Here is a 52,488-nt window from a genome sequence, read left to right on the forward strand (position 1 = left end):
GCAGCAACACCAGAATCCATCATCCAGTGAGTATCTACACCAAGAGCTTTTCCTACATTTACAGTCTTTTAAATTTGCTCTGCAAATTTGGCACACACTTTGTTTTGCTTTTAAAGGCCCCTTTGAGTTCAGCAGAAGCTCAGTTGCTGCTGCTGAAGCTTTGCTGTCCTTCCCCCAGGAGGGACAGCAGTTTGCAGGGAGCACATCTCCCACCACTTCTGTGAACAGCCAGGCTTCCAATTTCAAACTGAATTGTTTAAAAGTCTGACATGACAGCAGTTGGTGAAAAAGGGTGACTCGTGTTCCAACACTAAAATGGTCACAGCTGGTACTGAGACAGGAGCACAGGTGTTGGGGTGCGTGATGGAACAGGGAGGTGAAAAGGAAAAACCATGCAAGAACTGCCTGCCCTCCTCTCCACACCAAAGGAAGTTCCTTCAGGGACTTGTGCAGTGCCTGCTTCACAAACAAGGAAAAGCACACAGTGCACACCCCCCAGGCCTGCAGATCTGCCTTTGGGAACAGCTCCACAGGCCCTGGGGCTACCAAGGAGCCCAAACCACTTGCCCTACTTGCCTCCTTCCTGCCAGGCTGCAGCCATGACCTTGTCCTGACACCACCACACCTGGGGAAAGCTGTGCCCATGAGCCATAAAAACACACCAAGGAAAAACCACCCAGCCCTGGACCACCTGAAAGGCTCTGAGCCAGCACAGCCGGGGCTGTTCAGAGCAGACAGGGCTGCTGAGAACAGGCCAGACCAGTAAGGGATGCTGGAAGGCCAGGAACAGCCCCTTCCCCTGCTCTCTCGCACTGGGACCATCCAGAAACGCCGCCAAAAAAAATATTTTACTGTGAAAGACTTCAAGGTGCAGTTCCCAAAGCGCTCAGCTTGCTGAAGAGGGTACAGGATGTGGTGCAGTTTTGCCATACAGGTGGCTTCCTTACACCTGCACAGGTGAAGTAGCCCCCAGTTACAGTAACTAACCCTGTAACCTGTTACCCCTTAGTTTTTGGCAAGGGAGAGTGGGAACAGAGAAAAAAAGCTTTCCTTTCTGTTCTGCAGCTCCTACTATAAGCCTATAATTTTGTCTCCAAAGTCTACCCAGCCACTGGAAAACTGAAGAAAAATATCTGGTCCTGGATTAATGCATCAGGACCTGGCTGCTGTCACCCACAGTTCAGCAAAGAGTGAGGAAGAGTAAAAAATCCCTACTCTGGTAATAGCCAAATAAGACTCCAGCCACACTTCAACATCACCTTTATGTCACAGGAAGTGTCATCTCTAGACATGAGAGCTCTGCCATCTGTTAGTCATTACTAAGGTGGGAAAAATTACTTTTGGGTGTCAGGATTATGAAGGAGATTAATTGCTAGGGCGAATAAAATGCTTTAATTCTTGTAATGAGTGGCAAGGAATTGAGCTTGTATAATGCATTTTTGGCTGTTTTAAGGCATTCCTCTTCAAAACCACTGGTTCTGACTTTATGTCAGTAGCAGGATATACACTGCTAAAAATAGGATCTAAGCACTTAAAATATAGAACCATGTGCATTACAGTTTGGAGCATTTTCTGTCACTTTTGAAGGTGATGAAGAAAAGCAGATCTCTGGCCAAGTATATGAAGAAAAAGCATCAAGGAATGGAGGAAAAACAAAGAAGTTTTGGACAGCTGGATCTGCTCCTTCAGCCTCCTTTTAACTGAGTTGTAAAGTTCAGGAATTGGGTTTGTACCACCAGGATCATCAACACCTGCAACAGCTCAGGAATCCATCCAGCTGCGTGCATGGAACTCCAGCAGTGCAGGAGGAGGAGGAGGAGGAATGCTCATGTTACCTCTGGACATTTATAGAACAAGAAACCCAAACCCGGCAACTGAGTGATCACAAGAATTTCCTGCCTCTGCTGCCACATTACTCAGTGTAATTTAACCGTGTGGGAGCAGAACATGGGACAGCACAGGAGCCACCTCTGAGCAGTGCAGGACACCAAAGAGCTGCACCGCCCCCTCCAAGCTGCAGCAGCACAATCCTGCAGCTCCTGCACATCTGTGCCCTGAGCAGGAGTGTCTGGCAGAGGTTGCCTGTGTGCTGACACGAGGCTGACCTGGCAGAGGGGCCAGGAACAGCTTCACCCAGCACCTGCCCTCAACACCTTCCCCAGAGAGCTCCTGCCTTCACACCTTGTGCCACCCCCAGGGCAGAGCACACCTGCACCACCTCAGGCCAATGCTCAGACACGCACGAGACTTTTACCAGCTTTCTGCTGTTTGGGTTTTTTTGTTTTTTGCTTGGTTTTTTGGTTTTTCTTTTCCACAGAGAAGGGATTCCAGGCACTGCTCCGCTTTAGGAGATGAGAAACAACTGGTTGTAGCTCCATATTCTAAATTACATTTGTGAAAAGAGATTACAAAACAGTGCATTTCTTGTGCTTTTCTTTCTGTATCTGAATTCAACAGAAAAATGGCAAGGAGTTAAATTCTCAGTACAGTGTTCTTTTTCTTTTGGATTAGCATTTATCTGTTCAGGAGATACACAGCTCATTCATATCCACATTTCAGCAGCATTCAGATTCTTCACAGAGCCAATGGTTTTAAAAAAAAAGTACTGAGTTGTGAAATAAGATCGATATCCAGTGTCCTGCTAATAAAGTCATATTTTAATATAAAATATTCATACAGCATACTCTACACCTCATTCTCTCTGCTAGCTGAATACTGTTACTGACTATTCAAACAGAAAAACTTCAACCACTTTGCTCTTCAACGTTTTGGAGGGACAATAGTTTCCAGCAGCTACTTTGATCACAGTAGTGGGGGAAAGAACAGAGGGAAAGACAGGGGTATATGTTCCAAAACTCTATATTAGGTTACGAAGTCGGCTGAAAGAGGGAAGTTTTTCAGAATGTAAGGACTGATCCCACTCAGTGGAACACGAAACACTGCACTCATTAGTGTTTCCATTAGAAAGTTCTCCTTCCTACACTACAAGTCACCCTTGTGCTCTCTTCCTGCCCAGTACGAAACCTTTTTCCCCTCTAGAAACAAAACTTAAGTCATCGCTCCCCTCTGTTGTCTTCTGCTCTCTCGGTTAGAGTTAAATAATAATTAATGTTGCTATAAAGATGAGTTAAAAACCCCAGCCGCAGCCTCGGAGCCCATCAGGGTGTCATGTTTCAGGGAGCTGATTAATGTCCGTCAGTTTTGTGTCGTTCAGGATTGCACGGATCCTCTCCAGGGAATCTGCCTGCCGGATCCTCTCCAGCTGCACCTGCAGGGAACCAACACAGGCACTGCAGTCAGCAAGGGCCAGGAGCCCAGAGCCAGGCCCAAAGGGGACGGAGCCCAGAGCCAGGCCCAAAGGGGACGGAGCCCAGAGCCAGGCCCAAAGGGGACAGAGCCCAGAGCCAGGCCCAAAGGGGACAGAGCCCAGAGCCAGGCCCAAAGGGGGAACAGCTCACACCCAGGCCCAAAGGGGGAACAGCTCACACCCAGGCCCAAAAGGAGCCCCCAAAGGATCCAACATCACCAGGTGCTGAAGAAATGCAAGGTGTGAAAGAGCACAAGCTTAATTTGGGCCCAAGAATGGGAGGAAGGAAGACATGAGGCAGTTGTGATTTTACAGTAATTCCCCACTTTCTGGGGAGTTCCAGGCGTGATCAGCACTCTGTGTTTTGTCTCATGTCCTGTCACTGACACTGTACTGGAAAACTGGAGATGTGCAAAGTAAACCTTCCCAGGAGCAGCCCAACATGTGACTTGGAACCTCTCAACATCACAGCCAAAATGCTCTTGGAGCAAACATCCCACTTCCAGGCTCATTCCTTGCTTTGCTGATAATCCAGTTTAAGCTATTTCTCATCTGCTGAAAAAGGGCCCAGCAGAACTGTGGTGAAATCAATGCAAAGAGAGCACAACTGATTTCTTTCTCACACTCAAACCTTCACCATCTTTGCAATAGGATCTGGGCTTTCAGTTATAAATCCCCAACCATCATTTAATTGTTTTTTAATTAGCAAATAAAAATTGCTTTTTAACCCTTCATCTGAATTGCTGATAACTAATTTGGCCAGTGGACCCCTCACACAAGGGGTACCTGCCCAGGCTCTCACTGACAAGGCCAGGGAAGGGAATCACCCTGCCAAGAACCCACAATCCTCCCCTGATGGTCATCTCACACTGAGTACACTGCAGATGGCACAAGCCATTGCTTAAACTGGAGCACAAACTGATGTGCAGTAACTGCTTAGGGCAGAAAGAAAACACAAAACACGGAGCTACAGTTCTTACTGAGCTCAAGGTTTACTAAACTACCTGCAAGTTGTGGAAGGGTCCACCACACATCTTCGAAGTGGTGGCTGTTTGCTCTAAGAACTGCATAAAACAGTGCCTGCAGGACTTTAAAACCCAAAAAGTGAGGATGAGGACAAACAACAAGCAACTTCCCTACGCAGGACAACTCAATAGTCTCCTTTGTCCTACCAGCTCCTCCAGACACAGAGCCAGAGAGGACAGATCTTTATTGTCCATCCAGATAAACTGTGTCTAGTAAACAAATCTCCCACATTCTGGTGTTAATTTTCCAAGTAAACCTGAATGCCTGACTCAGAAAATGTGGAGTTTGAATTCTGCTGGATGTCACTGAGAGCCTGGCCAAGGACTCCAAAGAGTTGGGGCTGAAATTCATCACCCTCTCTGTGAGCAAAGCTGGAACATACAGGGGGTGCAAACTCTGGAAACACACACCCTGAAGGTGAGCCCAGTCCAGCCCGGCTTCCCCACGACACTGACAGTCCCTCTGCACACAAACTGCAGCAGAGAACAGCCTGTCAAACCAGGATCAGCCTCAGGGACACCCCTGACAAAACTCCTCCCCCCAGCCACCTCTTGGCATCTCACATCAACCACAGGTTCCACTTGGTGGAGGAAATACAAGGATAACAACAGAGACAATAGCAAGGACTAGACTTTTGGAATGTATAAACAGAAAGCAGTAACTGTAACACTAAGAACCATTTCCTATCTTCAGATCAAGCAGCAGCATTTCCTTACTTAGTCCTCAAATATTTGCATCTGAATGATTTGCTACGAAAATATCACATTGGAAGCATCAGGAGACGGACAAGGAAAAACACGGGTCTGGAAGAGCCATCATCTTTGGTCCTGCAGATTTCTTTTAGTACAATTACTGAAAGCTGGCTGAAAATCAGAATAGAATCCCAATAGCTTTAATAATAACATCATAGTAGGAATACCTGATCAGTTCATTACACTAACAAATTCTAAAATAGATCATAAATGCCAAGATAAGAAAATTTACAACTGCTATTTCTTATTTTACTCAGCTCTGGAGAAATAATGAAAATAAAGTAGCCCTTACACATTGATTGGACTCTTACCTGAAGTGTCTGAGAAAGCTTTACAAAGTCTCTCTGCACTTGCTCACTGACATCTAATTCAGTCTGCAACCGCTGGGCTTTGTTCTTCTCTTCAAACACCAGCTGCTCAAGGTTGGCCTGAGGAGGAAAAGGTTCTTTTGCTTGAACTGAATAAAAATCAGCAGCTTGTATAAACTGACTGAAGTGTGATACCAGAGGAAAGCAGCACAGCATTCACAGGGCCCTGGCAACAAACTAAACCAGTCTTTCCACACCTCAGTTCTCCAAAGTGAAAAATCAGGGGCTAATAGCCATTAACAGGTGCCAACAGACTGGTAAAGCATGGAAAAGCCCAAAGTCCTTTAACAGCACCATGAGCAGGGATCTCAAAATACAAAGGCAGAGTTCTGGGTTTCAGTGCAGTAAGTTCATGGTTAGGGCAGTAATTTGCTGCTGGCAATGTAACTGTCTTGCTGCCCTGAGCTTTAGTCAGAGAAGTGTTGGGGGAAAGGGCATAAAAAACCAAAACCACAACAAGAGAGGGCAGAGAGTGAGTGCTCAGATCCCAATTAATTCACCTGAGTGCTGAAGTAGAGCCCCTTCCTACAGCAACTACAAAAACCATTTCTTCAAAAGCAACAAAGCATCCAAGCCAAGGTTTGGTTACCAGGACACTCCTCAGGAATGCTCCTGAGCCTTCACTTGGGAGGGCAACCCAAAGGATGCTCAGGTCAGCAGCAATTCAGAGCCACCACTTTACAAATCCCACTGAAAACAGGGGTGAGGATTTAAACCACATCCAGAGGACTTTATTGCCCTGCCAGTTTCTTACCAACATTCAAAAGCTTCTTTTTCTCTTTCTTAGGTTGTGCCAAATACTCTGACACAGCTGCTCATCACAAAAGATGCAGATACACTTCACATCCAGACATGATAGCTACCTTTGCTGCAGTCTCCTTCTTCAGCTGTTCTTCTAGAGCATTCTTTGCCTCCTGCAGACTCTCCAGCTGCTGCAGGTTTTCCTGTGAAGAACTTTCCAACTGCATAATAATAATAATATTTTAAAAAATTAACTAAACTTCATAACATTTCAATCTCCCACCGTCCCTCCATAAGGAACTCAGAAACACACCTCAATCATCTCTTCTAGGGGCAGAGAAAATACCTGAATAACATCACTTTCTCTCCATTTATTTACTTTTGGAGCTGGAGAGAAATGTCCAAACCTGGCATTTAGGTCAGTGTTAGGTAGTCTAGTAGTACTTAGGGATTAGTTAATCCAACATTTAAGTTACAGATTAATAAAACAGATCAAACACGTTCTAAGGAACAAAACTTTGAATGTGTCCTGCTCCTACAGTGGCATCAATACAGGAAAGAGGAAAAAAACCCACACACCAAACCCAAAAATTCCACAGTAAAAGGGCTTCTTACCTGTTCCTTTTCTGCTTTTACTCTTTCCAGTTCAGCTTTTAAACTGGAAATAGAAGCTGAAAAACAAGAATATTAAAACTTAAATGCAAGAAACACAGGAAATTGTTCATACCCTGTTTACTTCTGTTAATATTTAAAGGAGAATTAAGCTCCTGTTACATCAAAGGTACCTCAAAATCAAACAAATAATTGTACTTTTGTTTTCAGCTGCAAAGCTTTGGTGTCTCTGCTTTCAAAAGTACACAGTATTTAGAATTCAGGTAAGTCTACTGTAAAATCAAGTCTTTGTGCATCTTAATAATTTCTTATATTCCTATTCTGAGACCATATCACCCCTGCTCACCTATTTCCTCTTTGCAATTCTCTATTTCCAGCTGTAGAGTTTCTTCTATATTTTCTTTCAAATATTGTTCAGCTTGGATCTGTTCTTTCAAGAACAGGATCTCTGCCTTCAGCTTCTCCTCGAGGTGATCTGCTGCTGTCCTCACACTGATGATGTCCTCCCGGTACTTGAGGATCAGCTCCCGGAGCTCCTGGATCAAGGATTAGCAGAGATGTGCATTTGTGCCACACCCAGCACTGGGGTATCTGCACAAGGACAAAGCTGGCTGCCCCTGACACCCCAGGATTTAATTCCTGCTCCCAGCAAGGAATTATAGCCACAGTCTGCTTGGCCACGGGAAATTAAAACGTGGCAAACATCCCCATGGGTTTATGATGCTCCCCCTGCCCTCCAGGGAGCAGCCCCACCAAATCTTTTAGGCCGAAAGGAAAGGAGTGGCCATGAAAGGGATGATAAGGCTTATCATTATTCAAGGCTTTGGATTATCACTGGTCTTAAGTGCACAGCAGTGACTGACTTCACTTGAATTACTGAATCAATACAGTGGGGCTCTGCTGACTGAACACTTGTGTGCCCAGTTGGAAAATGCAGCTTGAAGTGGCTGAACTGGGCCAAACCCAGACTCCACTGACCACAGAGCAGCTGTCAGGCCAAGTTAACTGGTTTTACAATCCATCCAACACCCTGCAGCAGCCATGGCACAGGGGGACCACTGGCTGGCTTTGTCCATCACAGACTTCCTGGGTTAAAATTCCAATTACTGTTTGTGCTATTTGAGACAGCTTTTTGATAAAGAATAATGCTCCAGTGAGATCAAGTCACAAGCACTGTTGGTGTTAATGATTTAAAAACGTTTTACCTCTGCTGCTTCTGGTAGAATGAAATCTTCAGCCTGCTGTAAGGACACATGCAAGCTGTGTTTTCCTTGAAGACTTTCATTATCTTTTTGCAGTCTCACCAACTCTTCTGAAACCTGCTCCCTAGACTGTGTCAGGACAGCCTACAACGCAAAGAAAAGCATAAATTCACACTTAGGGTCATGCTCAGATGTCTTCTGCCCCATTTACTACCACTACTTTCAGAAGTCTGGTGAATTGATATTCTTTGTAAAGAAGAGAAACAAAATGATGCTGTGGATCACCACCAGCAGTTCCCTTTTGCCTGGCCTATGCACCAGAAATAAAGGCAAGGCCAACTTTAAGGGTCCAGGCAGAGAGGAGGAAGCAAGTGATAAATAAAATACAGCTTTGTTCAGTGTCCCACTTTCCTCCTGTGTTTGTCCATTAGCTGGCTGTGCTCATGGAGGGGAAGGAGGGTGGGGAATCACAGGTGCTTTCAGGAGCTGGCAGGGATGTTTATTAACACCACCTCAGCACTCAGCTGTAAGAGCAGGTTATCCAAAAACCTGAAATATTCACCCTGAAAGTTTCCATGGTGAGTGTCTGCCTCCCACTGTCCTCCCAGGAGAGCACCAGAACAGCTGACCCCATGGAAAGAAAAAGGATGAAAAGGACATGGCTTTGCTTGCATTACAAAAGAAAAAAAATCCAGGGGAGTTTTCCAAGAGGAATGGAAATGGGGAACTTGAGCAATGGCAGGAGCTGTGTTACAGGGGGCAGAAAGAGAAGCTGACTCAGATCAACACATTTTCTGAATCTCCTGCACATCCACCAGATGTGTTTTCATGCAGAGCATCTCTGCCAGCAATATCCTGATGAGCTGCACACAATCCCTGACCCCAAAAATGCAATGCTGGGGTTCATGAAGATGAATTCTCTTGGTCCACCACAAATACTGTGCCAGGGAGGAAAAAAGAAGAAACTTGATTCTGATATAGAAAGGAATTAATTGCTCTAAGGAAGTCAAACTTAGTTCTTGAACATGAGGACCTCTTCCTATTCTCTGGCTTAATTCCAACAAGATGCTCAAAAATAGTTTTAAAAAACTAAGCTTCCATACATATCTCTCCCTGGGTGTTAGGGCTGCTATTTTAAGTCTGACCTGCAACAACACAGATCATTCATCTCTAAAACCTGAGAAGATATTCACTAATGATGGTTCTTGTGATGAATCCTAAAAAAGAGTCTTGAGAAAATCTACTCTCTTCAGATTTGAGGTGAAGTTGAGCTAGCAAAGGGACATGGAATTAGACAATGAATAAGGGGAAAGAAAGCTGGCCAGTGATCTCCCTGCTCCTGAATGTACAGGAACACAGACAGCAGCACAGAGTGACACAAACTGTTCCAGCCCCAGACACAAACTGTTCCAGCCCCAGACACAAACTGTTCCAGCCCCAGCACTTGCCACCAGAGCTCACTGGACCAGGCTCTTTGCAAGAGAAGATGCTCGGCCCTCTCCAGCCAACCCTGGCTGGGCAGACAAAGCCTTTTACAGACACACTGAGCTCCCAGGCTCAGACAAACAGGGCTGGTCATGGATCTCTGGAATTAACCTGTCTTACCATTTGCTCCTGGACACTTCTCTTGGCTTGCAGAAATGCCTGCTGCAGCTCACTGAGGAAATTCTCTGACTTCTGACACTTGGCCATGAGCAAGGAGATCTTAAAGAAAGAAAACAGACAGACATGTAAAATATAAAGCACGGAACAGATTCTGAAAAAAATAAGTTCTCTTGCCTATCATCATTACTAATAGGTACTTTGAAATTTCAAACTAAGCCACTGAAGTTTATGTTAATTCTTCACTCAGTCAAGCAGGAAAGCAGCTCCGGGCTGTAAGGACAGATGATGTGTTTCTGCACCAACAATATTTTTATATTCTATTTACCAAACTCTGAATCAACAGTTAGTTCTAATAAAATTTACATGTAAGCTATTTTGGAGACACTGAAGGGAAACTGAAGAGCTTTTTTCTAAGTTTTCAGCAATTTTTGAATTTTTGTACTTTTCTCTGAAAGCACTATCAAAACCTTTACAAGTCATTCCACAACAACACATGTAAGATTAATCATTACTTAATTAACAGCACCCTGGTACAGCCAGAAGAACATATAAACATGTTTCTGTTGTCTAAGCTGGACTTTGTCTAATGACTCTTTCTTTAGTAAGAAAAAATACTGGGTGGAATGGAAGAGACAAAGTTCCAGCCCAGGTGAAGTAAATTCAGTATCTGGTACACAGCATGTACCTACTATTATAAGCTTTAATAGGCCAAAGATGACAACTTTTTCCCTTCTTTTTATTTTTAACTATGTCTACCACCTCTTATATTTGGCTTCATTGTTCCAGAAGAATTAGGTACACAGCTCAGACTGAAAAATCTTTCCAGTGGGCTATTATTTTAAAGGAGTTCAGTGCCTATTTTGGCCCTGCTAATGCCTGCTCAGCTCCTCATTACTGCGTTCTTCACCACAAGTCCATTAACTGGGTGTCAAATGTTGATAAGAGAAGTGGTGGAACAGAACCACTCTTCTAGCAACAAGGCTGTGCCCAGAGCACAGGGCTCTGCTTGCATGTTTGGGTCATTTCAGACACAGGTCACTCCAAAACTCAAACTCCTACTGCCACTCTTTAAAGGATTTCATGATTAGAGATGATATTTTAAGGCCAAAATTGGGTAACACAATATTAGAGACACAATGGATTTATTCACAAACTGTGGCAGACTCAGGTGGAGCATAACTAACCCTAGAAATTCTCATTTGTCTTGCCTCTACAGCCAGTAGCCCATCCATATCTAAAAAACCACAAGTTCTTGTTACATACTTGTGAAGAACATTTCATCATTCCTGGATCTCAATTACCAAATCCTTGTACCTGATTAGAGGAGTCTTCAGCACTTTGTTTCATGTAATCCTCCAATTCCTGTTTATCTTTCATTGTCTTTTCCAGCTGGTCATTAGCTTGCCTCAGCATCACCTGCAGCTTTTTCACCTGTGTTGTCACAACAAAATGAATTCATTTTCCATTCTCTTCAGGAGCATTTATTTCCTGAACCCCTTCACTTCTCAAAACAACAACATAAAATCCCTCAAAAACCCAAAAATCCTATGCAACCCAGAAGTTCCCTTGCTGTTGAAACAGGCTCCAGCACAGATTATCCCTCTAAGGAAACATGGGGCATCAAACTGCACTGGACCATGGCCATGCAATGACTTCAATCACTTATTTCGAAGTAGAATGTGACTCATGCTTTCCACACCCATCTGAAAATTGTTCTTTGGTATATGGCAGGAAACAAATATCCTCCAAGACTTGAAAGTCATTTTATGCTGCTAGGATGAGGTCCTTTTCTGTTAACAGATCTTACAGTATCAAAGATAATAGAATTTAATGCATGACAAGCATTGTAAAATATAAATTATTAAAGATACTGACTTCAGCATGGGCGTAATACTTTTTATAGAACACTACTGCATGGTATTATAGCATCAAATGAAGGGGTTCTTCAAGGTGAACCCCTAAGAAATATGTACACAACCACACATGAATAACAAATCAAGTTATGTCAAGTTATCCAGAATGATGATACTGGTCAATTAAAACCAATGAATAAAACAGCACCCTTAATAGCTCAAAAAGCTGCAAAAGCCTGGCTAAAGTAACGAGAGAATTCCCACCTGGTCTCTGGTCTCAGCCTCCTGGATCTGGATCCCTTGCAACTGCTTCTCATAATTGGAGCACATGTCACAGCGCCTGCCCAGCTTGTTCCCTGCATTCTGCACCTGCAGAACACAGAGCCAGCACCTGCCATGAGCCAGGGAAGTCTCCAGGGAATGCAGAATGCTACACACACTCAGGTGTGTTGTGTGGCCACAAAGCATTGCAGACAAAAGACAGTGGCAGAATCATGTAATGGCAGGACTGAGTTGCTCCAAAAGTGAAGGGTAACTCCAATCAGCTGTGGGATATCAGCTTTTCCTGCCATGGGTCCCACCATTAGCACAAAAAGCCATGACACAGAGTTCAACAAGTCACTGTTGTGTTCTTCTGACAAACAGAAACCAAACAGGAGAGAAGAAAGTAACAGTGGTGGGGAGGGCAGCAGGGAAACCAAGAGTAAACCTGCTGTCATGCTGGAACTGCAATGGTTTTGGCCAAGGGGACAAATGGAAGTTTAATGACAGTTCCAGCTGCAGGTCAAGCTTGAGCTGAATCTGTGTCTGTATTTGCTGCTCCATGTCCAACCCACAGCAAGAGGTATTCACACCCCAGTGTGTGCCCCTGCCTCCAGAACATGTGGGAAGTTGCATTTCTGTTCTGGATTCTGAGACAGGGCTGAAGTAAAGTGTCATCAAAATGTCAACAGGGCAAGGGAACACTCAAGAGTAAGGATTTAACTCAGCTCTGAGCTCAGGATGCCGTAATTTCTCCAGATATAGCAAATCAGTAAGAAAACAACAACAATAGCAAAAACAAAGCAACTTTACAACAGTTTTGGAGAGACCTCTAAAGCAATGATTTGCACTAAGTTAAATTTCAACAAATTGAAAAAAAAAAATCAGTAGTTCTTCATTTCATCTGTCCTTCATCTGGCCTTTTCTCCTTCACTCCATTATTTTTTTTTTACTCCCATCTTGTCTCCCTTTTCACCCAGGATGGATTATTATCTCCCCTCACCTTTTCTTCCCCCTAAAGTGTTGCTCCTTGGCCTCTCTTCCTCTGATAGAAAAACCACAGGAAACCCCAAATACTTCACTTTTCAGCAGGAAACCAAATACAAGCTTTGAACTGGCATCATATAAAGCTGCTGAAAAACTGACAGGCAGAACACCCAGAAGCAACAATTGCCTTGGTCATCCACAGTGCAACTGGCCCAGGGTTTAGTCTAATCTGCTGCTTGTTGCTCTCAGAAATGGGTCTCTGATGATCAAAGTCTCCAACAATGTCCTGTGGTACTTTGAGCCTTGGGCAGAGTTTGGCTGCTCATTTCCAAAGTGCCCCTTGTGCACAGCCCTCAGCAAACAGAGCAGCACCCCCAGCTCTGCTGCTTCTGCTCCTCTCTGCCTTCTCCTACTCATCCCCAGCTCCACTACAATGCTGTCCCAAACTTCCCATTTTCTCCATTTCTTTAAGTTCTCCCACCTTTTTCCCCCCCTCTCAGACAATACTGAGCTCCACAGCCACCTCTGCCAGACCCTCCTCAAAATCCAAAGCATCTTGTGTTTAGTAAAGCTGCCTGTCCCAGGAGCAGGGCCAGCTCATACACCTTACACCAGATGTGTTTTACCTACAGAAGCATCCCAAGAGGGGAAAGTGAACAGCTGCCCTGGGTGTGACCTCTTCCTTTCCCACCTGGCTCTGGGCAGAGCCGAGGAGGCAGGAGCAGGGCAGGAGGACTCACCTCCTTCTGCAGCAGGTTCCACTCTGTCTCGCTGACCAGGCGGTACCCGCTGGGGGACACATAAGCACTTTCCACACCCTGGGTGACGCTGGAGAGCAGGGAAGCAGTCTCTTCTTGCTCTGGTGTCATTGCTTTGATTGCTTTTTCCTGATCTTTGGTCAACATGAACCCGCTTGGCATTTGCAGGGATCCAAGGGAAGCCGTATCAAAGTTCTCAGACACTGAATCTGCTCCAACAAGTGGTCCGAAATCTGACTCATCCAGGTTCCCAGCAGATTTTGCTTTGTTGTTGTACCCTAAAGCTTTGGACTGTAAGGATCCAGATGTGCCCAGACTGTCTGTTGACTGTGCTCTCCTAAGTCCATCTTTAAACATATCAGTGTCTGGTTTATTGAAGGATTCGCCAGAGGAAAGAAGCAAGTCTGCATCCAGGGAATGGACTGAGCCATGGGTGCTATTCACATGCACCTGGAGTTGAAAAATCAAGGAATAAAAAAAATATTTACTCCATTTTAGTGGTACAGGAGGAATGGTGGACACTGATTATCAGGCACGGCAAAAGCAAGTTTAAATTTCTTTGGCAAGAACATGTGCTCTCTAAGTTTAAGGTCACAGAGGAAGGGACAGAGAACTGAAATGAACCAGCTAGAATTCAAAAATAAATAAAACAAGTAAAAAAAGTCTTCTGTTAACAGAGTGCTTCTCTAAGACTACCTTCCTGCCAGACAAGCAAGGACACAGTCACCTTCCATCTTCCAATATTTAAGGCAAGATGCTTCCCCTGAAGAGATGTACTTGCAACACCCCCTCTGCAACCATAATCTACACAACAGAAGGCAGATACTCCACTTCCAAAAGGAAATCCAAAATTTTTCATAAAACAAAACACTATGCATTAACACAAAAATCAACAGAGACAAATATACTTAAAATCTACTCTATACCAACAAGTATATGTTGTTCTTCTATTTTTATCTTCTGCCTTGAGTGTCTGACAAAACACCAAAGTATTTTCTTCACAAGATTATTTGTACATAAAATAAAAAGAAAAGGGAAAAGGCTAGGCTTAGACCCAAAGATAACCTGGGGAATGCCAGCACCAAAAGCCACACAAATTGTCCTGTGATGTGTATCAGGCACATGGAGCCTCTCAATCCATTTTTGTTTTTTTGTAGCGCTGAAAAGAGAGCAGTAATGCTTTATTTAAAAAGCACATGACTGCTTTCAAAATACCTTCCAAAATATTATGCACTTCTGCTTTGCCATTAGACACATAAGGAAGTAACACTGGAACCAGCCTCTTGAGAAAAATTATCATTTCTGAAATAGGTCCAGAGACCAGCAGGCTGCTGGCACTTCATATAAGTGCTTGTATCCTATCTATATATATATATATATATATATAATGTACTACTCTTTTATGACTGTTGTAAAATGCCTTGTTTTAATCATTTTTAGGTGTTTTTTATTTGCATGTATATATACAAGTTCATAATAAAAAAGTCAAGGGAATACACACTTACATAAAACTGCATTTTCAGGCTACAGCTGTTCTGTGATAACCAAAATAATATTAATAAATCAAATGTTTGTATTGCAAACTGCCCAAGAAAGAGGATTTTAGGAGTTATAATGTAACAAGCTGTAAGAACTGATGAATAAAATGACTGATTACAACATATAAAACATATTCTGAACAGCTAAAAAGGTCATAAATAACAAAAATAAACACATATACAAACCCAAACCGCTCTGAAAATTATGCTCCTTCTCAAAATACATATATTCCATTATGCATAAATCTTAGAAGCAAATAAGTGTTGTGAATGATGGACTAAAGAATATGCTATGAACTGAGATTAAAGAAAATATCAGAAAATAATTTTTTTTTTCCTCACCAATGTGCCTCATTTGCATATCTGGACATGGAAGATACAAACAGTATTTGAAACAGAAAGTGACTGTAGGCTAAAAGGTAGAAGTAGATCTCAGCTACATTTAGATATCATGATTCTGAACATCTTTCTTCATTCTGAACTGTTATAAATCTTTGATAAAAGTAAAGGAATTACTTCAGAATACATATATTAAAGTATATACTTTTTTCCCCTTCAAAAATGATAAAAAAACAGGCAAAACACTCGCTCACTCTGAAAATTCTCAAGTCTCTTGAAGGTTAAATAAGCTCCTATAGCACAAAAACTTTGTGGGTTTTTATTCATTTTTCCTTCATTTGACTCACAAAACCAAAATGGACCCTGAGAAATAATAAGTACAGAATTCAACAATTTGGTTAGCAAAGTAGCTACAACACTCTTGCTAAATGTTCAGATATAATTGGCTTAATCCTGAACATTTATGTGTGTTAGAATGTGCTTAGAAATCCCAGGAGAACCTACCAGCAGCTAACCTCCAGAATGCAAACTGTAAATTACCATTTTTAATGGCACCTCTCAGGATGGTGCACCATTGTCTTCCAATCTTAATTAGGATTTATAGATTCAACTGCAACTCCGAGGATTTTTTATTGCCTAATGAGATTAGAAGCTACAGAGAATAGAAGGCTGTAACTTTGCATTTGTATTTGCAATGAACACCCTGAGGAATGCCCAAGTACAAGTGAAAGATTCAATTGTTTTACCTCTTCATTAGAGAGCTGGGTAAGGGTTTCTTCAGGGGCCAGAGAACATGAAGCCTTTGTTTCATCATCTGAATCTTTTTGCTTCTCTTCCTTTCTCTTGCTAAGCCTTTGCTGATCATCTTCTTCCTAAAAATCAGTGGTCAATAGAGCATACACAGAAAATGGGATTCAATTTTGCCATAATAGTCATGGCATCCGCTTTCATGATAAACTAAGCTACAAAGAAGACACTGAAAAGGATTATTTTGGTTAAAACACAGTGGTTTTCACATAAATATTCTTTTAGTTAATAAATATAGTGTTCGTTTCACAAGGCACCTAAACCGACTGAAGTGAGAACTTTCCATGTTTAGTGGCTGATTCATGTTCTAGAATTATTTTATTCAAAAAGCATATTACCTAGTTTAAAATTCTATTATAAAGATTAGGAAGTAAAAAAACTAGCTTGTACATTGGCTATTGTATAGACTATAAATATATAACATAGCTACACCCCTAAAAGACCCATTAATAGCCATTACACAAGCATGAACCTTAAAAGAAAAGTGCAACAGGAAGTGCCTTGATCACTAAATGATGGAATATAAGGAACCAAGGAAAAACCCTAATAGATCACGAAGTCATAAGTATGTACAATCACTTGTGTAAGTTAATTTAAAGTCTTAATTTATGCCTAGGATATGTACTGGAAGGCTGAAAAAACCTAGAAAGAAGTGAAACTTGCTGACATCCTTAACCCAGACATTTTGCATCACAGATGACTATTTCTTCCTCCAATACTAACTTCTGGATATTCTTAAATTTTCATTTAGCTATTGGCAACACTGGAGTTCCTATATACACCACTATTAAAATACTTGTCCAAATGGGGTCTGTTATAACTGCCAGCTGTCACTCAAAGGGGAGAGTTCAGTTAAAACTGTCAGTTCTCATTTTCTGAGCTATTACCACACTTGCACCCAACATGTGATTTCCACACCTGTTACACCACAGTAAACCTACAGTATTACAAAAAAAAAAATGAAATAAAAGCAAAAAGAGGAAAGCAGCAGGTAACCTGATCCTTTTTTTTCAGCTCTTCCACCTGCCGGAGCTGCTCTGAGGTGAGCACAATTTCCATCCTCTGCATGTCCCTCATCAGCAGCCTCTGGGACTCCAGGAACTGGTCATTGGCTTTCTGCCATGTGTGCTTCAGCTGGTTGTGCTGCTGCCTCTCTTGCTCTAGGAGATGGCAAACTGTGCAAGCAGAGAAAATATTCTTCTGAACCACAAGTGTTTAAATATCTTTTCCAAAGAGAAGCATTATCAGGAATAAAAGTAATTATTGGTCTAATCAAGAATAGTGAGGTTTTGTTCAACAACTATTTAGGTTAATAATGTCTTATTTCAAATACTATTTTCTTAGTTTCCAAACTTGGCTCATGATTAGGGATATATTACTGACAGATCAAGATTTCCCAGTGAGAAGACTAAAGCCTCAGCTGCATTCATGAATTCTGACAGTTTTGGGTTTTGTTTAGTGCTGGGTTCAGAAAACTGAATTCTATATCCCTATTTACTTCAGTAGCAGGTTCTGGTTTCCACTCCTCTGCAGTGACCCTGGGCTGTGGTGCCCTACAGGGACACTTCCAAACTCACTCCAGCACTCAGCACTGCCACACCTCAGGGAGCCAGGTCTATACATTATGGAAATAGCGCTCATAATTATGCACAAATACAATACACACCTAAAATCACTTCAGCAAGAATGAAGCTTGCAATGCTTAAAGAACTTAGCAGACATTCAACAACAAGCCTTGAGGGAATCAATGGCTCTGCTGTTTTTCTGTCATAGGGGAATTCCACATTCAATTCTTCTGCAAAAATTTTATGGCCTTTCACATTTAAAAGTCCTGCTTCCCTCTCCCAGTTTCTTTTAATCAAGTTCAAGTAAGAAATGATAAAAGAATTCACAGCTCCACTGGGTTTTGCATCCTCAGTGGAAGAGAGTCAAAGGACTATTGTTAGGTAGGTACCTTCATGCAGCTCCTTCCTCAACTTCTCTGCATCTTCTTGCAGGACTGATTTTTGTGTGTTGAGAACAGCCACGTACATCTCCAAGTCTGTCCTACACGACTTCTCAGCTTCTAAATAATGGTTCAGTTCTTTAACCTGAATAAAAGGAAAGAAATAACCAGCTCAGTGGGGGAACACTCTCAGACATTTCCTTCTTATTAGAAGTCATAGTGCTGCCTGTTCAGGTAATGTACAGGTGCTGAAGGACCAGTTTATTTGCAGAAATTACAAATATTCAATTACCAGCGTGTAAGCAGTGCTTGTATTTACTTGTGAATGAGTTACTCATTCAAATTCTAAGTCAAACCTATCTAAGTCAAACTGTGTATTACAGTTATAGCAGCTGGATCACAGCAGCAGCAGCAGCACTGAGCACAGAGATGGTAAAAAGAGAAGTATTTCAGGAAAGCAGACAGTGAAGTGATCACTTCACTGTGAAGTAACCAGTGCTGATAGCCAGGATCTAAATAGCTGATAAATGCTGATAAGCCAAGAACTCCTTAGTTCCAAACAGAGTAATCATAGTAGTCAGAAAAAAATGACTGAGGCAAGCTTGAAGTAAGCCTAAGAAAAGAGAAAATTTGGGGACAGACAAGAAAAGAAACTTTCCAATGCATGAAAAACTGTTGCAAAAAGGAAGAAAATCTATCAACAAAAAGCAATTATATCAAGAAATACTGAAGAAATATATTTGGATTTTCTTCTTTTTCTTCTTTTTTTTTTTTTTTTTTTTTTTTTAATAGCAGAGCTACCAAAGAACTGAAATGAGTGTCCTGCAGATCTCCAGTCAGAACCTTCTAAGACAGGGTTACATAAACATCTGTCAGACACGATGCTTGGAGAAATGGATTCCATCTTGGAACAAGGAACAAATTGAAAGATTTCTTTATGGTACTATTCAGTTTTATGGTTTGCTGAGTCAGAAATCACAGGAGGCTTTATCTTAGAGAAAACCAAAGCCTTCAGGCAATTCCTGACTGGCTGCAGAGAGCTGCTGTTCATCTGTCTCAGCACAGCATGGGACGCGCCGACGCCGAGCCAGGGCTCAGGACAGCCTTGGGCTGTGACTGCCTCTGATGGTGGGGACAGCTTTCCTGCCCCAGGACACCAACCCTTCCATCTGCTGCCCTTTAAGGCTTTCAAATGGGAAAGTCTGACTTTGTGTCTTCAGGTGTGCCAATAACCCAGAGGCCAGGTGGCTGGGAGAAGTGCAAAGGAGGTATTTTTCTAGAGCTTTTTTTATTATTAGTAGACCTGGAGCTGTGCAATTTATTCTAAACCCAGATCCCCCACATACAGTGCAACTCTCAAAACAAAAAGATGCAAAAATGTATTTAGGCCAAACATGATATTTGAGCTACAGGAGACAAGAAGGGCATGAAGAGTTTCCCTGTTGTTCCCAATACACCTTTGTCTCTCTTATAAAATTTGACTGGTCTGCATCAAACCAGCACACTGCAAGATAAACATCAGGATCCAGTTAGAGCTCCACCTCACCTCTGATGCTGCTTTTATTTTTTCTTCAGCTTCTGCCAGCTTCTCCTTTAGGGCTGCAATCTCTTTCTCCATGGGCATCACAACCGAGCGCAGCTTCTCGGCATCTTCCTGAGCCTGAAGTTCAGAAAATAAATTGCAATACATCATCAGAATTTTCACACCAGTTCCCATTACTGGAGACATTTGGAGAAAATCTTTACATCAACAAAAAAAAGCTGACCAAACTTCCACTTTCAATGCTCATCTTACTGCTATTTATTTAGTTCAGCAGCCATCTCTGTGACAATGGGCTGCTATTACTCTATTCACAGAAAGTAACTTAGTTTTAATCAATGTATGGGTTAAGACACAAGTATCTGTTTTAAAAGAGAATATTAGCAAATCTATCCTTCTTGATGCCTGCAAGACAATGTATGGATCAAGCATTTAAAACAATGTACACTTTTCCTTTATTGAAGGCCTAGCTGTCCCACAACCTGCTGCCACATAGTACATAGGAAAAAACCCAAAAGAAGTGCACGATGAGGTACTGATCATGCAGTTACTTACAAAAAAGTTAAAAGCAAATGGAGCTGCACAGTCATGCCTAGTGTAGCTCAGTTCTCTTTTAGAAGATCATTTTTCAACTTTACATTACTACTGATGCAGCATCAGGTTTTGGTGTTACTGTACTGAATATTTCAAACTATATATATATACAATTTATCCCATGATTTCCTTCAAAAAGTACTTCTGAGAAGATCAAAGAGCAGCAGAATTAGAGGACTGATTCAAGGAAAGGGGAAAAAAAGGGAAAGAGGTAAAAATAGCAAGAATTAAAATGAGAAATAGCATTCAGCGTTCAAAACCAGAACTGCACATTAATGTATGGCCCTGACATCCCCATTTCTTAAATGCTCTGCCTTTCCTTCAGGGATGCACTACAGACTTTCCAAGTGAAAGGAGCAGCTCCCACAGACTCCCCAAGAGCCAGCAGAACACTCAAATACTCTCTGCAGTAAAACTCTCCAAGGCACAGAGAATTCCAGCATTCCAATTTCGGCTGGCTTTGCGCATGAGGCTCAGAAAGCTCAGCTGTTCTCTGTCTTCTACTGGAAGAACTCAGCAGGGGAGGGAGGGGAGGGAACTGTGCCCCAAAGCTGGAGTTTCAGAAGATGACACCTTTCATAACCTCATCAGCAAAGACAGACAGTAAGTGATAACACTCATGTCTGGTTTTGAAACTAGACTAGAATGCAGGTTTTAGAAGTTACTCATTTGACTTTCAGTTTCTGGTGAGCTTATTGACAACTGTACTCTGAGCAAGACTTTCAGGAAGAGAAATAGAAAATATTTTTAACCACTGAAGTTTTCTAACTTAAAATTAATAGACAAACTAAAATGTTATTGCAATACCTGTCGATTATGTAAGCACTACAATTTTAAACCTTTACAGAAAAATCTGAACACAACACTAAAATAAATTTCTTTACATTTAACTTATTCCTGCTACATTTTGTCACTGCTGGAGTACCAATAAAAGCTGTGAGGAAAGCAAGGGATGTCACTTGGCAGTGAATCCAATACCAGGGACACGTGACTGTCATACACACCCAGACCCTGGTGCTTGCAGCCAGCAATTCAACAGGCACATTTTTCAAACAAATGGGAGCAGGAGTTCCACTTCAGGCATTGCTTTATATTTCATTTATCATATCAGTTCTATTCATTCAATAGAATGAACATACTTTTCTAATTATTCCGGATAATTGCAGCAATATTTCACTGCCAGCCTGGTTTCACATGGCTCACCACAGAATACAGAGCAACAAACGTGCCTGTGTTGGAACCAAGCAGTTCAGAGAAACAGTCAGAAAGTTCTCTGAAAGCAAAACCAGACTGTGAACAACTGGAAAGACAAAACTGTATCCCAATCCACATACAGAAAAATTACTCCAGCTTTTACTGCTTGGTAAACAGAGCTGAAGTTTGACAATGTGGTTGCAACATATTGTAAGGATCCCTATTAAAGGTCAGTGTGATCTTGAGCTAAACACTCCCAACAGCCTCTCTCTGCCAACAAAAGGAGTGCTGGGCCCTGGGTCTGCTTTTGGACATAAAGCAGAATTACTGAGACTCCAAAATCGAGGTTAAAGCTCCTCTCAACCTTTTAATAAAATGAGAATATCTGTTGTGTTGAAAAATGCTACTTAAAGATACTGTCACATGTGGCAAGAGGTGCCACAGCATCAAATTTCCTGTGCTAAGAGGTGTTATTCAGACTCTTCCAGAGGTGTGATCCTTAAAACGTTTATTTCCTTTTGACTTTTTATTAAACTTAACTTGGCTGTCAACAGCCACAGTTTTACACATGATCAACTCATCTTTACTAATTCCTTAACCAAAATCCAAGCACCCAAACCACTTCTGCCCTAGCCAAACCTATTTTTCCCCAGCACGGGGGCTGTAGAACACACTCAGGGACCTGCAGACCACTGCAGGGAAATGACTCCATGGAGAGATAATGCCAAAAATGAGTCCAAGTCGTTTTCAGAGGAACAAACATCTACTGGAGAAATCCCAAGTAACATTATACCTGAGCTTGCTCCTTAAAAATGAGACAAGCGGAAAACATACAGACAGAATTTGATGATTTTTCTTTAAAGCAGGACTAAACCATTTAAAACTCCTCTAAATTTATCCCACTGTTCTTCACCATTACCAACAAAAATAGCTTACTGTATATCAGATTTTATAGCCAACTCTGTCACAGAAATCTGATTACTCTTCCCTTCCAATTTCCCCTCTCCTGATTAATAAGCACAATTCCTAACAGGAGCCTTGTACTTTCCTGCTCTCTCTGTACACAAAATACCTGCTCTGCAGACTTCTGTTACTCAGAATTTGACACATCTGTGCTAAGAAGAGTATTTATATTCATCACAGCTCCAACAGCAAAACAGATCTCTCCTGAACAGAAAATGAGGTCTGGCTTAAAAAAAAAAAAACAAAACCCAAGTCATATTTTGCCAGTGGCCAAAGTTTGGGCACAACTCATCCCCACACAGTCATGGTCCAGAGTCAGCTCAGTCATTCCCAGCAGGGAAGTACATGCTGCTGTGGTAGATTGGTTTTAGCTGCTGTGAAGACAAAAAACCCCAGACCTATCTAGTACTACAACCCAACAGGAAAACTGATTTTTATGAATCACTGGTTAGTTTTCTGAAAGATTAATCACTAGGTGAGCATGTTAATCATTAGGTCAAGGTATCCACCTTTTCTGAGTTGGGAAGGGAGATTAAGAAGAAAAAGTTACAAGGTTTTCTTAGAAAAATAATTTCCTAGAAATCATTGCTTTATGATACAAAAATCACAGAGCAGAAAAATTCTCTACAGAAATTAGTAACTTGCAACCTGAAATGTATTTACATGGAGCTGCAAAACAGCTGCTTCTAGACAAGCTCTTTCTGACAAAAGAATATATAAAGATGGAGTATAAACATTGCTGGCTGCAAATGCCATTTTGCATGAGGAATTGATCACAAGTCTTCAAATAACACATCCCAAGTGATCAAGAAAGTTCCTCTTTTCACACTGACTGCTGACACATGAATATTCATTATTTTGCTGCCCAAGCAAACCTTTTTATGGGCTTGGGATTTGCTTGTTTGCTTTTAGGCAAAATTGAATGTCCTTTTCCTAATTTTGATCTAATTCTTAGTCTCCTTGACAAAAAACCTCACAGGTTTAATAATAACAAAGAAGATTAAAACCTCATGCAAAGCAGTTTAAGCAATTATTTCAAGCTGCAGTCTGAAAACCAGATTTCCCCCTCCCCCTCTTATTACATAAGATACATGTTCCTCTGCTTTACAGACCTAGAAAGCTTTCCAAACTCTTATTACCAGAGATTAATAAACTGATCACCTTTTCCTTTAGGGATATTTTATTCCCTTTTAAAGGACTATAGTTGAAAATGCTATTTATCTGCTGTGCTAAACTTCTCTGCTAAAGCCACTGAGCTTAAGTGAGCTGTGCTGCCAAGTCAGCAGCTAGCAATTTCAACTTACACAATCAGTAATTTCAGATTAAAAATATGAATCAGTTGAGAGAGATTGTTCTCTGGAAGTGCTTACTGGCAGTTAGTTGGGAGTGCAATGCCAGGACTTTTACACTGGGAATTCTGCATCTTCTGGGTTGTTTCTACAAGACTCACTAATCCAGTTTTGAACCTCCATTCAGCTTCAACCAAAGTCTTTTTGTCCTTAATAAGACTAAAATCTTTTCTTAAAAACAGCAGATGTCTTACAATTGCAGTGGGATTAGAACAGGCTTTACCCTGACTCTTCTCTTTGAAATCAGGGCTCCATGAAGAGCAGTCCCACAGCAATAATGCAACTACAACCAGCAATAGCCAAGAATCTCTTCCTAAGTCGCAGAAAAAGAATTCCATTTTGCAACACTAACACTGCTTGCTACAACCCAGTAGAAATAGCTAAAATGTTTCTCCACACTGCATTTCTTCTGCTGACAGCAAGCAGGAACAGTCACATGCAGTGCTGTGGCAGATTATCAGACGTTAACCTATTTCTTTATTGAATATAGGTTCAGTCACTACTTTAAAATTGTATTAGATCACCTTGTAGACTAAGGTAAGCTTACTGAGATGAGAAATTAATGAAAATGCAAGTTATTATAATAAGATACACAAAGATTTTTATAAAGTACTGATCTATCATGACAGGTTAAATTTCCTTCCTATCTGAAACACATTAAATCTTCAACCTCAAAAAAAAAAAAAGAAAGAAAATTCAAACTCAAGACAAGGCACCTCAATCTACTTCTATGAACTTCAGTCACAGATCTTTGAACAACTACAACAATATCTGTCCATACTCCAGAGCAATTATTTTTCATCATCTAGAGCCTGTTGTTTTATGACAGCAAGGTTCTGTACTTCCTAGGGAGGCAGCAGAACTGTGATGCACAAACATGGCTTACTTTAGAGAAAGAGGAGAGACATCTTAGATATTCTGAGGTTTTAATGGGCACTTTAAGTTCTTAAGAGCTGGAAAAAGAAGTAAAGAAGTGTAAAGGAAACTTTTTAAAACTGTTGGAATCCTGGATGCTGAGAATTTTAAACTTTCTGTGCTTGAAGGCACAGACCCACAAGAGAACATTGCATTTGACCTGAGGTCGTGGAACAGGCTTTTAAAATTGATTAATAGCACTGGGATTAGGGGTGTGTAGTTGGTTAGAAGTGTGTAACATCACGGGGTAGAAAACTTAGTTTGGGGTTTTAGAACAGAAATAAATATGAAGCAAGATGGAGGTTTAAGGGCAGAGGCAGGTTGCTCTTCCTTCTTCTTCATGGGTTTGGGTGATATTTTGTGATTGGACAGAAAAGTCCGAATTGTGGGCTTTGGGGGATCAGTTATTGGGTTAAAAGGGAAAATAATCTAGGTGTCCTTTCTTAATTGGATAGTTTAGTTTTAAAAGACCTTGTACCAAGAGTCAGTTAGCCATTTTGTGCCTTGCTAATGAAAAAGCTGCCGAACTCACAGTAGTGAGACTGTAACATAGATAAGGGATAAGAAACACCTGAGTCCAAACATGAAACACCATCTCAAGTGCTTTCAATCCCCACCTTGAGAAACCGATATAAAACTGCAGTCAATCCAGAAAAATCTAAAGGTGGTTTTACTTGAGCTTATTTGACATCATGACAAGTGACTTCACAAGGATGCCTGTTTTTACAAGCTGAAGGCTAAACTTTACCATCTTCTCAGGTGCAATTCTCTCACTGAATGCACATAATTAAGAACAAAGTCTTTAAGGCTTTAAATGGATTAGGTCATGATGACTTCCATGAACAAAGGCTGGCAGCACCAGGCTGTGTGAATTGCTGAGGAATTACAGCAGCCATAGAAATGAATGCATGCATGACCCCACGGGCCTATCCTTAAACAGAAACTGAGGAACTCCATTGCAATGTACCTTTTTCATTTCATTTTCTAGGTTTTCTTCCTCCTGGCCTTCAGAGAGTCGCCTCCTTAACTCCGCAATTTCCCGCTCCATGTTCTCTCGGTACTGGCTCCACTGAGCTCGCTCTTGCTCCATCCTGTGGTGATACTGCAGCTCATAGTCACGAACAGTCTCTAGAAAACAGCATTTCCAAAACTTATTTTCAATGTAAGTTAAAGAACAGAGCTTTAGGAACTCCATCTCCAAGCACTCTATGATTTACTATAATTAATCAAAACTAGGACAACTCTCCCTTCCCTTGGACTCCTGCCCCAAAACCCAAATACATAAGAACTGCAATTAAATTTCAATTAGTACCATCAACAGAATAGAGAGAAACTACCCCCAAAAACTGTGCAACTCCTAATTTCAAGGTAACATACATGACTAATATCCTATTTAGCAGCACATTTTGTACCTCCAAGTACACCATCCAAACAAATTACTAAAACCTTAAAAAGGTACTCCAAAATCCAAACTTCTCACATAGCTTCCATTTCCCCAGGATTCATACTACCCCTCTCAGCTCAGGAGCTGTTTGTTTACACTGGCACAGCTGAGCCTTAATCTAGGTTCATGTATCTGTGCAGATCATAAATAAACAGACATGTGTGTACTCAATATACATGAAGGTTTGTCTGTTCTGGGTGAAAAGCACAATGAGGTGATGGAAAAACTGCCCACAGCTGACAGGCACTAGGCTCAGGATGGTGTGATCCTCTCTGTGAACCTTTAAGAAAACAGACATTTGTGGCAATAGTCTGTTCCCAGTTTGTATCCTTTTGTTCATTCCCTTTGTCTCAGAAATGTCAACAGCTGTGCAACATGCAAATATAACAAGGAATAGATCAGAACTATCCAGAAAAAAAAAACACCCAGAACTGAGAGAGCAGCATGTGCAGTCACTACCCTGGGGAAGGCCCATGTGACTACTGGAGGGACACTTGACTGTGTGAGAGCAGAACTGTGTTCACACAGAAGGAAAAAAGAGAATCATGCTGGCAGCTTAAAGCTGTTTGCAGACTTGTCAAATTACAGTCATCATACTTATCTTCGTGGAAGGATGAAGTATCACATTCATAGTCCCTCAAAAATGCTTTGCATATACATGAGGTTCCCATGGCCATGAATTCTAAATTGTGTCCTCAAGTTGACAATAAAAAACCCATCAAGCTCCTTTTCACAACCTTGGGAATTACGCTTCATCCAGCCCTTCTGCAGCTTTCCCAAGCCATAACAATTATCCATACTCTGAGGAAGAGCAGGCACAAATCCCTGAAGACACCAGGGTGGCTGATCTCAGCAGCTTGCCTGGTTGTTACCTTTCATGATGGCCTGCAGGGAAGCCACTTCTTCTTGCCACTGTCTCTTGACCTCATCGATGGCCTCCTGCTTGGTGGTCTCTGACACTGTGGCTATGGCCTTGATGTTCTCCATTTCAGCGTGGGCCTCCATCAGCTGAGTCCGCAGCTGGCCCAGGTCATCCTGGGCTGCCTGCAGCACTGCATTCTGTCTTTTCAGGTCCTCTGAAAGGAGGATTGTATACATTTAGCTAGATTAATGAGTTCAACCTGAAGTGTAGCCCCAGTTGCTATGGCAAAGAACTGAAGGGAGTGAAGGAAGCATTGGTATTAAAACATCCACCTGTAACGACTGAAAAAATGTTGGCAGGTCTCTTCAGGGAATGCTATTTCTTGACTTTGCTTGCCCTTGCCTTTTATTAAAGGAGCATCTTATGGATACAGACACTAGATATAACTAGGACCAATATACCTGATGAAAGTGAATTGTGCTTTTCATCAGTTCTTATTATTTAACTAATTCTGGTAATGAATCTGGAAAAGGCACAAACAGACAGGAAAACAGCTTTCCCCCCCGTTTCTGGGACCAACTTGGTTCTTTATTTGGATGGAACACTTCATATCACTTGAACAGAAACACTCTGTGACCAATTTGGAGAGCACACACAAGAAGAACACGCAGCCTAATTTGCTCTTTACCAAAGACTTTGGTAAAACTGAGCTTCTGCAAAGAAAAGGGATACATTCAATGGAACACCCACTACTTGCCTAATTGTTGCAACTATAAACAGAAATTAAACTAACTTAATATTATCCTCCTGAGTTCTCAGCTAATCTGAAATAGTTCTGGAAGACATATAATATATAATTAATTCCAAAAGCACTACCACAAAATATGTATTTATGCCCACATAGCCTGCTTCCATGGCAATCACTTTTAGCAGAAACATCTGGCCAGCACACAACCAACACCAAGCTATCTCCATGTACTTCCCTCAGGGCCAAAAAGCTGAATCAATCCTGGTCCTCTCACCCCTGACAGAGAATATAGAACCCAGAGCTAATCAAATACTTAAAAGGACATTCATCCCAGTGTTACAAAACCAAGACTCTGTAACATTAATATTCTTAGTTTTCAAATGACAGTGTTGAAGATGGGTCCCAACAGCCTCAATGAACATTTAGGAGATGGTCTTGGAGACAGGGAGGGGAAAAAACTTTTGGTGGGGAAGGCGGGGGAGGGAAAAAAGAAAAGTAATTGCTTGTATATTGTTCTCTGGTGTCCTTTCACTTCAGTAGCTGTGAAAGTCGGGGTGTTTTTTCTTCCCCATCACAATTTATTTTGTATTTTTTGACTGTACCAAAATGGGAAAATTATTGCTGATCTCATCAGTAGTGTCTTGTATCTTAAATTTCCTTTCATCCAGCCTTAGAAACACAAGTAAATAGGTTTGCTGTATGATCCAATCTTCATTATGCCTGTTGTATTTCTGCTCTCATAAGCTTATACAGCAGCTGCAGTCTTAATGCATTATGTTTTGGCTCTGCTTTCATATGTTAAAGACAGGAAAGTCACCAGAATTAGATAAATCAATCTGGCTCTCAGAACAGCTACCTCTACTCTCTGATCCTTCATCAGATATTTGAGCTCATATGATTTAAATTTTCCTATAAATTGTGTTATTGAAATAGATGCCCTTGGCTGGTCTTAAAACTTTTATAATGTTTGCCTGCTTACAGCTTACCTCAGATGGAAATTTAAGACAAATAAATGCTACATGAAAAAAAAGGCAACAGAGTAGAAACAGCACAGCATCCAGGCTATACCTTTCCATTTACCAGATCAGCTCCTGCTCAGAGAGCACACCTTGAATTCAGGAAATCAGTATTAAAACTCAGTGGTGGTGCTTCTAAGTTGCTTTGGCTCCTATCCATGAAGCAGATCTTTAAATTTAATTTTAAAGTTAATTCTAGGATGCTCAATAGTCACCTATTGAATCCCTTACATTCTTATTATAACTGTTTAAAAGACTATGCTTCATACAGGGATTATTTGAAAATTAAGTTCAATAACCTTTAGAATAATTCAGAGAACTGAGGACTTACCTTCCTTAGCCAGGTATAACTCCTTAAATTTTGCTCTCTTTTGATTAAATTCTTGCTCAAGTTGCTGCTTTGTACGCAGAAATTCTGCATTGACCTTTTCCAATTCTGCTACCCGTTGTAGAAGAGCATCTAAAAATAAAGCAGAAGATAAGGTACGTCACTAACAGTTATCCAGACATCCCATTCTGCAAGGCTGAGGTTTGGGCCTACTCTTTTTAAAATATCTTTACTCATTAGCTCTGCTGTTGCCCTATGATAATGAGGAAAACTATCCAGTCCTGTAAGGAACAAAGGAAGGTAGGTTTTCTTAAGACTGTAACACCAAATTCTAATTAAACATCTCTAGGGAACTAGAGGGCATGTGGCAGGGAGTTCTGCAGAAAACAATCTTCCAAAGAAAACCACAATCTGGTGTATACAATGAAGGAAGAAATAGAAATAATTCTGGTGATGGTTTTTTCCCCTGGGAAGTGTGTGAGGGCTGAGCAATAAAGCACCAAGTGCTCAGAGGCTGAGATCAAAAAAGCAAAGTGACAGCAGCTCAGCTAACAGCTATGAAAGGGCAAAGCACAGGAAGGAAACCCTGTGAGCTAAAAATTAGGTGCCATTATCAATCCAGTCTTCAGTTCTGCATGTTAACCAAAAGATGAACCAGATTACATCTGGAGAAGTTTGCCAGAGGATGACCACAATCTACAGAGAATTAACTGACTGTAAGATCAAACTCTCCTCATTTCCAGCAGGTAAAAATCCTCAAGGGGGCACATACATCACTGGTTTCCAGAATTTACCACATCAGCCCTTCATCTGGTGGTACAATGAAATAAGGAGGAGTAGGAAGTCTACAAAGACAGTTACAACATACTTAATATTGAAAAAAAACCCCATGTGATACCATTTTATGATGCTATAAAGACCCCATACAATCACCAACCTATCTGCATGTGTAATATCAACTTCTTTGCACCTCAAGTTCTGCTGTAGGTGGCAGTTTCAACTTGCACACCTCAGAATTCAAATATGAAATAGAAAGAAAAGACTGATGAACCAGAACAAAACACATCTCCCTGCTGCAATGCACTGGGGAAAACAATGAGACTCTACATGAGTCTCAGTGTGTTCTGCAAAAGCATTCTGTGGGCATGTTCCAACTCTGCCGTGCAAAGTGAATCACTTCAGTTACAGCCTCTATTTAGCACAGACTAGATACACAAAATATTGATCCATCAGAGGTGTCTGTGTATCCCATCCAACACTTCCCACCACATTCAAGTACTGAAAACACAATCCAAAGGCTACACAACTTCAGCATCAAACATTCAGACTCACAAGCAGCTGGAAGCAGCTCTACAGCTTGCAGTGGTAAAACACTGGATGGGCAATGCCATCGAGATGGGGCCAGTTATTTTTGGTACCAGATGATGTAGAGTAAGAGCAGACACAAACAAAAGGATCTTCTAAGAGCACAGATATGTTTTACTGATTGCTGGTTAGAAGAGCTTATGGTGCTACAAAATACAGGACCTAATCTCTTCAGCTCTGTACTGAATAAATGCAGATATAAGAGTGACAAGTTTTCAGTGTCACTTTTTTTTAAAAAATCCTAATTTTGGGGTTTTTTATCACCTTAAATACAAACACATAGGTTTTTCTGGCCAGCATAGAGGGGGGATAGTTCTTTATGTGATAGATCCTTATGTGGATAGTTCAAAGCCAACTACACAGGAGTGTTCTCCAGAAAATGAAAGGAATCTGCAGCAAAGACACACTGAGAGCAAAGCTTCAAGTGAGTTCAGAGAGTGTCTGGATCAAAACCAGGGATGAAACAGCACATGTGGAACCAAGTCTGGGTAGGAAAAATGCTTCCCAAGGTTAAAGGGTTGCCTTTGATCTCTTGCTGAAGTCTTGCAAAGGGAAAGGGTTTGCTTGTGTTTCCACTCCCCACAGTCCTGTGCAGAGCCCACAGCCACCGTGGCACCTCCTGCTCCACACCCCATGAACAGCTGTGCTGGCCCTAAGGAGCTGGGCTTGAGCTCAGCTTCAGCTCAAGGGAAACTCCTGGAGGCTCTAGAGCCTAAGGGAGCTGCATGCCAGAGCCAGCCAGGCAGCTCTGCATCCACAGGTACCACCCACCCTGCAGCCTCAGCACACATTCCAAGTGAACAAGGAGGAATCTGGACACCATTCACCTTGCACATACTCTTTTGAAGACCACACAAAGAAACTGTTGCATTCTACAGTTAGTAATTCCGAAAGTTAAATCAACTGTAGACTCGACTCTCCTGCCCTCAAAGATGACTCGAGCATTCCTTTTTTACTTAATTCCCTTTCCATCTTCCTTCAGCAGAGAGACAGCAGCAGCTGTGCTGCTGCTCCCATCAGAAAGTGGAAAGCAACCGAGCTGTACTTCTTCTGAAGGTGTGAGTTGCTTCTGCTGAGGTTGGAAAGGCAAGAGGACACCCCAAGAGCAGAATGTTTAAGTGCTTTCAGCTGGGGAAACAACAGACTCATCCTTTTGAAATCCTCCTGCCCAAACAGAAAGAGGGAGGGCAGAGTCACCAAGAAGGAAATGAAATTTAAATATTTACATTTTTACAGTATTCCCCCCTCTCTGCAGACTGGCAGTTATGTCTAAAAAGCAATAAATAAATAGCTAAATTATCAACCCCCTCCACAACTGAGCTCTGGCAGCTGTCAGGGCCAGCTGCAGGCATTGAAAAAACCAGGCAGTTTAAGATCTCAACTGCAGGTCATCCATCACTGCAACTGTGCATTAACATTGTTCTTTCAATTCTATACTAAGTTTAAAGTGGTTTTACCACCTGTGCTACATATAGAGCTTCTCAGCACATCCCCACTGCAGTGAGACAAGGCACAAACTTGAGGACAACAGGCTTTACAGATCAACATTAACCCCCTCAAATGCACCTGCATAACAAGTAAAAGCAAAAGAAAGTTTATTTTCTGATACACCCTAACAACTACCACCTTTCTGCTACGTGATTAAGTTGGCAAAGAAATTATTTTCTTCCTCAGAGGTACAATTTGTACAAAAGCCATACAGATGCTTCCCAAAATGCAAGTGTGATCCCAAGCCCACACTGCCAGGCACAGGTACCCTCGGGCTCCATGGCACAGATTTAAGTCCACCTGGAAATGCACTGGAGTCAATGGCAGGAAATGGGCTCATCCATAGATTTCCAATTAGGCCTTTGTCATTTATCACTTAATTTTCACTCTGAATTTAGATCCAACTCACCCCAGGCGTGTAACAGAGCTGAAAAAGAAAACTTAGTTGCTATCAATTTAAAGCCAGCCCCAAAAGCAAGCCATCCATGTGCAGTGAGTATTGCCCGGGCTGCCAGGCGCCGTTCCCAAGCTCCCCTGGCAGCTATCAATGTTTAACCAGGGATGAGGCAGAGCAAACACAGCCCTGGAGATGGGCAGCGCTGCTGGAGCTGTGCCCGACTGCAACCGGACTCGGGGTCACACACGGCACCGGCACAGGCACGGAACGCTCTGTATTTCCTCACAGCAGCACTGTGAAGACCTAATTCCCTATTTAGGGCCCTAAGTCATCGAGAAACAAACAAAAACCCTAAAGAAACTCCAAAATCCCTATCAATTTCTTAACTTTGGAAATAGCACTGAGAAAACTTTTAATTTAAAATTGGTATGCCAAACTAAAAAAATCCTAACAAGAAATCCTCTTGGCCAACAGTTCAAAATAGTGTTTTTTTACATAGATAATTAGGCTAAAAAGACTACAGATGACAGAGTTATAGATGCCAATTAAATCACTAGCTTTATTTCTAGCTAGCAACACAGATTTTGCAGAGACACTCCAGGTCAGACACAGGGATCCCCATCTCCTGTGGAGCACTGACATTATAGCAAAGCAGAGTGAATGTCATGTGCCTTAACCAGCGAGAACTCAAAACAAGGGCAGCAAAATCCATTTCAGAGCAGACTCATCTATTTACAGGAGAGCCATGAAACTGCTGCAATACATGAAGAGAAACTCTAGTGAAAAAAGATGCAGCTTTCTCTTAACCCACTGCACAGCAAAATCCCAACTGTAGAAAAAGCACACATTTCTTATTGACTAGTTACTTATATGCTGTTCCACAGATCAGCTCGAAAAAGAGTTACATTTTATATATGATAGTTTCCATTTACACAAACATGTAGCAATCCTTCCAGAACTAAGACAGACAAAGCTGATTATCAATAAGACTATTTTTGAGTACCAGGTCTATTTATAAAATTAATGCCATAGAGCTTTCTGCTTGATATTTAAAGAGTCAAACATGACATCAAGAGTTCAGTCCAACATAGCTGAAATATGAAAACAGAGCAGAAAAAAACCTACATGTACAATCAACTTTTTGGAGACAAAATATATATATATATAATTTCTGTCATTTTCTACCTTTCTTTTGCTGTCTTCGTTACTTGAAACAGAAGTATGAAAAAATACTTATTTCTATGAGTGAGAGTTTCTACTATGACTTTCTACTATTTTCCATGAGCATTAATTTTCATCTGTTGTGACATCATACTGGAGCCACAATTATGCTACTACATAAACTTTTAATCTAAGTCTGCCACCAGACCGTTCATATAGACGGCTAAAAGCTTTTCTTTATTTTACTCAAACAGGATTTGATGCAAAAAGAACAACCAACCCCCCCATTCTTACAATAAACCCCAATTTAAACCCTATAAATCCCCAATAAACCCCAGCTGTTTGCATGAGACACTCAGAAGCAAAGGAACAGATTATGGTTCTTTGAACAAGCATGTTCAACAGAAGCAATTCCTGACTTATGAAATGGGGTTGGTTTATTTTCGGTAAACGTTTGCCCTTACACACAGATATCCAACAGCAGCAGATCAAACAGGAGGGGAAAAAAACCCAGGAAGAAAAGAATCACTTGCTTTTCTCAAACTTGCAAGCATCAAGCATTTAATTTACTGGGCCAAATGGCTCAAGCTCACTGGTAACACTTTCCTTGTTTTATTTGAGGGCAGAGAATGACCCCTGACTTCTCACTTGCCACCTTCTGTTTCAGAGTGGCACCCAACGCCTCCAACTGTCACAGCTCCCCTTTCAGAGTGATTCACTGTGTGTGGTGAGGAGAACTCAAGCCCAGAAAGAGGAAAACCAGGAGGTTCTGCCTCACAGCCGTGCCCGGGCACAGGACCTGGAACTCAAGCCCAGAAAGGGGAAAACCAGGGGGTTCTGCCTCACAGCCGTGCCCGGGCACAGGACCTGGAACTCAAGCCCAGAAAGAGGAAAACCAGGGGGTTCTGCCCCACAGCTGTGCCCGGGCACAGGACCTGGAACTCAAGCCCAGAAAGGGGAAAACCAGGGGGTTCTGCCTCACAGCCGTGCCTGGGCACAGGACTTGGAACTCAAGCCCAGAAAGGGGAAAACCAGGGGGTTCTGTCTCACAGCTGTGCCCTGGCACAGGACCTGGAACTCAAGCCCAGAAAGAGGAAAACCAGGGGGTTCTGTCTCACAGCTGTGCCCTGGCACAGGACCTGGAACTCAAGCCCAGAAAGGGGAAAACCAGGGGGTTCTGCCCCACAGCTGTGCCCAGGCACAGGACCTGGAACTCAAGCCCAGAAAGGGGAAAACCAGGGGGTTCTGTCTCACAGCTGTGCCCTGGCACAGGACCTGGAACTCAAGCCCAGAAAGGGGAAAACCAGGGGGTTCTGTCTCACAGCTGTGCCTGGGCACAGGACCTGGAACTCAAGCCCAGAAAGAGGAAAACCAGGGGGTTCTGCCCTACAGCCGTGCCCGGGCACAGGACCTGGAACTCAAGCCCAGAAAGAGGAAAACCAGGGGGTTCTGCCCTACAGCCGTGCCCGGGCACAGGACCTGGAACTCAAGCCCAGAAAGGGGAAAACCAGGGGGTTCTGCCCTACAGCCGTGCCCGGGCACAGGACCTGGAACTCAAGCCCAGAAAGGGGAAAACCAGGGGGTTCTGCCCTACAGCCGTGCCCGGGCACAGGACCTGGAACTCAAGCCCAGAAAGGGGAAAACCAGGGGGTTCTGCCCTACAGCCGTGCCCGGGCACAGGACCTGCTCCCCAGCACGGCCAGCACTGCAGAAGAGGCTCAGGCAGTTCCCCATTTCGGGCAGTGCAGCTTTCAGACACTGCTCCATTCATCCAGCCATTTCTGGCTGATTGTACAGCTGAAGGTTATGTGACATCCACAATTTGTTCTCTATTGACTAAACATTCGCAGGCAAACAATCCAGTACCAATTTAAGGCTAAATCCATAAAACCTGGTGTTGCTGACAAATGCAGGTACCACCATGCAGATCAGAGCCTTGCTGCATCATATCTGTTACAGAGGCTCTATATTTATTGCAGTAAATCAGCAAGTGCAGGATGAAAAACATTCAGCCAAGCATTGCACGTTTCCAACATTTAAACACATAATAAATACTCTATTAATATCAAGTGGAAATTTGCAATATATTGTTAAAGTTTGAAAGTAATGTTATTTTTAATTGAAGCTGAATGACCAACATCTTTCCACTACAGCCTGTAATCTCAGTAGTGCCTATCCCTACTCTTTATTTTTCTTTTTTATGTGAAACACTGTGACATCCTACATTAAGAATCTTAGAGAGAAAATGAAAAGCCATCACTAAATTAAAGTAATTAAAATCTGAAGAAATTTAGATGTTTGAATAAATGGGAAGACTCTCTTCTGTAATACAATCAAGAATGGTGTGGGGTGGAAGGGACCTTAAAGATTATCTCACTACAAACCCCTGGCTTGTGCAGGGACACCTTCCATTAGATGAGGTTGCTCCAAACCCTGTCCAAGCTGGCCTTGGACACTTCCAGGGATGAGGCAGCCACAAGAAGAGAAGAAGCAAAAGGGAGAGAGAAAATAAAGGTCCTTTAAATGGCTTAATTAAGCCTGCAGAGATAAACAGCCATATGCAGTAACAACTAAGAAATTTTCCCCAACAGCACAGCTAACATCTTCATGCACAATTACAAGGAAAAGAAGGCCAACACACAGTTTCTCCTTCCCCATTTTTTTTCCACTTCCCACTTTTTCTCCCTTTTCACAGAACTCACAATGTGTTAACTACTTCCTTGCTTTGTTACTGCCTCCTTCATGTTCTTTCCTGGACAGCAGGAAAGCAGGCAGTTACTTCCTGGGGTCCAGATCTCCATCTCATGACACTCCATTTCACTCAGTAAAGGAGAATCACACCTGACTTCCAGTTTGGTAAATCCACTTCATGTGACAAGTAATGCTCTTCTATACACTTAGTCATTCTGACCCCAGGTTAACTCAAGTCTAGTTTTAAATTTATGCACAGTTAACCATTATTTACATTGGACTGCAATGGAACATTGCTCACTCACATCAAGTATCACGGGAATGCACTTAAACATGGATGTCCATGTTGACAAAAGTGAGCTTGAATTTTTTTCCAGTAGTTTCTTTTTATTTGCCAAAAGGATAATTTCTTCCCAAGGATAGTCCCCTACCTCCATCATTGTAGCCTGGCTTTTTGTACATCCCTGCTCACCATAGTAGCTGCTTCTCTCCTTTTAACCAGGCTGCCATCAGAACTCTCAGTTCTGTGCACACAGTCCTCTCCACAGCAGTCCCAACTTAATGCACAAGAAGTTTTACCACCATTAGATTTCACTCTGTTTCATCTCTACCACTGATGTTTTGGTGAGGAGAACAATTAGTCAAGAAATTTCAGGAAAACACTATTGGTTAGCATTTTTTTCCCAAGAAAATCAACCACACTCTGTGCTTTATCAGTTCTTTGAATAATTTAAATAGGGCAGCAGTGGATGAATCACAGAGTTGGAAAAGTCAACCAGACAACACCAATAGTGGAATACTATGGAAAAGATTTTGGCTGTATCCTGCTGCTACCACCAGTGAATCTCCTCAGAAACAGTGTTGCTAAGCTTGAATGCATATTCAAGAGTATTTCAAAAGTCAACAGCAAGCTACAGTCTGGTGAACTTTGAATTCATCTACAGTGACACAAAATGGAGAGAACAGAGTAACCAATCTCATCACAATCACCAGCATTTTCCTGCTCCCTAAGTACTTACCTCTTGTTCCCCTTGCTTTAACAATTTTTCTTTTTTATACCTGCTCTTTTTAGGAGGATCAATTTGGAAAAAAGAAACAACCAAGAAACAAAAAACCAAACCAAAACTGCTCAGTGTCTCCTTGGATTTATGAGGAGGGTTATTTACTCTACAGGCTGTGGGCATTTACTCAGACCAGTCACTGCCTGAGCAAACAAGAGCAGCGTGATGGCAGCACAGAACTGGGCAAGCTGAAGTCCCCAAGAATTGGGCACACTCCTCCAAGAGGGGTCACAGCTGGATTACAGCCCTGCCAGCGCTAGGCCACCCTAGGTACATCTCCACACCCTGCAGGCACAGCAAAGCTTTTTGAGCATTTCACACATCTGAGCTCAGACAATGCAGCTGTCAAACGCTTCACACCCGTCCCTGCCCCTTTCATTTCACCAGCCCGTCCCTCCTCATTACCTGCAAGATAAACACCAGCAGAGGGTTTTTTAAGCAGGCACAGAGGCTCCACCAGCCTGGAACCAGATCTCCAGCACAGCCACCTATTCCCTTCCACAGCATTTGAAAACAAGTCCCCAAAAATGTCAAGTCACATAAATCTTCCTGACCAGAGCAAGACTGAAAATATGAATGAGCCTTCGTATTTACACAGGAATATTTCTGCCAAGTTTTTCCACACTACCACGTCTCATCATTTGTATGACATAACCAGAAAATCCAGAACTGGATTACACGTGGCAATTCCACTTGACAGTGAGGTTTTCAGTGTGTCTTCCCAGTTAAAGAAAATTTAAGTTCAGGATATTGTCTGTTTTAGTAAACCACCAGGAATATGATGTTCTGATGAAATAAAAATATTTCAGATTGAGAGCCATTTAGGGAGAGATTCTGATATGCATTTCATTTTACAGGAGACCCCCTACACAATTTGCACTCTGAGCACCACTAATATAACTGTTCTCTTAAAATGTAAACATTTGCTAAACCCAGACAACAGACTGATTTTCTTTCAAGATAATTTAATTGCTGACTCATTTGCAGTGGGAGGAAAAAAATCCCTGTGACATCTTATTATATGTTTATCACTTCGCCTACAGATTTATTAAAGGCTATCCTCTTCAGGCAGAAAAATGGGAATAAAGTATGACTCAACTCTCAGGAAAAAAACAACCAAAAAACAACACAAAACAACCCTACTGCATTGTTCTCTTTGATGAAGTAAGTTAATATATAAAAGAAAACCATTACATTAATTCCAAAATTCCCCCAGACACCACTAGTCTGAGATCTTGTGCTGTCTTGCTGTTTGTCATGGGGCCAAGAATTGAGGTGTAGCTTTGAGAGCATTCAGGCTACAGACTACCCCAGGTACTCTGCTTCCCAATTTCTGAGCAGAAAGAACAAATTAATGATAACCTAACACACTTAAAAATTCAAAGGAAGGTAACAAAGTGAAATATAGCTCAACCAAGAAGGTGATGTGGAAGAAACCAGAAAGAAGCCAATGTTTGTGAAATTTATATAGGCAATGGCTTCTGTAATTTACCATTGCTACCAGTATGAGGACACTGCCATTTAAAGCAAATTGGTGTCTTTATGGACATTTTCAAAAGCTGAAATAATCACAAGAACATGGAAACTCACTTCCACATGCACAGCTACCAGACAGCACTACAGTAATTTCACAGGTACCAGAAAAACTTCAGAAATAGCAGCAACTTATACGCAACTCAAGAGTTATGGATGTGAACAAGCAGCACAAAAGCAAGTTAACACCTGATTTCTTTCCCAGTGTGGTTCCCTATCCCTTGCTACATAATCTGGCCACTCAAATTGGTATACAGAGAATAAACTGGGAAGGAGAACAGCTAAAAACTTATTTTCAAGAAATAGTAATTTCAAAATTTTAGTTGCCAGACCACCAGGTTGTAAGCATGAAAAAACGGTGCTGTACAGTAGCCACTTAAAGGATATAAATCTTAATAAATGGCCTGGAAAATAGCCTGTTGCTAGATATATGTATATAGACATTGTGATGATAAATATAGTATAAAAATAATAAGAAGAAAAGACAATTAACATATTTATTTTATAAGGAACAGGATACAGATCCTATTGTTTGGAGTAAGGCTTCTACAGCAATTTAATAGGTTCCCTGAGAACAACAGACTAGTACTCCCCCAAGCCTCTAGAATTTATTTTTGACAGAAAATACTGCTGAGATTCTATATATTCATATTTTTTGCTACCACTTGTCAACTACATGAATTCCTGAACAGTTAAAAAGGAAGAAAATCCTCCTTAAGCATGAATTTTTCAAATAATTTAAAATATTCCAGGGGTCTAAGCAATACAGAATGGGAAGGCTTGACTAAGCCTGCAGTTACAATCATTTTAAATCAATTTCTGTACTGGTGGTCATCTGACAGGGTAACTCAGCACTCCCACCTCACTGTGAGCACACGTGCCTTTTACCCCCACCACACTATGAGAGCTTTGACAGCAGTGACAGCATCAGAAGTGATACAGGAAAAAGCTGGCGGGTGGGAGGGGAGTGAGTCTCAAACCAGGTCCAAAGCAGACCACACCTAGCACTTGGCTGAGCACAGAGCAGATTTGACATGCACATGGCAATGAACATGCATATCAGAGTAAACTGGGAAAAAAAAGTCAGAACTATACCCGTGGACTCTCATATTATTATTGTGTCATCTACACCCTTCCTTTATGCCAGCTCTAACGCTTATCAGGTCTTTCACTAAATTAAACTAATTAATTCAGCAGTGAGTAGTTCTCAACTGGGTGACTGAGCTGAAATGGGCTCAGTGATGGGTCCAATGTGCAGAGCTGGCACAAAGGAAATGAGGGAAACACCACAGTGGGAGCAGGAACACTTCTTTCAGCAGCAGCAACCTTCTAGACTGGCTTAGCTGCAACATGAAACCACAGCCTATGGGTACAGTCTGATTATCAGTTTAACCTAAGTGCTTGCTGTCTGCCAAAAGAAATAGTCCGGCCTTCCTTCTGTCCCTTGTGGCAACTGAGATTGGTGTAGTCATGCAGCAGAACTTACTTTTTAAAGACTTGATGACTGACATTTGTAAGTGATAAATGACCTTTTTCAAACCTTGATTTCCACTCAGACTCTCCTGGGGAAGCTGACAAACTAATTGGTATTAGAAAGCAAATTCCAAAGCTCAGGTTTCCCACCAGTGTTTGTACACACAGGTTTTCAACAAATGCAACTGAAAGAGTTGCACTGCACTGCAGTTTCCAGTATGAAGTGCTTACACTGGTACAAAACCTAGAGCTGTAGATAAAAATATATCAGAAAACATTCCTATCCCACAATAAGATTAGGCTCACATTTACTCTTGAAAGCAAACACGCAGTTAGATTAGACATTGTAACAGGCCATTACAGCCCCTCCTGATGGATCCTCAGCTAAACGTAATCCTCAGTGCCTCCAACAAACTCCCTAACATCAGGAGTTAAAGCACCAGTTTGAGATTAACAACTTTATCTCCAGTTTCATCTAAGACTCCAACAGAAGCTGTGAAGACCAAACAGACAGCTCTAATATCTTCACAGCTAGAAGTGTCACTCAAGAGCAGAACCCAGAGTTTGCCTAATTGCTTTCCCATTAATTTCACATGGGAGAAGATATAAACAGACATTGCAAGCTGGCAATTAAGAAAACCTTACTTTAAACCAATCTTTAAAAGAAAATTTAAAAGATGCAGTATATGACGTAAAGATGCCAGGCTGTCAGATGATCTCAATTAATTTATGCTTTGTACTTCACCAAAATAAACCAAGTAACACCACAGATAAAATGTATCAGAGGGATTTTGGCAGAGGTTACTGTTAATGTAAGATGAACGTTCCAAATCTTGTGTCTAAAGTCAATGGGAGTCTAAAATGAACTCCTGTAAGCGTTAGGAAAGACAATTTTCTTAAAGGATATTGGACATGAAAATTTATTGTAGATGGTTAAAATACTTACTGCTTGAGCAATAACTTCTAGCACTGCTCTGTTTCTTCCTGTGTATATTAAGGCAGTGACACTGAACACACAGATGTAAGGATTGTATTATACTCTGCGGTTTTATCTGCGTTACTGTTTGCAAGTTACTGCTTTGTTCTTTTTTTAAAGCAACCAACAATGGTGCTGCCACCTCATTTTGCATAGCACTCATGCAGAATAGACGAAAATAAATCATTTCTGTTGGGGAGTATTTTAATGGTGACCAGCCATGCAAATACAAAGTTACCCTACCAAGGCACAGGTGTGGGGGATAAACAGTTATACAGGAAACACCCATCAAAAATGGTGAAAGAGCTGTTTCTCCTTTTGTTGTGCATATTCCTCTCCTTTGTTGCCATTTAAACAGCACTGCAAATCTTGTTGCAATTATCTGTAAGCTAAAAACGTGTATTGGCAAAAGATACAATACAAACCACACAGTCTATTCAGGTCACTGGCTTAAAGGCATGGGAACACCATTATAATCGACAATGCTGGTTTGGTTTGATCCCCAGGTAATCCTTCCTCTCACCTCCAGGCTATTCCCTCTGGAATACACACAGTTAATGCTACCATTGCCTTCCAGTTATTGATTCCAATTCACTTTGCCATGCATAACTTCTGTTATTGCATTTTTTCTCCACAGCTTTACCAAAAAAACACTTTCAAAAACCACAAAATACAACAAGATAACTATTAATAAAATCCCACCCAAATTTAAATTTCTTCTCAGTGTGACTCACCACAGTAAGGCTTATTAAGTGCTTCTGGCTTATTAAGTAACTAAAAATCAGACCGCCTTTTTTTTTTTTTACTCCAGTATTCTGGTTATTTTTCAGTCCCTAACCCAGCCAGACACACAAGACAGGGCCCTTAACTGCACACAGAATCAAATGATCACATCACAGCTCTGCTGTTTCCTGTCCTCCTCTCAACTGACACCAACTTTCAGAACTGCTCTGATAGCCAGAAGATAGAACGCTTCTATTTTCTACTTCTGTTTCCAAGAGGCATGAGTTAACTTCCAGCAATGAATTTTCTGCAATCTGTGAGGCACTTACCTACAGCAGTTTATAAAGATACCAAGGTATTAAAGAATTAGATGTCAGCCAACCTTGTGATTAGGTAACTGAAGTTCACTGCCTCCAAATTCTATAATCTGTTCTGAAAAAAACACTCAGAACCTGAACATGTATAAGGCAGGGCTGGAAAACAGATAAGTAATTCTGTACACCAAGAGAAAAGCACACTGAGATCATCCTTGCTGAGTGACAGAACCCGAAGAGCTCTTAAATAAAGAAAAATATATTTTTAAAAGAGCAAATAAGCTAAGATTCAGCATAGCTAGGGAGCCATATTGCTTGGAAAAGACATTTTTCACTGAGGAAGTTCGTCGAGTCAGGCGAGTTTCTCTAGAAGAGGAAGAACAGAGGGACGAGTGTGATCCCACAGAGCTGAGCAAGGCCTGGAGCAGCCAAAACAAGGGCAAGGTCCAGGGGATACCCCCAGACAAGAGGTTAAAAAAGGCAAGAAGAGCATTATTAAAGAAGCTGAGGTGGTGGCTGGGAAGGAGGGCTGAGGAAACCAGAGGATGTGCTGAAGAGCAGCAGTTGCCCAGGACACTGCCAAATGACTGACTTCATGTTTGACCAGGGAGGGAGCAAAAACCTGAGACCAAGGAGCAAGCAAGGCCTTCGCTGTGTGCAGCAGGAATTGCCAAAGCAGATGGAAACAGACATAAAAGGTGATTCAAAAACTTTTATTTTCCTCCTTCATTGTAGTGAAGGAGCCAGGCCTGGGAAGAGAGGTGTGGGATAGAAACAGGAAAGAGGGAAGCATCACCACAAGTCAGCTGAACACCAAGGGGAGTTGTGGCTGACGGAGACATGAATGGGAAAAAAACAATAAATACACATAATATCTCATTACATCAGTGGTCATGCTGCAGTTCTGCACTCTTAGGGTACTACAGGCACTGCTTAAAGTGCAACAGGACAACTCAAGTTTTCTCAAGCACCAGGTAATTTCCAGGTAAAAAATCCCCTCCTCCTTCTGAATAGCACAGAAATATTAACCAAGGGTACACTGCTCACATGTTCTTCCTATGCCAATTTACACAAAAATATCTAATGATTGAAATTTTTCCAGAGATAATTCATCGTCATGCCTAACTGACTATACTATGATTAAAATGACACAATGCTCACCCTATTTATAGAATAACTTGTGGAGGATAGTACCATTAACTCAGCCACTACTAAATCAGACACTAAAATCAGCTCTGCAAGTAAAGGCTGAACCACTGAGAAATACCAGACCTTTGATGTGAAAGATGTTCCTCTGAAATACACACACACAATGGCTTCCACAGCCTTGTTAGTAAGTGCTGCTAATCAATGTTACCAGTTCTTACCTTGAAAGACTTCAGTCAGAGTAAAGCCAAAATCTCAAACTTGGGCTTTTTAAATTTTTTTAAAAACTACATATTTGGTATACTTTAAGAAGAAAAGAGTGTAGTTAAAATACCTAAATTTAGGATAGAAAACTTCACATCTGAGAAGCACTTTTTAATAAAATGCCTGGAGTGAAAACCCACCAAGTCTGCCAGTCAACCGTCAGCCCTAATGAAACCTACGGGATTTGGTCCACTCCCACACTGACAGAAATTGTTTGGTTTAGCTTCTTGAAAGTTTTAAAACAAAATTCCTTCTTCAATCACTTCCAAGGGAGTGCATAAAAACTAGTTTCACAGTGGGAATCCAGTCCATCCACCAAGGGCTATGGGAAAGCAGTTAAGCACCCCGAGGCACCAGGCCAGGAAGGGAAGAAAACACATTGCTAAGTCCATCTTCTCTGTGACAATGGTGAAGTGGCCAAGAAGCAATAAAAATGGGTAAAGAATTTACATCTTCCAGCATCCAAAATACAAGAGTCAGTCCACAGGCCAAAGCATATTCACTGTGCCTTCTGGCAGATCAACAGGTAATGATAAAGAACACGGTCAGGCTATTTTGCAAAATTAGGAGATTTGCAATTTGACTTTGACAAGAAAACAGACACCCGAATGTGGATATTCCCATTTCAGAGCAAACTGACCTGCTGAGCGGATCAAAACTTCCTTAGAAACATGTACATTCAAGGACCCTGTTTTATTTTTGAAACCAAATTCCAGATTTGTCCACTGAAATGACAGAAAAGCACACAGCCTAAAAAAAAAGTGTAAATGTTTGTGTTTTAATTAAAATGCATTTTTAGTATATTAGTAATAATATACTAAAATTATAGTAATAATATCTGTAGTTATTGAATAATAATAAAGCAAGGGCCGAGCAAAATGAAAGCGAGGGAAGAAATTGTTTGCCTCTTGGAAAGTACCAACAATTTTGAAGTTACTCCCCAAGAGATAAAAGTTTGACATTTGACAGTTGCATCAACAGTGCAGAGCTGAACATCAGCACTCATGGCCAGTCCCCTACGAACCACACCTAGCTTGGAGATGAGTAATAGCATTTTTAGATACTTCAATTTTGCTTAAAAGTGATATACTTACAAGGAAAATAACTAGAAATATAAAAGCACCTGAGGTTTTGTTAGTTAATTTTCTAAGTGACATCTCTGACCTCTCCACCAGCAACACTCGCCCCTGGGGTGTGTGACAGTGACAGCAAGTCGCAGCTCTTGTTGGGATCCTGGATTATTGACACAGGGACACAATGTGGATCACGGCACTGCTGGTGGCACCAAAATCAATATGGCAACATGCTCCAATCTTCCATCTACAGCTGAGCAGTTCTCTCCACTGAGAGCTGGCACAGCCTCCCACCACTGACAGACTGACACTTTTTACTGGCCTAAGTTTCTCCAATACTGGATCAATTCCTTCTGCCAGCAAATTCTTGTTAAAATATTTGATAGACTGTGCCATTAACAGTTTATCACTGAACAATATCAATGGATATGCTAATTATCAGTCTGACTGCACTAATGGCTTAAGTTTATAGAGCAGTAAGAAGAGTTTAATAATTGGCCTATCATTCTAATTAACTTTAGTATTGAAGAAATAATGTTTTATGTTACTGCAGTTCCTTCATCAAAGTGTTTTCCAGAAATGAGAAGGAGAATTAAATCCTGAGCATTCTGATAGGGAAAAGCTATGCCAACACATTTTGTTTGGCAACCTTACGTTCAGAGATGGCAAGCACCCAGATTCAAACTAAACCCAGGGAGCCTGAGAGGTTTGAATTTTGAATATTATATTCAAAGTAAAAATATTTTGAAAAATAAGACATTACAGCTGTGGTAAAGCAATCTAGACAACACACATAAATTAAAATCTCTCCAAAAAAGGCCTCTTGACCAGGATCAGCAGGCAGCACAGGTCGAGAGCATGAGCTCCCAGCTCCCAGCAAAGAGCACAAAGCTCCAGCAGCAGCCAAGGGCTGCCCTGAGCCTCCCTGTGATTCTTATCATATAGAAACTCTATTACCCCACACATTGGATTAGAGGGTTATTAATGTCTCCACTAATCCAAAGTACAAACCAGGGTAGGACACAACACCCATTCTTTTCCTATTTCTCTGCACTATTCCTCCCCCTATTCTTGGGCCCATTTTCATTTCAGTGCAGGCTTTAGAATAGAAGACAATTTCTACATTAATTCCTCTCATGTTGTTCCATATGTTATTTCCACCACAGCAGAAAAAGTAGTAGTTTTATACTTGCTTTCCACAAAACAAATCATAGCTGATGTGTCTTGCATGAGTAAAAAATGCATAAGTTATTTATAATCAATACAAGTAATTCTAAAAAGCCATTATTTTTCCTTAGGGGAACATACTAATCCAGTTCTATTTTGTCACATGTAATCTTAAATTGGAGGTTATGCTACTCCTTTAAGCAATAAATTCAGTGCAGACAACTAAAGATATGAAATAATTCATTTCTTAAATTTTTTCCACATTAAAATAGAACAGCTTCAAGGCACACTTTTGGTAAGCTACTTACAAACAAAATCGACACAGATGAGAATGACAGTGTAGTAATCAAAGTGGATAAAAAATCCAAACTGGTCCTGTGGCTGCCAAAGGAGGATGGGGAGAGGAGCCATTTTGGGAGCTCCAACTCTTTAGTGTAGGACATGGCAACCACTTTCAGAACCCATCCAACTTTCCAGCCAGACAGTCTCCTTCTCTACAGCATCCTCATCTCCCCACAACTAGGGAGCAGGAAAAAGACAGCAATCCATACCTCCTGTAAGACAGGCTTCACCAGCCTATCAAACCACTCAATTTATTTGCACCTTTTTGCCTTCCTTTTAAATAGCAACAACACAAACACATCCAACTTGGATCTTCTAATACACTACAGACCTACAGCTACCTTTCCTGGTCAAGAGGCAGCAAAAAATTGTACACTGCACAGCTCCCCTGCACACTTGCAGTGAGACAGATTGCAAGAGCCAAGAAGAAAATCTGTTGGAAGTTGTTCTGCAGCCCTCAGAAGAACAATAAACAATGGTTATTCACCACAAAGTACAGGAGAACAACCCCTACCTACACTGACCTTATAAGCATGACAGCAGGGAAACTCACCTTCCCCTCAGTGCTCCCAAAGGACAAGCCAGCAATGACTGACCTTAATGTAGGGAAAACCCCACAATCGAAGTACCTTCATTACTATAACTCTCAAAAGGCAGGCTGAAATCCCTGAGGATAAGCACTTTCTCATGTAACTCCACAAAAAGGAGAAAAAAAGAGGCCCACGCAATTCCCTAGACATGCATAATTAAGAATACATCATTGCCCTTTTCTAACAGAGTGCTTCCCCAAGGAAACTCAAATGGTCTCTAAAAGAGGAGAGCCCCGGCCTAGTCCAATGGCTGGGTAAGCACCAATCCTGCAGGATTCTGCCCATCTCTCCAGTTCTCCTACAACTATATTATGAACAGCCTCAATTTAAACTCCTGGCTTTCTCACCCCTTCCCATACATCCCGTAGAGTAAACACTATCCCTTCAACCTCACCTTCCAAGCTAAGCATTACCTACAACTTTTTTATATACACACAGTTCTGTAACCTCTTCCAAGGTAAAAAAACGTTCACAATTCCTCTCAAACAAGAAAGAAATAACCTTTCCACAGCAGGAACCTTCAGGGAAAGCTTAGCTTCCTTCTGCACAGGTACATACCGCCTTGAGAGAAGACCTGTTATTTTCTTTGTCTCTTCCAGCAAAGGAACGCACTGTACACACTGCGCATCCCGACCTGCACCTTCCGAGGTGCCTTTTCGAACACAGCCAAACATCCCCCGCCGTGGCCAAATCAATGACGGCGTCCCACCCGGAGGATCAATGTCTACCTGGATACACCGCCACTCTTCCCCTCCTCCCCTACCAGGGCGGGGAAGCCTCGTCCCATCGAGGCTGGGCTCCCCTTCCCCAGCAGCAGCGCGTCCTCCCAGCGTTATCCCCGCTCCGTGCGCGCCGGGAGCCGCCCTTGCTCCACATTTACAGCCTAAAAATCCACTTGCGCTGCCTCCCGCCCCCTCCCAAGGCCTTCCCAGCCGAGCTCCGCGGGCCGCTCCCCGCTCCCTCCCGGCGGGTCCCCGCTCCGAGCGGGCCACCGGACCCTGCCCGGCCGATCGCGCCCAGGCCGCCGCCCTCGCCCCGCGGCCGGCGCGGCTCCCAGGCGAGCCCGGGGCTGCGCAGGCCGCGCCGCCGCCCCCGCGGTACCTTCGGTCTGGGCGCTGGGGCCCGGCTGGGCCATGGCTCGGCGGGCGGCACCGCCGCGGCCTCCTCCGGGCGGGGACCGCTACGCCACGGGCAGAGAGACGGGAGCGGCCGGGCCGGGCCGCCGCCTCCTCCGCCTCATCCTGACAGCAGCCGCCGGCGGCGGGAGGGGAGGACGGGCAGGAGGAGGAGAAGCGGCGGGAGGAGGAGCCCCGCGCAGGCGCCCACGGTGAGACACGGGACGGGCTGCGGCCGCCGAGCGGGGAGGGACCGGCAACAGGGACCGGAGACAGGGACTGGGGGTATAGAGAGGGAGCAGGAACCAGGGACAGGGACTGGGACAAAGACCGGGAACCAGAGACAGGGCACAGCGACAAGGAACAGGCACCGGAATGGGGAACAGGGGCTAAATGCTGGGACCAGGGACAGAGAGACAGGTACTGGGGACGAGGGACAAGACCTTGGAACAGGGACTGGGGACAGCGTGAGGGTGGCGCTGGCTTCTCCCGGGTCCCTGCCCGGGACCCTCAGCCCCGGCAAGGGAGAAATCGCCGGGCCTACAGCCCGGAGGCATAATTAATGTTTATTATTGAGGATACAACGCCAACAAATTCTGCCCTTTAATCACAGAATCGTTGAGGTTGGAAAGGACCTCCGAGGTCATCGAGTCCAACCTGAGACTGATCCCCACCTTGTCACCCCAGCCGTGGCACTGAGTGCTGCATTACTGATGTGATGGCTTACCCTGAAGGGGTTGGAAGCACCCAAGATTCATAAATGCTCGTGGCCAAATGACCCTCAAAAGTCATGATTTGTCTGCAAACAATCAGGAAGTTTTATTAGTAAATTACACACTTGGCATGGAAATCGGTGTATTAGTCCCTGGCCTATTTTTAGTTGTCCCACTTGTTGTCACACCAATAATGCAGCTGTGACCTGGCTGGGCAGAGGAAGGAGCCTGTGCTGCCAAGGGGTCCCTTCCCCAGCCCCCATGCCTGGGCTGTGTTGATGGGGGTTTAGTCCTTTGGTGGGTTTTAGTCCTTCCACCTCACTGGGAGAACATGTCTGAACTCCAGGTTGTAGCAATAAAATAGTAGATCTACGTCATTTGAGCACATGTGAAATCACAGAATGCAGAGTTGGAGTAGAAATTACACCACCAGTTCCTTTCAAGGGCAGGATCTCTTACAACTCACTTTTCTTATGGCTTGCATACCTTAAAAGGAGTCTCACTTGTTTTAAACTGAATCTCACTTGTTACCACTGTCTTTCAAAACACATGGTATGGCAAGGCATGAGATTCTGCATTTCCCATTAAATTTTTGCTCATTTAAACCAAATGCAAACCTGAAATTGGGAGTCTTTGAAAATTATTCCTTTTTGATCAGTTGAGGTAAATTTTTTCAGTCTTTGCTATTGTATAAAGCAGGCTTAAAATAAAGACGTAACTTTTCAGTGTTCACAAATTGAGACACCTAGGGCTTTCTTCATGGAAATGTGGAGAACCCAGAAGTGCTGTCACAGCCCCGCCTCACCCCATGGCTGACGCTGGCCTGTCCTTCCATCACTTCCCAGTAGTGCCAAGGATGACCTTCTCCACCATTTTCCTGCTCTCAAGATTAGATTGAAAGGATGGAGTTTCCTGGGAAGTTCTAAGCCTTTCCTGTCAAGTCAGATACAGCTGAAGAACACTGCCCCAGCATAGACCTCCTTGGGCTTTCAAGACCTTGGGTAGATGATTTAAGGGCTTCCCACTGGGACATACTGGGATGAATCCCACCCAACGCCACATCCCATGGATATTGTTCTGGTCCAAGTTATCCCCAGCAATCCCAAATGGAAGATCACAGTCCCTCACAGCCCTGTGCCTCCACCGTTGGATGCCCTTTGGCACTCAGGGAAGGCAGGGTTTGCAAAACTCTGCAGCCACGGCTTTAATGGTAACTGAGCATGGCAGGCAGCTCACTAATCCTTAAAGCCTCACATCAAGTTACGACTTTGTTGACCAAAAGAGCCTCTCATGGAACCGGACAAGCTAGAATGGAGAAGCGGGGAAGGGTTTAAGCCCACTGCCTGTTTAACTGGTCCTGAGGGAGGAGACTTGAAGGAAACTCATGACTGCATTTAGGTAATAGATCTCCAGATGTCGAGGAGATATTCAATTATCCCTCTTGAAATTAATGTTAGGGATTTTCCTTTCTCTGGAGCAGTAAATTAGGATGTAGATGGAGGTTTCTGGTTGTGTTCCCAAGAGGGCAGCCATTTGGCACAGCCCACGAACACGGCATCGCAGTCCACGTAGGTGTAGGACAGATCTTTGTGTTCTTCTTTCCCTCTGCCACTGCCCAGTGCCACCAGCTCCCCCCGGCAATGAGGGGGTTCCGGGCTGAGCCAGGGCAGTGCGAAGGTGCAGCAGCTCGAGGATCTGCTGCCTGTGCACTCCCCGGGATAGGGCTGCCCTGGGCCTTGGCATGGACCCAGGGTCCCCCTTCTCTGCTCGGTCTGACCCTCCTACCCCAGCCTAGCTGGCTTCCTTCCATTGAGGTTCCTCCCGTGAGGGACACTCTCCACACAGATGCTGCTTCTGATTCCTTGCATCCACAGCACTTTTTTTCCTGGATTTTAGCCAGGGCTCCCCCTGTGTAAGGGGCTGGGCTATACAGGGGAGAGTGTGTTGAGCTTTCCCCAGCCACCGTTAGCGCTTCCAGGCCGCCAAGAGCTCTTGTGTCTCCCTTTTCCCCACCAATATCCCTCCGTCCCCTCCTCGCCGACGTTTCCCCTCAGCAGCGCCGAGCCTTTTCCCGCCCTTTTCCCCTCAGCGCTGGCCCCGCCCCCTCGGGGCTCGGAGCGGCTCCCGCCCTCCCCGCCTCAATTAACGCCCTTAGCTCTTCCCTCATTAATGCCTCACTCATTAACGCCCTGGCGGCCAAGAGCAGGGCTCTGCAGGAGCTCTGTGGAACACCCTGGCTGCGTGGGGCAGGGCAGAGATGCCCGCTGTTGCCCTCGCTTTCAGGGCAGGGATCCAGGGCACCGGGATCCCCGGGAAAGATGCTCCGTCCCAGGTCACTTCACCAGCTCCTGTCTGTTGTTTATTGCTGCCCAGTGAAGAAAAGTCACATTTTCTTTGTCTGGTTGTCAAGCGTCATATTCTGCTTCTATCAGTTTATTGTATTGCTCTGGTATTTCATCTCTTATATGAGAAAAAAAAAAACATTCCAATTTTTTTCAATATTCTCCATTATGGAGACAGTTGCATCCTAAAGAAAAAATACATCACTGTAAGCATCACCCAGCTGTTCCTACTTAAGGAAATTCTACACGGCATTCAATGGACACCTGGTAAAAAGAGTGGAGCTGTGCCTTGAGAAGTAGAATTTTCTACTTAAACAAACCTGTCTGTAATTCTTTTGGTTTATTTACAATAGCACCTGTAAGTGATTTTTCTTCTTCTACTACAGGGAGAAAATGAAACTGAGAATGTTTCCTTTGCAAAAATGGAAGCTTTGTAACAACGGACATCCCGTTCCTGGGGAAAACGTGTCATGTCCCTTGGAGAACTGGCAGTCACCGCTCACAGGACGTCAGAAAAGGGAAAATTATCACTCCCAGCTCAGCCTCCAGGCTGGGGCTGACACACAGAGCTCTCACCATCCCCTCACGGTGGGGTCCTGGCTGAAAGGATCTCAGCTCGGGCCAGGCCTTTGGGTAGAGATTTGGAGAGCCATTCATGGTACAAAAGGGTTGGCAGCCCTCATAAAAGAAAAGAGAAATGAAAGAGCGTGTGCATTTATGAAGAAAAAACTATTTACTGCCAACCCCTGTGTTGGTAGGTCAGGGCAGTAGACAGAAGGTAGCACAGATTAGTAGCTGGCACCTGGGTGCATTTCTGTAACTAGACCAGTTGGTGCACTCTCCATCAATTGTTTTTAGGGGAGAGGAAGATATTTTTGGGGGGCACAGTGGGCCCAAGACCATGAGAGCAAGTCCAGGATCTCATCTGCTTTCCCCTGTGAATAAGCAGGAAAGCTAAGAGACAAAGTCAGGGTTTTTTGTTATCCTGAAGGTGAAGCAGAGAAGAGGAAATTCAGAGCTGACAAAAATATACCATTTGGGGTGCACAGCTGCAGGGAGACCCCTCCCTTGCTGGTCAGGAGGTGCTATGGGCATCCAGTGATTCTTTGTTGGAATAGCCAAGTCTCCAGAAGGGAGCTGGGTAGAAATGCCACTCCTCCCACCCAGAGTTCTAAAGCTCTGGGCTACATGCTGTAAAAAAGTTATCGAGAATCGCTCCATCGCTCCCTTACAGAACACAATTCCTCAACGGGACACACCCCGGTTGGGGGCTGCTAGCACCGGGGCTTTCCCTTGGAGTCCCGAGGGATGACTTTCTCTGGGGCTCCCTCCGCAGCAGGGGTCTCCTCACACACGTTCCCTGCCCCAACACGGGAGGCTGAGCCTGCTGGGGCGTGTCCGTCTGTCCTAGGGCTCCTTTTGGCATCTGCCCATCCCTGCACAGCTCCCTTGGATGCTGCTGTCGCCTGAATGGAGACAGACTGGGCTGCATTTTCCTGC

The 52,488-nt window shown here is 42.8% G+C and overlaps 1 protein-coding gene across 2 annotated transcripts; it reads right to left on the reverse strand.

Annotated features, from left to right (window-relative positions):
* Positions 1-2,265: 2,265 nt before the first annotated feature.
* Positions 2,266-48,116, reverse strand: RABEP1 (rabaptin, RAB GTPase binding effector protein 1). 2 transcript variants are annotated; one of them, XM_068210262.1, is made up of 18 exons: positions 47,920-48,116; positions 29,058-29,186; positions 26,973-27,176; positions 25,624-25,784; positions 19,648-19,761; positions 18,111-18,246; positions 17,153-17,331; positions 16,096-16,221; positions 13,455-13,922; positions 11,731-11,835; positions 10,928-11,044; positions 9,614-9,712; positions 8,012-8,152; positions 7,153-7,342; positions 6,810-6,865; positions 6,317-6,415; positions 5,397-5,513; positions 2,266-3,268 (listed from the first exon to the last, which is right to left on the reverse strand). In XM_068210262.1, exons 1-18 carry the CDS (start codon positions 47,951-47,953, stop codon positions 3,167-3,169), a joined length of 2,577 nt encoding a protein of 858 aa, XP_068066363.1. In that variant the 5' UTR covers positions 47,954-48,116; the 3' UTR covers positions 2,266-3,166. The 2 variants fall into 2 exon arrangements, with proteins under 2 accessions (XP_068066363.1, XP_068066362.1); XM_068210261.1 differs by lacking the exon at positions 47,920-48,116 and adding an exon at positions 41,170-41,377.
* Positions 48,117-52,488: the final 4,372 nt, after the last annotated feature.

Source organism: Anomalospiza imberbis, chromosome 20 (genome assembly GCF_031753505.1).
Source record: "Anomalospiza imberbis isolate Cuckoo-Finch-1a 21T00152 chromosome 20, ASM3175350v1, whole genome shotgun sequence".
NCBI lineage: Eukaryota > Metazoa > Chordata > Aves > Passeriformes > Viduidae > Anomalospiza > Anomalospiza imberbis.

Excerpts from the sequence above, each read along its gene's own strand:
- RABEP1 (XM_068210261.1), bottom strand. The coding sequence starts at position 41,362 with ATGAGTGCTATGCAAAATGAGGTGGCAGCACCATTGTTGGTTGCTTTA. Across the intron at positions 29,187-41,169 it reads TAGAAGTTATTGCTCAAGCA|ATGCTCTTCTACAACGGGTA; the intron begins GTAAGTATTTTA and ends CTTTATTTTTAG. Across the intron at positions 7,343-8,011 it reads TTCTACCAGAAGCAGCAGAG|GAGCTCCGGGAGCTGATCCT; the intron begins GTAAAACGTTTT and ends TCCTTGATCCAG.